The following is a 72,089-nucleotide window of genomic DNA, read 5'->3' as shown; positions in this document are numbered from 1 at the left end:
TAATCAAACGTTATTCGCGTTCAAAAATTGCAATTTCTCGATTTTTTGAAAGTCCCACCGCGTTTATCTCGAAAACTATGCATCCTACGAAAAAACTTGTGAGAACGTTTTTTTGCTTAATCTTACCCAAGAAATACAAAAAAATGTTTTATTTTGCGGAAAATCGGTGTTATGTAATTCCTCAAGTTCTTTGTTTATAACAATATTATCGACATCCGGATCAACTGTTACCCAAAAAATTCGTGTTATACGGGTCAAAATACATAATAAAGCTTGGGTAAGTCCATATAAATAAAGGAGCCCGTAGCACCCCCTCCTGGCCACAGCACTAATTTGTTTATAAGCCAAAAAATTGTTTATTACTTTAAAACATTGCTGAGGCTGCTTAAATAATCCAATTTCAATTCTGTTAAGTGAGTTAGATAGGTGGAGTACTTCTTTATATTATGTAAAAAAATTGACAAATCTTTGTATGTTCTAGTTTTTGTTGTGCAAGATTTTAAAAAATTTTAATTTTTTAAAAAAAGTTTAGATTGCAAAATTATTATGCAAAATCTAGTACGTCAATTTTAATGAAATTTGGTGTAAGGTTTTAGCACATTACAAAAATTTCCAAAAATCTAAGCGAATTAGGAAGGTTCCAAGTTTAACTTAGGCGATAGAAAATCATTGAATAAGGACAGGCTTGTTTTGCCCCCTTATTTTATATTTATTGCTATTTTGAAGCAAGGGTGATAAATTAAGACATTTTTAACCAATCGCATCTGATAGAAAATTTAATTATCTTTGTTTTATTCCTATAAGACTTTGTTCTAAAATGAATAGTTTTTAAGTTATAAGCAAAAAAAGTAGAAAAAAAAACGAAATTTTTTGAAATTTTTAAATATTTTATTTTTTTTATTAATATTCCGGGCATATTTGAGAAGGAGCATAATTCAATTATTATTAACGAAGTTATCACCTAACTTTATCCGCAAAAATCTGAATGCCACCTCTCACATCCACCTAAAAACAGATCCTTACTGGTCTATATGTATAAACTTTACTTATGAAATTTTATTAAACACTTTAATTATGACAAGCGTTGTCATAATAAAATACAAGGTTGATGTTTTTGTCAAAGCCGTTACCTAGTTACCCAAAATCGTCCCGAAAGTAAAAAAAGTCCGGAAAGTGAAAAAATTAGCCCCGAAAGTTACTACTTTCGGTACGAGTTGCGTAAAATGGTACTTTCGATTTAATAAATCATACCGAAAGTTTTATTTTCGGGACGACTGCAGAAAAATAATATTTTGTCGACTACATAAAAACGTTCAGTTATTATTTCATTTTGTTTAAATTTTGACAAGATTTGATAGCACTAAATTTTATCTTTTATATGTATACGTATGATTTAGGTATACACTAGGGTGGTGCGAAAAAAGTCAAGTTGATAATTTCGTGTCACTATAGTGCGGAAAAGTTGCGATTGGTAATTACAAGAAAAACCAAAAAACAATTATTCAAATCGGACTTTATCTTCCGATCCCGCAACAGACCTAAAAATTATGAAAAAAATGAAATGTTACCTTTTTTTCAAAATTTTTTATTTATTCTCCATGTACGTTTTATTTATCGCTATAGCAAAATTTATATACAATTTGCTTGGTTGAGTAATAAAAAAAATAGTTTTACGCATTTAACGAATATCTTCCGATCCCGCAAGGTCAATAAAATCTATAAAAACTTGAAATTTTTGATGATTTTGATAAATTAAAAGAATTTAGTTATCTCATTTTTCCTTTACATTGTAAAGCTCTACGCTTGTTTAGATATTGTGTGACAATAATAAAACAACCCAGAGGGGGTGGTTGCACTTTTAGCTCCACACGCACCCTTTTCTCCAACCAACCAATGAGTGTGGGTTTTTTACATTATTTACATATGTACCGGGTGTCCCAATAAGAATGGCTCTCGGCCATATCTCAGGAACCGTTTATAGTAGAGCTTTGAAATAAAAAATTTTATAACAAAAGTTGCCTCAGGAAAAGCCTGGATATTATTTTCATAATTGTGGGACCACCGCTAGAGGGCGTAATTGAATATCAAAAATTAAAAAATTTAAATTTTACAAAATTTTTCTAATGATGGGGCACTGAAAATCCGATCGTCGTATTCTTCATAAAATTCTACGCATATTTGATTTGACAAGTTTAGGTCTACCTTTGGAAATAAGAGGTGGGGGTGAGTGGGAACCTTGTTATGAAAAACTGGCTGTGAGTCCGGTTCTGCTTAATCAAATTTTGCAAACTTGATCTTGTTGAAGACAGATCTTTTTCGTCAATGTAAAAGTTATGATTTCGAACCAACTTGCTGAGTACTATGCCAGCTAGAAGGCGTTATTTAATTTTTTTTTAAAATCTAGTGTTCCTTGGAAAATATTAAATACAAACATGCATTTTTAATACCATATTACAAAATTAGACAAAATTAGCAACAGAATAGCGGAAACCGCAAGTTAATACCTTTTTTCTATCTCGAGATATCTTACAAAACGTGTAAATTTAAAAACATAACTGTTACTGTCACCGGTGAACGAAATTCATTAAAAGTAGTGTGCTATGGAAACAACAAAGAAACATTTTCCAGCTGTCAACGTATATTAGGTCTTTTCAACGCTTCTCATTTGTTTTGAGCCTCGTTCATATCTCGTATATTAATATTATACACGGATTATACGGCATATGACAGAGGCTCGAAACAAATGAGAAGCGTTGAAAAGCCCTATTACAAAGAAATAAAAACAACTATTTAGTGATGTTCACGTAAACGTTAAAATTTTTGCCCATCATTTTCGTTGCAAACATTTACTCTTTCAAGAGTAGATTGAACAGCAGTCTCAATTTCTGCTCTCGATATGCTTTGAATGGCGTTTAGTATTCTCTGGATAATGTATCCTAGAGTAGTGTATGATGGGCAACAATTTGAATATTTAGGTCGTCACTAAGTAGTTCTTTTTGTTCTGTGTTATATTTAATTTTAATAGTATTGTTTCTCTTTATATTGTTGTTTTAATTAATTATATTTTTATACGTTGACATCTGGAAAATGTTATTTTGTTTTTTTCCACAGCACACTACTTTCCATTAACTTAGTTTACCGGCGATAGTAACAGTTATGTATAAAATTTACACGTTTCTCGAGATATCTTGAGATAGAAAAAAGGTATCGACATGCGGTTTTCGCTATTCTATTGATAATTTAATCTAATTTTATAAAGTATGATTAAAAATGCATACTTGTATTTAATATTTTCCAAAGAAAACTAGATTTCTGAAAAACATTAAAATAACGCCTCTCAGCTGACTTATTACTTATTAGGATGGTTCAAAATTATCACGCTTATATTGAAGAAAAAGATCTGTCTTCAACAAGACCCAGTTTTCAAAATTTGATTTAGCAGAACCGGACTTACAGCCATTTTTTCATAACAAGGTTCCCACTCACCCCCACCTCTTATTTGCAAAGATAGAGTTAAACTTGTTAAATCAAATATGCGCAGAATTTGATGAAGAATACAATAATCGGATTTCCAGTGCCCCTTCATTAGGAAAATTTTGTAAAATTTAGATTTTTTTATTTTTGATATTCAATTACGCCCTCTAGCGGTGGACCCACAATTATGAAAATAATTTCCAGGCTTTTCCTGAGGCAACTTTTGTTATAAAATTTTTTATTTCAAAGCTCTACTATAAACGGTTCCTGAGATATGGCCGAGAGCCATTCTTATTGGGACACCCGGTACATTTCTTTTTCATCTGTTTGTGTCCAGGTCTTAAACGCCAACTTTGTATTGTGATTTGGATGTAAAATCTGGCAGCATGGACCTTGATTTAAGTGTTGCCCTGATGAATCCATCCCTTTATTGAGGCCCACATACATTTGACATTAGACAATGCTTCCATGACCAACTTTACGCCCCGCTGACAGCTTGCGTGTGGCAGGTATAGTTTTTGCATTCCTGTCTGGCATGTAGCCTGATGTAATGCAGGAAATTATATCTTCATTAGAAACTCTTCGAAGAACTGACGGACAAGTTAGTTTTGTAACATTCTAGTCTATTATTTCAGTGTAGTCCTATTCTTGAAATTTTAAAGTTGGAGGGATGAAATTTCTAATACTTTTGCCCTTGGCTTTAGTCTGTCCGGCTTTTAACACTCTCCTTAGTCCTAACTCTCTAATGTGTTTCCTTTCTCCCTACTACATACTTGAAATTTTGAAGCACAGGACTAAACTAAAATAATAGACTGGAATGTTACAAAACTATCTTCTCCGCCACTTCCTCGAAGAGTTCAAATAAAGATATAACTTCTGAAACTTCTTGCATTACATCGGGCGACATGACAGACTGGACTACATGACAGACTACAAAACTATCCCTGCCACACGCAAGTTGACGAGAGATATCTAAAGTTGGTCACGGAAGCATCGTCTAATGTTAATTACAGTCGGAAAAATGAAAGAATACCCATGAACGATCACATCAATCACTTATTTTGTATTTGCTATATTTTTCTATAACAAACGTTTGTTATTTATAGAAAAAGACAGCAAATACAAAATAAGTGATTGGTGTGATCGTTCATGAGTATTCTTTCATTTTTCCGACTGTATATGGGCCCCAAATCGAGAGATGGATTCATCAGGACAACACTTAAATCAAGGTCCATGCTGCCAGATTTTATCAACAAATCACAATACAAAGTTGGTGTTTAAGAGCTGGACACAAACAGATGAAAAAGAAATGTACATAATGTAAATAATGTAAAAAACACACACTCATTGGTTGGTTGGAGACAAGGGTGCGTGTGGAGCTAGAAGTGCAACCACCCCCCGTTTTGAGTTCGGGGTTGTTTAGATATTGTCATACAATATCTTAACAAGCGAAAATCTTCACAATGTAACAGAAAAATGAGATTACTAAATGATTTTTAATTCATCAAAATCATCAAAAATTTCAAATTTTTATAGATTTTTATTGATCTTGCGGGATCGGAAGATATTCGTTAAATGCGTAAAACTATTTTTTTTATTACTCAACCATGGAAACTGTAAATAAATTTTACTATAGCAATAAATAAAACTTATACAAAGGAAAAATAAACATTTTTGAAATAAAGGTAAAATTTAATTTTTTTCATAATGTTTAGGTCCGTTGCGGGATCGGAAGATAAAGTCCGATTTGAATAATTCTTTTTTTGTTTTTCTTGTAATTACCAATCGCAACTTTTCCGCACTATAGCGACACGGAATTATCAACTTGACTTTTTTCGCACCACCCTAGTATACACATACATCTATATATATTTTTTTGTACTTTCATCCCATAGAACGGTAGTTCTAGCAAGTGGCGCACACCCTTCTACATGCGACACTATATAAAAATGGGCCAAATACCATCTTAAAGTTTAAGAAAATAGCAACTAATCGATATGTCAACCATCAAGAACTCCCAAAAATTTTGTAAATTTTAGTCAGACCACTGCGGCTTCTCATAGAATTGATCATTATCTTTCCAACACATGTCTAATTTTAAAAATCGGTTATACCGTTCAAAAGTTACCGAGCTCAGACATTTGACTCAATTTCTATTTAAAAAGGGGAAATGTTTGTATGTAAGGTTATATATCTGTGGAAAAGTTACACCAATCTGAATTTTTTTCTATGTTCAGAAGGGGGTCAGGGCCGATTCAGAACCGGTGTAGTTTGTGACTTTTAACTACCCATAAGCCAGCTACAGGACTGGGTAGGTACAACAGGGCATATTTTTTGGGAGTATGTATCTTAGGTTTAAAGAGACAGAAAACCAGTTAATACGCTAAGGGCCGGTTGTTCGAACGCTAATCAACAATGATCACTATCAAATATTTAATTACTGTCACCAACTGTCAATGTCAAGTTTTATTGGGTTGCTGAAAACATAATTCATTATAATTATGAGATTAGTTGATCAACTAACATAACAATTATTAACATAATTGATTAAGTAATTTCATAATTGTAATCAATAATTATGATTTCAGTTGGTGACAGTAATTAAATATTTGATAGTGATCATTGTTGATTAGCGTTCGAACAACCGGCCCTTAATCAATAGTACTTGAGTTATTGAAAATTTTGGTTTTCGACAATTACTCAAAATTTCAAGCTACGAACTGCGCCAATAGCTGATCGTTTGTAGGAAGACTTTAGACGTATCTAACGGTGTATACCTGATATCTGGGAAAATTCGAATTTTTAAGTTATAAGCTGCATAAATATGATCAAATCCACTTCCTATTGGAAAAACGGCATTTCAAGCTCACTAAACCTTATAATACATTCAGTTATCATATTTGACCTTAGATGCATTAAAAACTAACTCATATTTATTGATCGAAATCGCTTAAGCCATATAGAAGTTATCGAGCTCCAAAAGTATAATTCATTTAACCATTATCGCCGAAATTTTCTAGTTGTAGTGGTTACGACGCTAAATTTGATCGGGGAATCCTAATTGATTGTTTGTCAGCCATCGCAATGTTTTTACAAAATATATTCAAAATAGAAAAAAATATAGTGTACCTACATTCGATACACACAAAGAATTATATTGAAAAAAAATATTGGGATGGCTGGAATATGAACTCGGATTACCTTATCACAAGTTTATTGTCGTCACCACTAGATCATTTGGGCGATAATGCGACAAAGGCAACCATTTATAACGCTTAACGTGTAAAAGAGAAATGTTACATTAAAGTTAATACATTAATTTATATAATACAAAAATAAAAAAACCGTTAAACGCCGTAGAAATGAGCGACGCACACAATATTTCAGCTACAAAAGAGCTGGTATGAATATTGCGTGGAGCGAAAATGTATTTTCATTTTGATGGAAAATAAAACCTTAGTTTTATTTTGAAAAATTTTTCCATAATATTTGCTAAATTTTAAGTAAAACGCGCCACGAAACAGCTTCAAAAGGCAAACTTTATCACAGTTACTCTTTTGTGGCGCATTTTACTTAAAATTTAACAAATATTATGGAAAAATCTTTCCAAATTAAACTAGAATTTTATTTTCCATCAAGATGAAAATACATTTTCGCGCCACGTAATATTCATATCAGGCTCTTTTTTAGTTGCAATATTGTAAGCGCCACTCATTTTTACGACGTTTGGCGGTTTTTTATTCTTGTTACGATTAATACACAGTGAAACTATACACTTACGATTAATGTGAGATTACAAATTAGGGGTTTAATTTGTGATTGAACAACGTTTCTTTCTTTTCTATAGTTCGTCCGCTAAAAATTTTCCCATGCGTTACGATTCATTTTCAAACAAATTAAGTCAAAACATAAAGTGAGACGTACGCCGATGTGTGTAGTATATGTGTGTAGTATGTGTGTAGTATACAGTATACAAAATGTATATATGTTACAGTTCAAGTTGATTATCCAGTTGGAGTTGACTCCAACTAGTTGGAGTCAACTCTAACGGCTGGTTTTAGTAAAAGTTGATTATAAATATAAAATGAAGACATATTCAACATTTACTAGTAAAAGTAGACTCCAACTACGAAAAGTATACTCTTCCCAATACCATTTAGTAAAAGTTGATTCTGATTCACACAAACAGCCGATTCTAGAAATTAAATGTTACTGAATATGTTCAAATTAGTCTAGGCTGTATCGTCGCCATCGTTAGGTAAATTACTCCGATTCGAATTCTCTGCACAAACTTACTCAAAAGGAGGTCCTTATAACAAATCTACTGGGCGCCAGGCAGTACCTTGATCGATAAATTGTTTAAACAATTTTTTTTAGACAAATTCACAAAAATAATTTTTTCACTTCGAACAATTTTTTTTATATCATTTGGGTTATTCTGAGCAAAAAAAGGTATTTTGTGATTTTTCTCTAAAATTGATTGTTGTCGAGTTATACGCGATTTAAAATTTGAAAAATGCGAAAATAGCCATTTTTAAGGCTTAATAACTCGGTTAAAATCCATTATTATGAAAGTCAGAAAGTGACCAAATCAAAGTTTATAGCCCCCTCTACAAGATCCAGCAGAAATTTTTGTCACTATTTTATTACTAAGCTTTATCTTTAATTATTAACAATGAGCGCTAAGTGCGTATTAGGCCGCCGTCAATGGTGAGTGCTAAAGAGATGCACCATTCCAGCCGTCCAATGGTGAATCTCACTCGCACTCACATTGACGGCCGCCTCAATACACGGTTAGCCTCGTTGTTGATAATTAAAAATAATATCTTATTAATGAAATCATGACAAAAATTTCTTCAGGATCTTATAGAGGTAGCTTTAATCTTTGATTTTTTTTTAGTTCCTGATTTTCATAATATATAGTATCGTATGGCATTTTTGCCTATTGCGACAGTTCCGGCGCCAATTACATCTTTAACCCTGTTTCAAGTAACTAGTGTCGATGTACACTAGCCCAGGGGGACCGACGGCTTAACGTGCTCTCCGAGGCAGGGTGAGACGGCTCGTGTCATTATTGGAAATGAAAATGGTTTGACTTTAGCAGGGCTCGAACCCACGTGCACTGGCGTATGAGGCCAGCGATTATGCCGTTACTCCACGACCGCTCGCTCAACTTTCACAATAATTATCTTTAATCGAGTTATCAAACCTTGAAAATGGTTATTTTGGCGTTTTTCAAATTTTAAGTCGCTAATAACTCGACAACAGTCAATTTTAGAGAAAAAAATGCCCAACGGATCTAAAAAAAATTGTACGAAATGAAAAAATTACACACACCGGCAAAATTAGCCGAACACCTTAAAAATGGGACATGTTTGATGTCTCGAATTTCCTAAACCTGTTGTCCGATTTGAGTGATTCTTTTAGTAAGTTATAGCCTTATTAGTTAAGAATATCGGTGTAATAATATTGTTGCTAGACAGGTACATGTCATTTTATACCGGGTGTTACAATCATACTGTGTTTTTTTCTTAAAGTTCGGAACACCCTGTGGAATATTCTAGTATATATAATATTTTAAAATAAATTAAAAGTCGATTGTAGACTTAGGCTTTCTTAACATTTTCTTTTTTAATTCATTTGCTTATGTTGGAATATAAAAAAGTTATGTGCTTTAACAACTAGCCATGTTTTTTATCAATAAATCCTCATAGTAGGGGAGGAAAGTATGCTAAATTTGCAGTTTGTAAAGATGTCTCCTATTTAAGATTTTAAAGTAACCCCCCAGCCCACTTCCGTCGGGGTCGTGTTTGGTGCCATTCGGTAGATTTTTGAAAATTATTGAATAGGTGTATTTTGCTGTTTTACGATCTGATGTTCATTTCGCGAAATATCGCAGGGTTCGTAATTAAAAATTTTAATTTACCCCCCTTCCCTCTCCGTGGGTTGTCACGAACCTCTACGGAGGTGGGGTGGCGGATTTAATTTAAAATCCTAAATAGGGGCCCCCAATTTTTATTGCAGATTTGGATTCTTTACGTAAAAATAAGCAACTTTTATTCGACACATTTTTTCTAATTATGGATAGATAGCGCTATAATCGGAGAAAAATGATTGTTTCAAATGGAAAATTAAATTAAAAAATGAAAAGTCCCCCACTTTATGGAAAATTTAACTTAACCTTTTTCTGATTTTAGCACATACTCTTCACAATCGAATAGGTTCCCATAAAGCTCGAGTAACTGCAAATTTAGTATAGTTTCCTCCCCTTCTATGAGGATTTATTGATGAAAAACATGGATAGTTGTTAACGCACATAACTTTTTTATTATCTCACATAAGTAAGTGAATCAAAAAGAAAAATGTTAAGAAAGCCTAAATCTACAATCGAGTATTAATTTTAATATTTTACATGTGCTAGAATACTCCACAGGGTGTTCCAAACTTTAAGAAAAAACACAGCATGATTTGTACACCCGGTATAAAATAATATTTACCTGTCTATCAACAATATTATTACAACGATATTCTTAAATAATAAGGATATAACCTACTAAAAGAGTCACTCAAATCGGATCAGTGATTTAGGAAACTCGAGACATCAAACATGTCCCATTTTTAAGGTGTTCGGCTAATTTTGCCGGTGTGTGTATTTTTGCGAATTTGTTTAAAATCATTGTTTATCGCCAAACGTCACTAAAACATTCATTATTGTACTCATTTGCCCTCATTTTCGGCAGTAAAGTAACACTTTGTTGTATTGAAAGAAGAATGTTACTTTACCTGCCGCGATAATTAATCAAATTAACCGAGATTGAATGTAAGTGGTCAATGGCAGCAATCGATTATTTATTTGAGTGAAATTAAAATTTATTTACTTTAATTATTAAAAATATTGTACAACATTTATCTTATTATTAATAAAATGTATGTCAAAAAGTAAAATTCTGTAGTGTTTCGCAATTATATTCATACAAAATAAATCAAAACTTTACAGATTTAGTAATTAGGTAGGTATACAATATTCATAACTATCGATATAACATCAAAACCGCCCATCATGCAAAAGTCATCTGACATTACTGTCATACGAATTTTTTATTTCGTCTAAAATTTAAAAAATTTCCTCAAAGTTGTAAGTAAGTGTTAATGTTTTTTATGATTGACGATACAATTTTGTACGCACCACCTCAATACTCTTTATCGAACGCGTCTGTTCCTCTGCTCGTAATATCAGACTCGTTCGATAAAGAGTCCCTTTACTGACTGACTTTACTGAAATTGGTTAAACACTTTTTCGACCGCGGTACCGCGTGACACCTTGTGTAAGTTTGTGCAAAAAATCGAATCAAAATAATTTACCTAACGGGGGCGACGTTACAGACTATACTAATAAGTAGTTGAAACGGTCAAAACAAAGAAACGCACACTCATCAAAAATGCACTTGAGATTCTCGTATAATCAACATTTACTGAATCGATCCAGGAAGAGTCAACTCCAACTAGTAAAAGTTGATTTAAATTTTTAAAATCAACTTTTACTGCTCGTTTCAGTTGGAGTTGACTCCAACTAGTTGGAGTCAACTCTAACTGAGAATCAACTTGAACTGTAACATATACACATCGACGTTCGTTTCACTTTATATTTTGACTTAATTTGTTTGTTAAAATGAATCGTGACGCATGGGAAAAGTTATAGCGGACGAAAAATATTTGCCTACATTCATAATTAAAATTATAGCTGTTCTCACTACACCACTGCCGAATTATCATTTTGATTTCCTCGGTGTAAGTATACAATTTCCATTTGTGTATGAATGTATGTTGCAGCTCTAGCTCTAAATCTGGCTTAGACTCGGGATTAAATATGTATTCTGCATGGATTACCTTAATAAGGTGGGCAAATAACTCACAAATTACGTTTAAACTTGCTATCAGCTTTTACGCCATGCTAACTCTACACCGACAAAAGTTGAAAATTTTGGTTTATAAAGAACTAAAGTGGCACTTCATTTTAAAATCAAATAACATAAATCCCCAATATAATCTGAATATTGTAAAGGGATTAAAATATACATGAGAACTTTGATTTTGAAATGGAATATTATGAAATCTGTTTGTCAGTTTGTCAGTCCAATTTAAAATTCATTTGAAAATAAAATTTTAATAATATTTTATTGAAAAAAAAACAAACCTATAATCTATTATTCGTTGAAACTTAAAATAAAAGCTCTTTTGGAATTGTCTGTTAATCTAAAAAATGTGTTTAATTTTGCGAATCTTTGATTGGTTAGTGCTGGCCTTAATCTTAGTATTTTGTAGAATATATAACTACGAGTACTATATCCAACAAGGATTGAGTTGCCATCAAACAGTCTTCATGTAGACAGATATCTACCTGTTTAGCAACTCACATGATTGGGAAGTCATACTGTGCCCAAGGGCCTAATTCTTTATAAATATTATCCATCCTTTGGAATTTTAAACAAATAATATGCTAATATAACAAATTTTTATACCAGTTAAAGGGTTCATCCCCTGGTATTTCTTTGGTCGCTCAGCTTGTCATTAACCAGTTCTAAACACTGATGATGATATTTTAAATATTGAAAACGTTCTGTGATGTAGCTCTTAAAAGGTTTAGCCCTCACAAAGAAGAAGAAAAAGGCATTTGACAGGGTAAGCTAAAGGACGTTATCTATTTGTTGTATGTAAGAGAGGTACCTATAGAAACGATTAAAACGATCGAAAATACCTATCTCCCTCTCTCTTTTGTCGTTTCCCCATTACTGAGGATCGTGATTTCTTCCAATATTCCTAACAATGTTTCTCCATTGGTCTCTATCTTCAGCTGCTCTAAGAGCTTCGCAGAATCAGTTTCCAGCCGAATTCTTTATTTGGTTGGACCATCTAGTTGGTGATCGTCCTCTTGATCTTCTCCCCGGAACGTTTCCAGAAACAATTAATCTCTCCAAACTGTCGTCACCTTTGCGAACCAGAATTTTTTGTCAAAATTACCACGGAATTGGCTAGATAACCTAAATCTAAGCAAAAACTGTTCTATATTTTTTTAAACTCAATAATTTTTGAGTTATTCGTGGTTGAAAATTGGCCATTTTCATTGAAACATAATAACCTTTTCGAACGGTTTTTTGCGAATACCTTAAAAACTATGCATCTAACTAAAAAAACAATATCAAATATTTTTGTAGGTCATAAAAAAACAAAGAGACACTTGCCTTCTTAAATTTTCTAATTATAATACAAAAAGAGATATGGTAGGTGAAAATAGTTTGTTTTTTGGTACATTCTCAAAATGGTGTATTCAACTTGAAATAACAGAGAAACGGTCAATTTTTGGTGTACAATGCCACCAATACCTTTTGTAGTGCTTGAAAGGACCTTTAAAATGAGCTATATTAAAGGTCCATTACATTAAAACTAAGCGAGATATGCTGCAAACAACATTGATAACTGATGTATTTTAAGAAAAAATGAGAAGTAATTTCAACCCCCATCCACCAAAATGTTAATGCATCGTTTTCCTTCTACAATACCTTTTATTATAGTGCTATTTCTATGTTCAAAAAGGTGGACAGGTTTAAAATGAATGGTTTTTGAAAAAAAATATATCAAATTATAGAGCGCATTTTTAATTTTTCATAAAAATCTTTTTTTTCCTTGTAACTTGGAAATGATAAGAGATACAGTAATGAAAAATAAAAAGGAAATTTGTATCTGAAAAAAACCCACATTTTTGTGTGGTATCTTTTTTTCGTATCTCTTATCATTTTCGAGTTACATGGAGAAAAATGAAGATTTTTAAGAAAATTTAAAAATGCGTTCTATAATTTCATCTTATTTTTTTTTAAACCATTCATTTATAACCAGTCCAATTCATTTTGAACATAGAAATAACGCTATAATAAAAAGTATTTTAGAAGAAAAACGATGTAGTTAAATTCTGATGGATGAAGGGTTCAATATACTTCTCATTTCTTCTTAAAATACGTTAATCATCAACTTTTTTGCAGAATATCTCGCTTAGTTTGAATGTAATCGACATTTAGTATTGCTCATTTTAAAGGACTTTTAAGCACTAATAGTACATTGTTTACCGGGTAGGAAAAGCTTAACATTCCTGGACGACTGTGAAGATTGCTAAGTCGAGGCGCAAGCCGAGACTTAGCAACACAGAGTCCAGGAATGTGGCTTTTCCTACGAGGTAAACATACTATTTTTCCGCAAATCGTTTAAAATTCGACAGATATTGATTGATTTAAAAAAAACGCGATAATTTTATTCCCAAATAAATGGTGCTTTGAAATTCCTAATAAAATTACTTGGGTTACTATGGAAACGTATTGAGGTTGAATTGTCAAACTTGACGCTTATAAATTTAATTGCTGGTGTTCTCGAAAGTAAAATGATAAGTGATGATGAAATTTCCATTCCTGGGACTCCTCCAGAGCTGGTTGAGGCAGTGAATACTGCTTCATTAGAATTATTGCCAAAGAAATCAAGAGAAAAGTACGAAAATGCATACAGACGTTTTATGGATTATCGCATGAGTAAAAATACGAGTTCTTTCTCAGAAAATGTTGTAATGGCATACTTCCTAGACCTTTGTTTAAAGATGAAATCTTCAACATTATGGGCCAATTATTCAATGCTGAAGTCAACCCTTGCACTTAAACACAATGTAGATATATCTACATACTCAAAACTTCGTTCTTTATTGAAACGGCAAGCTCAAGGTTAAGGGCAAAGAAATCTAAGATTTTAACGAAGGAAGAAATTGAAAAATTTGTCCAGGAAGCTCCAGATAAAGAAAATTTAATGATTAAGGTAATTTACAAGGTTTTATTTTCTATTTAGATTATAGCTTTATTTATTTTTTAGGTGGCTGTAATATTTGGTATTTCTGGGGCCTGTAGAATGGATGAGTTAGTCCGAATGACTGTACACGATATAGAAGACTTAGAATCTAAGCTTTTAATCAGCATACCTGATTCGAAAACCAACAAACCAAGATCATTTGTAATTAATCAGATCTACTTGAATGTTTATCGAAAGTATGTTTCGTTAAGACCAGAAAATATGAACAGTGACCGATTTTTCTTTAAATATCAAAGCGGAAAGGGTTGTAGACAAGTGGTAGGAATTCATCAATTTAGAAAAATGCCCAAAATAGTTGCTACTTATTTGAACTTGGTAAATCCGACAGAATATACTGGTCACTGCTTTCGTCGGTCTTCTGCAACAATATTGGTTGACTCTGGTGCCGACATAACTAGTTTAAAGAGGCATGGCCGATGGAAGTCATCAAACGTTGCTGAAGGATATATCGAAGAATCGCTTAACAATAAGGTTGAGGTGGCAAATAAAATTTTCACAGTACAAAATATTCAACAAAATGACCCTTCCACTCTGCATGTTGTCCAAAATGTTTCTCATAGTTCTAAGAGTGTTCCTCCAATGTTCAATAATTGTACTAACTGTCAAATTACTGTAAATATAACAAATTGATCTTAAAAATGTATTCAGCAATGACTTGATGTTTTCAAAATAAAAATTAATTCCTTATAAGCAATGTGTTTTCTATCATTTATGTAGAACACTAACAACTGTACGGAAATATCATTTCCTTACAGTAAGGAAATGACATTTCCTTACAGTAAGGAAGTCCTGACTTTTTCTTCAAGACATTTTGACAGGAATGTCAAAATTTCCTGGCGATTTGCGGAAAAAAGTTATTATTATCATTATACACCTAAAATTGACAGTTTCTCTGTTATTTCAAGTTAAATGCACCGATTTGAGCATGCAACAAAAACACAAACTCTTCTTACCTACCATATCCCTCTTTGTATTTTAACTAGAAGATTTATGAAGAAACGAATCTCTTTGTTTTTTTATAACTTACAGGAATATTTTATATAGTTTTTTTCTTAGATGCATATTTTCTAAGGTATTCGGAAAAATCCGCCCGACAAGATGTCTTTTTTCAATGAAAATAACCAATTTTCAACCACGAATAACTCAAAAAGTAATGAGTTTTCAAAAAATAATTATAGAACAGTTTTTGCTTAAAATTAGGTTCTCTAGACTTTTCCGTGGCTATTTTAACCAAAACATTTTTCACCCCCGAGAAGAGGTGGGAACCACACCCAAGATAAAAGCGCACATCGGCATAGGGTAGACTTTGTTTCTTAAGCTATTCCCTACTTAGTGTGAAAACATCAAGTAAATCGATGTAGTAGAATGGAATTCGGAGCCAAATAGCCTCATTGACTGCCCTAACTAGCATTTTCCATATTTTATTACTATACTTATAATTTTAATGAAGAACACTTTTATTTATTTTATTTCCTTCTGTTAATATTGAAATAAGCTGATTTAATTAAACATACAAAGCTATTTCTGAATTGTTTTGTTTTTGAGTAACTATAACACACACTTAATCACAAAGTTACATACTTATTTGCCTTTGTAATTTAATTGCATTTCTGTTGTTCACTGATAACTGCATAAGATATAATTAAATAGGGTAGAACGGTTTCAGCACATCCCGACAACTATCACCACTGTCTCAAACACGTTTACCTGGACCTACATCACTGTCTTTAATCACAACGTTTAACTATTTTACAGGTCTCTAGCGGTTTCCTGCTTCCGCAGTTTATACAGCGCACCTGAGGATAGCAAGCACGAATGTGGAATAGACTCCGAAAAGTTTAAATGTATTAATTTTAGTTTGTAACGAAAAGAATAATAATATTTCCTTATTTGAACAAGTTTGGTAAAAGTAATCTCGGGATTCTTGTTCATATGGATATTTTATTTGTCACAAATTGAATAAGTTTGACTATGTTCTTTTGTTAAAAAAAGACGTGAGGCTATTAAAGCTGTAACACAAAGCAAAAGACAGAATACTTGTAACCGTGTAACGATCCAAAAAACCTTTTTATTTAATTTCATTTAGTGCAGAATGCACTAACTTTTGTGCGACCCTCTATAAGGTTATAACTTTTCTTTAAAAAATCTTCGAAGAAAACACTTTCGTTCTCTTGGACTAGACTAGAATAAACGTTCACTTGTTTATTTACACAAACTAATATCGTTGTCTCTTGAACTGCGTCTTAAAAGCCTATATTGGGATGAGCAAAATTGAATCATTTGTTTGTATCTGAAAATATTGCTGAGAGAATTAAAGGTGGTTGTACACATTGCTAGATGCCCTCTGCAATCGCAGCTAATCGCCCTTCAGGGTTGTGTGAGTTAGATCGTAGAGACGAATTTTTTTAATGCATTTCCAAATTGGATATGATGGGAAACATGGTCGGTAGTCAGGAGGTACTCACTTTTTTCGTTGATAGAGCGATGTTTGAGAATTTTTTTTGCTAAAGTATCTTTAGCAGTAGTGCTGTTTGGAACTCAATGAAATATTACGAGATAATCAAAGATTTGCCAGCAAGTTATTCTTCAGGGATTTAGTTGCAGTATGCCGGTAAAAAGCTTTCTTGTATTCTATGAAATTTTTAGGCCTACATCACTGTCTTTAATCACAACGTTTAACTACTGTACAAGTCTCTAGCGGTTTCGTGCTTCCGCAGTTTATACAGCGCACTTGAGGATAGCAAGCACGAATGTGGAATTAGACCAGGGCGCATCTGTAAAAATATTAGTACATTTGGACGTTGAGAGGTGACTCAAATTTTTTTGCAGAAATTGCTTGAAAAAAATCAAATAATAATATTTGAGTTATCCTCCCTCTCAAAAAGTCCGGAACATTGTTTAAATAATGAAAATGTCAAAAAATTAAGGAAAAATTCGATTTTTTTCTTGGTTTTTTGATTATAACTTTAAAAGTATTCATTTTCGAGAAAAGTTGTACTGACATAAAAGTTGCGTAATTAAATTTCCTACAATATAGAATTGGTTAAAAATTTAAAAAATAGTCACCCTTGTTGCAAAATAGCAATAATTGTGAAAAAAACATACAAAAACAAGTATTCGCATTATACGTTTTTCAACCATTTATGCTACACTTGGGACCTTCATATTTCACCCTGAAAAAATATATGATACAATAAAACAATACTGTATATTTCATTAAGATCGGTTCAATAGATTTTGCAAAATAAATTTTGCAATCCAGCTTTCGTAAAAAAATCATTTTTTCAAAATGTTACAGGACTGAAAATAAAGCAGATAGCAAGTTGAAAATGTTTTTGCTTATAGAAGTCTACTGTACCTTTCATTTGCAATTTTGCAAAATTAAAATCGATTAACACCACGGCGTCAGGAATTTTTTAAATAAACATTAATTATTGGTGCTACGCGCAGGACAGGGGATATTTTGTTTTGATTGGGCATTCCAATGACCTTTGATAATGATTGATACATTTTAATTTTTATTACATTTCGATACAAATAAATAAATTGTTTATTGCAAAATAAAAACACATACTCTATCCTTTGAAATAACACTTTTATTAACAAAAACTTTCTTTGTTAATATATTTTAACTTAAATAATAAAAGTTTATTATTTTTAAACGTATGCAATTGTTTAAACAATATTTCACAAACAATAATAAAATTAGTTTGATTTTTGTGGAATTAAAATATTAAAATACAACAAAATATAGAGTAAGAAAATAATATATTAGATAAAGATTGGAAGAAATTGTGGTGGCAATCGACTTGTGTGAATCGAACACCGCTGTTTATTTTGCAAAATCTATTGAACCGATCTTAATGAAATTTACAGTATTGTTTTACTGTATCATAAAGTTTTTCTGGGTGAAATATGAAGGTCCCAAGTGTAGCATAAATGGTTGAAAAACGTAAAATGCGAATACTTGTTTTTGTATGGTTTTTTTCGCAATTATTGCTATTTTGCAACTAGGGTGACTATTTTTTAAATTTTTAACCAATTCTATATTGTAGGAAATTTAATTACGCAACTTTTATGTCAGTACAACTTTTCTCGTAAATGAATACTTTTAAAGTTATAATCAAAAAACGAAGAAATTAATCGAATTTTTCCTTCAATTTTTGACATTTTGATTATTTAAACAATGTTCCGGACCTTTTTGAGAGGGAGGATAACTCAAATATTAACATTTGATTTATTTTCAAGCAATTTCTGCAAAAAAATTTGAGTCACCTCTCAACGTCCATCTCAAAACAGATGCGCCCTGGACTAAATAGACCCCGAAAAGTTTAAATGTATTAATTTTAAAGAACTAAGTTTTCAATCTAATAGCACATAAAGCAACATCCAAAAATGTTATTCTACATCCTACCAGACTGAAAACAATGGGAACCTTCTCTGGTAATACCTCCGAGGCTTCTACAACTTGCAAGCCATAACGGATACTGAGACTAAGGAAGATGAGGGAATTTTACAATTTATAATTCTGCTCAGTGCGGTAAAGTTCCAACGAGAATGGTTCCCTTCGTACTCCAATCAGAGTAAACATGTAAATCAAAAATAAATAACCATTTTCAATTTCGTTGCAACACGAAACTACAGCCGCATCATTATTCCAGTTCAATCAGAGAGTGCAGCAAGCACCGCTACCGGTTTCGAAACTTATCAGTCTCTCATCAGGAGGCATATATGCTGCTCTCTCTGACCCAACTAGGACAAACCCCGGCGTGCAGTCACGGATTGCAACGAACGAAATGGCAGGGATGCCCTAGCGGCAACTGCTAGCAACAAACTAATTTTTCGATCTAATAGCACATAAAAAACATCCAAAAATGTTATTCTTTATCCTACCAGATTGAAAACAATGGGAACCTTCTCTGGTAACACCTCTAATATTAATTTTAGTTTGTAATGAAAAGACTAATAATCTTTCCTTATTTAAACAAGTTTGGTTAATGTAATCTCGGGATTCTTGTTTATATGGATATTTTATTCGTCACAAATTGAATAAGTTAGACTATGTTTTTTGTTAAAAAAGACGTGAGGTTATTAAAGCTATAACACAAAGCAGAAGAAGTATTTGTAGCCGTAGCTATGTAACGATCCAAAAAACCTTTTTTTTTTAAATTCATTTAGTGCAGAATGCAGTAATTTTTATGCGACCCTCTATAACCTTGTCTTTAAAAAATATTCGAAGAAAACACTTTCGTTCTCTTCACAAACTAATATCCTTGTCTCTTGAACTGTGTCTCAAAAACTGCGGGTTTCACAAAAACAGATTTTAAAGTAACTCCCCCCTCCGTGAGGTGTCGTATTTGGTGCCATTCGATAGATTTTATAGATTTTTTAAAAATATTGAAAAGTAATTTTCAGTTTTTCGATCTGATGTTCATTTCGAGAAATATTCGCTTTTTTTCATGAAACTTTGTGATGCACCCATTTCCTTACGCCCAGCTCAAATCGTCAGATTTTTGCACTATATACTGTTCTTCATGTAATTAACTTACCTTGTCGTAATCTGACGTTTTCCAATTTTTTTAAGGACATATTTTTTATGGATTGTCCCCAACGCACGCCCCTGTATGAAGAGTCCATGTATGGAATGGGTGGGTACATTTGCAAGGTACAAGGTTTCTCCCCATATGATTTTCTGACGCGCTCGAATAACGGGCAAAACTCTTGCTTGGGATCCAATATTTTTGATTTGAGTACTTATTCACGTTAAGATGAAGCTACAGTAAAGATCGAATTGGTAGGGTGCGTGATTCGAAAAAATATTAACAATTCGAAAAACGAATACGTCTGAGAGACCTCACGTCATTATGGCTTACTAATGTTTCTAAGCATTGGATAATGAGTCCACAATATCGAGAAATTACTTTATATCTATGATTCTATAAAATAAGCCAACATAAAATATTCCAAAAACGATTTTATTTTTTTTACTTTTTATAATTTAAAGGAGGTTCATATGCCGCTACATAGAGCTTTCTTGATTTTTCTGGCAATAAAGCCAGTGATGCAATTTCAGTAACTTATTTCATAACTGACGGACTCATAAAACATTCTATTTTCATTTTATGAATCCATTTTTTAATTTTTATTAAAACATTTAAAAGATATTCCCCAGTCCAAGATATACGTTTTAATACAGTCGACCTTTACATCGAACGAACAGCCCAGGTCTGTTATTAAGGGCGTAGGAGAAAAATGCACTCATTTTTTTTAACCTTCCGTGACTAACATTGGGTCTGTGAGACCGACCAGTTAGAGTTTTTACGATTATATCCAAATCGTTCTTTATGAACCTTTTTGTTTTTGAAAAATGGCTTTGGCAGAGCCAATTAGCCAGACTTGTTTGTGATTGATTGCAGATTCATAGTCATAAATTTCTTATAAACATAAGTACATTCTACAATATTATTTTTATAGATACATTAGTACATTGTGTAGCTTTTTTTTTATTTTGTTTTTTTTTAAATTATTTTACTGTTTTTTTAATATATATTTTAATTTGTGCGAAACACTTTTTTTTACTTCTTTTTTTTTTATTCTTTTTTATTTTTGTTTCTATTTTTGTTTCTATTTTTTTTTTCTTTTTTTTTATTTATTATTTTTTTGTTATTATTTTATTATGTGTTTTTTTATATATTATTTTTTTTTATTTTTTCAAACCACATTAACACATTATGCCTATTATATTACGTTTACAACTTGTATTTACATAATTTAACATGTTTATAAATGAGATGAAGAATTTCCATATCATTTGTAAATATTAAAGTATTAAGGTTTATTGGGAAAAACATTTTAAATCTTTTAATTCCTTATGAAGGTCGTTTATGTTATTTATGTTTAAATGACATTCTAATATGATATGTGTTAGATTTCCGATTTTGCCACAAGTACAATTGGGAGTATCTGACAAGCCGATTCTATGCATGTAATATGGCGTAAGAGCACGATTGGCTCTCAGCCGATTAATAGTCTTTATAAAATGTCTGTTATATTCTGTGTAAAACCATCATTTTGAGAATATCCTAGGGTTACAATGAGCAAAATTTGAGCCAGTATTACATTCTCTGTAATGCAATTGCCAATTATTTTTAAGTTTTTGTCTGCTAAAAGTATCAATATCTGAAGCTGGAATTAAATTTTTGTTTATTTTTTCTCCGATCACATAAGCTGATTTAGCAAAATTGTCAACTATTTCATTGCCTTTTATTCCCGAATGACCCTTAATCCAAGCAATTGTTACATTTTCTCCTAATTGTGTAATTTCAAACAGAGTTTTAAATATATTCAATTCAATGTGGTTTACAGTCGAAAAAATGAAAGAATACCCATGAACGAACATATAAAACACGCTGTATTTTCCTGTCACCGTGTCACAAAGAAAATTGCCCAGCGCAAGTACATGTAATAATAATTATTACATGTACTTGCGCTGGCCAATTTTTTGTATGACACGGTGACAGGAAAATACAGCGTGTTTTATATGTTCGTTCATGGGTATTCTTTCATTTTTCCTACTGTATGTGTTTGACTGTTTGAATGTTACATAATCTGTCCACCACGCTTTTACTGTCAGTAAATATAACATAATTGCTAGTTGGATTCAGTAGTACATACTGAACAGCAAACATTACTGCTATCATTTCTGCTGTGTATATTGAGCATTCAATAGGTAGGCTATATTGATGATGGTAATTTTTATTTTCGTGGAATACTGCACGTTCCATTTGCGTCTTTTGACCCATCGGTAAATATGTACTGAAAATTTGACCATTTTTCTCTAATAAATATATCAAACATATTTGGCGGTAAATGTGAGTTTAAATAACATGTTTTAACCTTGTTTGAAAATAATGTTTTTGTCATTGCACTGTAGTAAGGCGGAATTTGGCTTTTATAGATAACTTCACTGTACTTTACCGTACTTAGATAACTTTCTACCAAAGGTATAGATTTTTTAGTTCTCCATTACCTATGAGTGAGGTCTAAAACTGATTTATGAATGTAGTAATGAAACACAGACTTACTCACAATCATTTAATTATACTTTGACGACCGGTTTCGATCTCTACATTATACAGATCATCTTCAGGTCGGCGTTACAAGTAGTTAAATGCTACAATAAAGAAAACCAGAGTTAGAACATTATCTGGGTGCACAAGTGTTAACAGAAAGCCAAATTCGAAAAATTTTTTTTGAAATAAAGGTTTTCAACTGTTGACATTTCAGAATATTGATACCTACAAATGCACACCTATGAGTTAAAATGCTCATAAGCATATATGAGCAAATGGGTGCATGTAGTTTGTGAATATGTATTGAAATTTAAATTATTAACAATTAAAAACAAATTAAACCATTAAGCAAACTTAAATATGCATCCAAACTCAAAATAGTAATAACAAATAGATAGTTATATTGTTCAAACCTACTTACATGCCGTTACAAGGGATGCGTTGCCACTTAGTTGTTATCATATTAATTCGTCCAACTTATGCTAATTGGTCTGCTGGTAGGGTTATACGGTAAACAGACATGTTACGCAGGTCAAAACAAAGTAAATTTTTGAATTTGGAAAGGATCCTGAAGGAAGATGCGTGCTGTGAAACAGGTGATGTCTTGTTAGAATGGAGAAAGACAATGCTCAAGTGGTTGTGTATTGAATGTAGCCATGTATGAAAATCTTATTGTAGACACTTGTACAAATGTGATGGTCTTAGCTCGTAGATGTTTTACGATACGGGCAGAGGTCAAAGCATAGGAAATGACAAATAGGAAATTATTTTAATAATTAACTTGAATTATAATGTCTTGTTCCCGGTCAAATGACTAAGGGATGTCATAAATTTAATAAACTAGTAGGTGCCAGACACTTTGAAATCTATGAACTGCATAGAAATTATAAGAAAGAAAGCTAATTAAATGAAAAAGTAGTAAAAATTATCAAAAAGATTGGTTAAGAAACTGTAAAAGTAAATAATAAAAAGATCAGAAAAACCAGGGTTATTTTGTTTGAGCTATTGTTTAAAGGAATATGTTCAAAGAAAAGAAAAGATATTGGTAGGGTGTTGGCACTTACTTGAGAATATTTTTTAAAAATAAATAAATAAATTAACACATAACACACAGGATTAAAAAGCACAAAGACATAACAATAATTGATAAAAAATTGGAGATAAAAAATTTATCAATTATTGTTATGTCTTTGTGCTTTTTAATCCTGTGTGTTATGTGTTAATTTGTTTATTTATTTTTAAAAAATATTCTCAAGTAAGTGCCAAAACCCTAACAATATCTTTTCTTTTCTTTGAACATATTCCTTTAAACAATAGCTCAAACAAAATAACCCTGGTTTTTCTGATCTTTTTATTATTTACTTTTACAGTTTCTTAACCAATCTTTTTGATAATTTTTACTACTTTTTCATTTAATTAGCTTTCTTTCTTATAATTTCTATGCAGTTCATAGATTTCAAAGTGTCTGGCACCTACTAGTTTATTAAATTTATGACATCCCTTAGTCATTTGACCGGGAACAAGACATTATAATTCAAGTTAATTATTAAAATAATTTCCTATTTGTCATTTCCTATGCTTTGACCTCTGCCCGTATCGTAAAACATCTACGAGCTAAGACCATCACATTTGTACGAGTGTCTACAATAAGATTTTCATACATGGCTACATTCAATACACAACCACTTGAGCATTGTCTTTCTCCATTCTAACAAGACATCACCTGTTTCACAGCACGCATCTTCCTTCAGGATCCTTTCCAAATTCAAAAATTTACTTTGTTTTGACCTGCGTAACATGTCTGTTTACCGTATAACCCTACCAGCAAACCAATTAGCATAAGTTGGACGAATTAATATGATAACAACTAAGTGGCAACGCATCCCTTGTAACGGCATGTAAGTAGGTTTGAACAATATTACTATCTATTTGTTATTACTATTTTGAGTTTGGATGCATATTTAAGTTTGCTTAATGGTTTAATTTGTTTTTAATTGTTAATAATTTAAATTTCAACACATATTCACAAACTACATGCACCCATTTGCTCATATATGCTTATGAGCATTTTAACTCATAGGTGTGCATTTGTAGGTATCAATATTCTGAAATGTCAACAGTTGAAAACCTTTATTTCAAAAAAATTTTTTCGAATTTGGTTTTCTGTTAACACTTGTGCAACCAGATAATGTTCTAACTCTGGTTTTCTTTATTGTAGCATTTAACTACTTGTAACGCCGACCTGAAGATGATCTGTATAATGTAGAGATCGAAACCGGTCGTCAAAGTATAATTAAATGATTGTGAGTAAGTCTGTGTTTCATTACTACATGTAATATGGACTCACATATGCAACCCATTCAATATTTGATTTATGAATCTTCGCCGCCATCAGTAGCTGCCTGATTTAGACGCCTGTTTTTAGTGTTGAAGTTTGACTCTTCAGTGTCAACTAATGATGCAATTATCGGCAAATCGTGTTTTAGAGACCCATGTTGGACACATGATCTACTCGATAAAAAAAATATTTAGATTAACGAAAGACTAAAGCAAGTGCTGATAATTTAGTAACCCAATTGCCGGGAGTAAAATGTGAACCTAGGTACAAGAAAACAGCAATGGAAATATTGGGGTTGTTTTTGACAAGTCAGATGTTATGTGATTGTTTTATTTTCTTTGGTACTTTGCTAATGTTAAAGAGGCTTAATAATTTAGAAATAGGTATCATTTATGTTTAATTTTACTCCTTCAGGGAGTGTGTCAATGGAAGCATTTTTTTATATTAGCTTTAATGTTCAGAAAACCAATGTTAGTTGCGGAAGGTTAATCCTGAGAAAACTAATAAATATTTTTGAAAAATTTAAACACAGAATGAAAGAATACGTTATTACCGAGGGTCGAAAATCCCTTAGAATAAACAAAAAGACTCTTTTGAATAAGATATTTGAAATTAAAATCATACTAAATTTTGTCGTTTTTTTTTCACCACTGTAACTGATTAAATTAAACATTATAGAAGTTGTCAGGGACTTTGGGCCCTTGGTAATAATGCAATCTTCCATTCTGCGTTTAAATTTTTCTAAAATACTTATTAGTTTTCTCAGGATTTGAAAAAATTAAAGCATTTAAAACACATAAGCACGAAATTTTGCGCCGACGCCCTCAAACCAAGTAAATTGAATTCATATAATATAAATTTAAAAAAAAAACATTATCCGATATGATCACACCATAAACGGTAATTAAATTCATAAAATAATCTAGTTAAATGAAGGTAATAAAGAAAACAGAACAATAAAACATAGAGTTGATCATTGAAACACGCAATTGCTCATTGATCACAGTTTACTATTAAATAAAAGTAATAATATAGATTATAAATGCACAATTAGACCAGACATATTTTTAATTTAGTTTTGAATAGATGAATGCTATTTTCCTTTTTAATAGAGGGTGGTAAAATGTAAAATTTAGAATTTGTAAAATCAGGAATTTTCTTAAGGGATCTATTCATATGCGAGTATGTCTGGAGTCTAGGGGATAGGTCCGACGGACAAATACGCTGGATGATCCGCATCTGTGTATTCATTCATATACCCGTACCGCGTATCTAAAGCGCTGGTTTCCACGAAAGCGGCACCGACAAACAGCGACCGTAGCACTGCGATGAATTACGTCAGATTACGGTGAAAAATTCAAGGTTCTTCACTGGGGCAATGGAATGTGCAAGCTCAGCAAGCGGTGGCTTCCAACGCTTCCTTGGAAACCAACGCTCTTATTTTGCATGGTACAGTTTTTTATGATGTCATTCATCGCAGTGTTACGATCGCAGGTTGTCGGCACCGCTTTCGAGGAAACCGACGCTTTTAAGACACTCTTTAATATTCAGATCAGAGTGGTGATATTGTTGAAGGTATGAAATTACATCAACAAGGGATCATTTCATAAAATAGGTAGATCCCTTACATTGTTTACCTTGTTATGGAATTCCACACCTCTAACAGTAGCACCCAGCTGAGCTGAATAGTATTGAGTCTTTCAGATAGCAAGTACTCTTTTACTTCTTATATTATGTCTTTCTTGGCGTCTGTGGTTTAAGACGACGAACACCGACCGACAGCAAGCCAGACATATGCTCATGAGTGTAATACTTTCTGGAATTTGTTTACAGGCCGAACAGTACTTGTTGTATTACCTTTATTCTTCTTTTTCTTTCGGTGTCATATTAGGCATCCCTAACGTTGACCATTAAATTGGCGAGTTGTTCACGGTCTTCTATCCGAAACAGGCTTTTGGCCCTACGTCTTCATGCGCAATCGGCAATGTTCTTAAGCCATGACATCTGCTGCCTTCTAATTCCTCTGCAGCCCTTGATTTCACCTCTCATGATAAGCTGAAGGATTTTGTACTGGACTCATCCAGGAACACAGGAACATGCTCTAGACATGTTTCGCAAAAAGGCCATTTTTGGAAAAACTACCAGCTATTTTATTGCTGCAATTTTATTTTTTTTAGGCGAGGAAACAAAGCATTACACATAGGAATTTTGTACAGTAAGATGAATCGTCATGCAACTTTTTGCATTCGATCCAGTCGCCTGGAATTTTATGTTATAATCAAAATAAATCACTAACCATTGCTCAAGGGGTTTTGGTGGTCGCTTAGCACGAATTCCATCACGTCGATGGTCTCCAAGGTACCTGGTGCCCATGGTGAATCTCTTCGCCTGGAGTTTTCTGTTATAATCATTCAAAATTAGTCAATAATTATTATTCGGGGGTCGCTGATCACGAATTGTATCACGGCGATAGTCTCCGAGGTACCTGATTCTCAGGGTGGAAGTCGTCGCCAGCAGTTTTATGTTACAATATCCATTATTCGCGTGGTTTTGAGGTCACTGAGCACGAATTTCATGTCGGTAATTGTCTTTAAAGGTATCTGGTGCCCAGGGTGGAAGTCTTTGCCTGGAGTTCCATGTCATATTTATTTATAATCATTCAAAATCAGTCAATAACCATAACTCGGGGCTTTTAGGGGCCGCTGAGCACGAATTTCATGTCGGCAATTTTCTTCCAAGGTACCTGGTGCCCAGGGTGGAACTCGTCGCCTGGAGTTTTATGTTATAATCATTCAAAATCAGCCAATAACCAATACTCGGAGATTTTTGGGGTGGCTTAGCACAAATTTCATGTCGGCAATTATCTTCTAAGGCACCTGGTGTCCAGGGTGAAACTCGTCACTTGGAGTTTTTTTATTAAAATCATTTAAAATTAGATAATACCCATTACTCGGGAGTTTTGTGTGTCGCTGAATATCAATTTTTCATTAAAAAACCATGTACCTCGGGGCCATCGTCGTCATGAAATTCGTGCTCTGCGACCAGCAAAACTCCCAGGGTAATAGTTATTGACTGATTTTAAATGAGTATAACATAAAACTCCAGGCGACGAGTTCCACAGTCGGCATCAGGTACCTCGGAGACCATCGCCGTCATAAAATTAGTGCTCAGCGACCACCAAAACCCACCCAGTAATGGTTATTGGCAGATTTTTAATGATTATAACATAAAACTCCAGGAGGCATGTTCCACAATGAACACCAGGTAATTTGAAAACCATCACCGACATAAAATTCGTACTCAGCCACCCCCAAAAACCACCCGAGTAATGGATATTGACTAATTTTGAATCATTATAACATAAAATTCCAGGCGAAGACTTCCAGCCTGGGTTTCAAGTACCTCGGAGACTATCGCCGTCATGAAATTCGTGGTCAGCTACCCCAAAACCCCCCGAGTAATGGTTTTTGAATGATTATAACATAAAACTCCAGGCGACGAGTTCCACCCTGGGCATTAGGTACCTTGGAGTCTATCGCCGAGATAAAATTCGTTCATATTCGTTCATCGAGTTATACATTTTTCATATTCCATCTCTTCGAGATGCACTTTGAATGCATTTTCTTATGGAAATTTTCATCTGCCGGAGATCAATTTAGTTCACAAACTTTCCTAAGACTCTCCTGAATCGAATGCAAAAAGTTGCATTACGATTAATTTTATTGCACAAAATTCCTAGGTTTTGGACTTTTTAGTGCTTTGTTGCTTCGCCTATAAAAGAAGCGTCCTGCCGCTTCCTTTTCAATATTTTTTATGATCTCCGATGTGTTTTTTAATTTAATTTAATCTAATAGTTGCAAGATTTGTTTATAAGCCAAAAATTGTTATGACTAAAACATTCCTAAAGCCGCTCAAATACTCGTAGTTCAAGTTCAATTCTGTAAATTCCGATAGGTAGGTATAGTGCCTTTTTATATAGTGTCCCAAAAGTAGTGGAACGGTCGAATATTTCGCAAACTAAACATCGGGTCGAAAAACTGAAAAATACGTGTTCAATCATTTGCAAAAATCTATCCAATGACGCCAAACACCAATCCCCACTACACCCCCTGGAGGTGGGGTGGAGAGTAACTTTAAAATCTTAAATGGAAATCCCCAGTTTTTCTTGCAAATTTGGATTCGTTACGTAAAAGTAGGCAACTTTTATTCAATACTTTTTTTCGAACTGTGGAGAGATGGCGCTATAATTGGGAAAAACGATTTATCCTGATACCATAGGTAAATTATAGAAACGGTCTAATATCTCACGAAATACACTTCCAAATGAGAAACCAAAAAACAGATTTTTAATCTTTTTTGAAAACCTATCGAATAACACCGAACATGACCCTCCAACCGACCCCCTGGATGTGGGGTGGGGGTAACTTTAAAATCTTATTTAGCAACCCCCACTTTTTATTGCAGATTCGGATTCGTCATAAAAAATTAAGCAACATTTATTCGAAACATTTTTTAAAATTTCTGATAGATGGCGCTAATAAATAGAATGTTTCCAATTAAGGCGCCATCTATTAACAATTGTAAAAAATGTTTCGAATAAATGTTACTTAATTTTTCATGGCGGATCTGAATCTGTAATAAAAAGTGGGGGTTGCTATTTAAGATTTTAAAGTTACCCCCCACCCCACATTCAGGGGGTGGGTTGGAGGGTCATGTTTAGTGTTTATCGATAGGTTTTCGAAAAATATTAAAAACCTGTTTTTTAGTTTCTCATTTGGACGTGTATTTCGTGAGATATTAGACCGTCTCTATAATTTACCTATGGTATCAGGATAAATCGTTTTTCCCAATTATAGCGCCATCTATCCACAGTGCGAAAAAATGTCTTGAATAAAAGTTGCTTACTTTTATGTAAAAAATTAAAATCTGCAAGAAAAACTGGGGGTTTCCATTTGAGATTTTAAAGTTACCCCCACCCCACCTCCAGGGGGTGTAGTGGGGGTTGGTGTTTGGTGTCATTGGATAGATTTTTGAAAATGATTGAACACGTATTTTTCAGTTTTTCGATCGGATGTTTATTTCGCGAAATAGTCTACCGTTCCACTACTTTTGGGACACCCTGTATAAAAATCATAATTGTTCCTGTGTATCATAATTATTTTGGTTATTATTTCGACCGTAAATTTTTAATTAACAATTTAATTGTTGCCAAATTATTTGTAAGATTGTCGCTAAATTGTCGTTAAATTTAAATAATTTAAATTAAATTCTGGAAGTATAATCTACTACAAAAAATCTATTTGTTATCAATGTAATAATTAATAAATAATTACTTCTCTAAAAGTTTAGTTGAAAATTAAAGATTTTTTTGGGAAAACCCGGATTTTTCGAGGAAAAATTTAGTACAATGAAATCGGAAAAAAAATCTTTGTACATAATTAAATTACGATGAATTTCTATTTTGGTGTTTTTGGTTTAAAATCTTGATAAAATCTTCGGAGTTACAGAGCAATAATTGAAAAAAAAAAGGATTTCGAAACGCTAATTTGCTTATAAACAAAATAGCACACTATCTGTGGACTTTGCATACCTATATTACTAAAATATACAGTGATGAGCGCGCTAATAACCGGCAAAATAACGTGAAAGATTGAAAACATAGTAAGTTGTGGGATAAAAAGAGATGAAACTAGTAGAGGTGTAAATTATCGATATGAACGTATAAATTAACATTACATTTCATAGTTTCCCACCTTTAGGCGTCTGTAAAAGGAGTACATATTTTATAAAATTCTCCTGTCACAGTGACTGTTGTCATACTCCTCCGATACGTCTAAACATGGGAAACATTGTAATGTAATGTTAATCTATACGTTTATATCGATAATTTCCACCTCTACTAGTTTCATCTCTTTTTACTTCACAATGTATTAGGTTCTCCATCTTTTGCGTTATTTTGCCGGTTATTAGCGCGCTTATCACTGTATAAGTATGCAATCTTAAAATTCGATTCCAGCAATAAACTAGCTGGTAAATCACTTTTCCTTGTTCTTTCTTAACTTGCCCAGGGTAGGTACTCGATACTCCAGTTAAAAAGTAGTAACCAGTTATTTTTCGGTTTTTAATTGATTCGTTTCCTGTGGTAATAAGATATTATTCAATTTAAGGTTGGGTTTAATATTTAACAATTGGGTTAAGTCTGTCGTGGACAAAATGTAACTATACTCCATCTAATTTACTTACCGTTGCACGTCACCCGCGTCATAGCCCGAGACGTCACATGATACCAACACGAAATATTTAGGCGGTAGGTGTGTTCTTTTTTTGAATCACTTTGCCGAGTACACTGGCGTTACAGCCACTCGGCATATTTTATTATATACGCGTAGAAATAATATTTAAAGATTTCTATTAATGTTAACTTAAAGAAATACACAATAATATGTTTTATTTAATTTATATAAATGGATTATAAAGCGTTTTTATGAAGCACATTTGTTCGGAATACACTGTAACTATAATCGAACGAAGGTGATATTTTGGCATAAATTGGTAACATTTATTTGACAGTTGCGGTGATGATACTTCATATTTGTTTATATTCTTTACTACATATAAGTATTTTTTTCATTATATTTACTCTTATTATTATGTATTTTAAGGTAAGATTATAACTTAATTCTTGTTTTTTATTTCTAAAATTTTTTATTTATTTACACTTAATATTAATTTGTTTTGCTGTATACTTCCGCAAAAATTGTGTGATGTATTTGATTTAAAATGAATTCAAGAATTTTTGTAATTGGGCAACAATGTCAACTTAGATCTCTAACGTAATAAACCGGGAGATATTAACAGAAGGTTAGAGAAGGTACTTACAATTTGTGGAAAAATCCACGGGTTTCCTGTGACATTTTCATGTAAAAATTAGATTTTCCATGAAAAAAAAATTGGCAGATGCGATGAATTTTTAAGTCCTGCCATATCCATAGAATAACAGGATACTATCTATTTTATGAAGAAATTTTTTTGGGCAGGATACAGATATACAAACATGTAATGAAAATAATTAAATTTTCATAATTTTCTAAGTCCTGCCAACTTAATCAATTAATCATATTTATTTCAAAATGACCAAAAAAAATGTTGGCATGACGTCACCTAATGTTTAACTGCACTTGTTTCTTGTAAAAAAATGTATAAAATTTACACTCTGGTTCCGTGATTTTCAGTCATAGATGAAGTCATAAAATAAATTTTGTTATAAAATAAATAATTTCAGTAGACATTATTTAAAATGGCAGGATGTTTAGTTACACTTTTTTACTATATATAGTTAAAAATTTGTAAGAAAATTCGTGGAAAATTACACGATTTTCTAAGTCATGCCATTTCGCACATATCTCAAGAAGGTTAATATAAATCTACTTTCAAAAAGGCAGGATGGTTGTATAGTTATTTCGTATAAAAAAATTAAATTGTGTGTCTGTAAAATTATTTCAGGGTGTTATACAAACATATTTATATCACCACAATTTTCTGAGTCGTACCATGTCGAGTATGCTTAAAAAAACTAATCTAAAACCGTTTACAACTTGACAGGATAACCGCAAAGATGAATAATACAAAAAATTAATTTGTATATCATTAAAACAATCGTATCCTATTAAATATTATTTTCCTGAATAATGTCTCTGAATTTTTACACACTTTTCAAATCTAATAGCAAATTACAACATCTTTATTTTAAGTGATTAGATCATATTTTTATCTAAGTAAACGCAATAAAAGTAAATAAACAATTTTTACAATTTATTGGTTATAGTAGGGAATTTACCTACCCATTATATTATACAGGGTGTCCAGAAGCTCTCATAACAAAAGAAAACCGGAGATTCCTCAGATAATTTTAAGAAAATTTAACTCAATTCACCTAGTTCAAAAATGCTTCCGTGGAAAGCTAGAGCTCTTTAAATATGGCGTCTTGTAATTCATCATCGTCATAATTCAACCCGGATCTATCCAATGCTGGATATAGGTCTCCTTTAGTCTTCTCCATGCATTTCTGTCCTGCGCTGTCTGCATCAAGTTTCTGTCGATCCGTTTGATGTCATCAGACCATCTGGTTGGCGGACGACCTCTACTTCGATATGCTTCGTCTAGAAGAAACATATCGAAGTCTTGTTATTAGTTTCTTTAAAATAGCTGCAGAACGCTTTTATTTGGAAAAACGAAAACTGGTACACTTATTTATCTTCCAGAGGTCAATTGTCAAATGTCAATTATCAATTGTCAATTTTTAGTACCGGTCATAGGGGTCCGTTTTGGGTACGGAAACGGATATTTTATCGAATAACTTTTCTGTCTAACTTTTAAGCATTTCTGACACTCGATTATTCAATTCTGGGATAGTTTTGTACTAAAAGGTACTTTTGCTTTAACTCAGAAGAATACGCAGTGTTCTAGAAAAATCGATTTGAAAAATTTTTCGTTTTTTGGTTTTTTGGTTTTAAAAGAATTTATAAAAATTCTATTTAGGAAAACGAAAACTGCTACGTTTATTTCTCTTCCAGAGATGAATCGATTTTATCAATTGTGAATTTCTAGTACTGGTCATAGGCATCCGTCTTGGGTAGATCAACGAATATTTTATCTCATAACTTATTGGTCTTTAAATTTTTAGACATTTTTGAGAGTAGAGTATTAAATTATGAGGTATTCTAGTACTAAAAGTTACTCTTGCTTTAAGTCGGCAAATACACCATTTTTTTTTTAATTTTTTTAAAAATTTTTTCAAATTCAACAAACGAAAAATTTTAAAATGGATTTTTCCAGAAAACTTTTCATCCTACTGACTTAAAGCAGGAGTACCTTTTAGTACTAGAATACCTCACAATTTAATAATCTAGTGTCAAAAATACCTAAAAGGGAAAGACAAAAAAGATTCCTATGACCGGTACTAGAGATTCGCAATTGATGGAATCGATTTATCTCTGGAAGAAAAAAGGCGGACCAGTTTTTGTCTTTCGAATTGGAAGCGTTCTGGAGATATAAAAAACTAATTACAACGCTCCATCTGTAAAGAGCTTTAGCTCCCTTAGGCAGGCTTACAATATTACACTTACCAATATTTCAGCCAACAAAATTCAAATCTAATATAAAAATGTGGAGTCGGTTTTTCTGTTGTTATCAATAAATTTTTGTTGCTTAGCAATTTTATGCCGCCTCTCTATTTGTTGGTATCAATATATTTTTGTTGCATAACAATTTTATCCCGCCTTCTTACTTGTTCGAACACAAAATACACACGCATGTAACAGTCGCTAAGTTCCCGCACTCAACTGGTTTTCCTGATATTGTAGGATTGTAGATATTGTCCTGATATTGTTTCCTATATTTGATAGCAAAATGTATTAACACTAACAATGCCAGAGTAAATCGACTTTTAAATACAGCATCTATCTACTTGCAACTTTTTGCATTGTGTTCAGGATAACATCAGGAAAAGGTGTACAATATAAAAATGGGTGAAAATTGCATTTTAGTGCATAACATGCATCCAAAAGTGCATAAACCTGTCAAAATCAGTGTATTATGGGCAAAATTTTGTTATTTGGGAGGTTTATGGAGTTACGAATACGCAAGCAGAGCCGACCTCCGAATCACCTAGTGCCCAGAGTTGCTGCTAAGGCACGTCATCTGGAGTTTCGTGGGATATCGGCAATAAATTAAAGAAAACAGATTATTCGAGGGTTTTTGGGATAGCCGAACACGAATATGACATTACAACCGACCCTCGGAGCACCTGGTGCCCAGGGTGACTGATCTCGAATTTAGAGAGTTTTTGGAGGTCGATTCTGATGGCGTATTCATGTTCAGCAACCACAAAACTCCTCGAGTAATCTGCTTGCATCACTTTAGTGTCTGAAAGCCTTGAAATTTAAGAATATGGCGTGTATATTAGTCACCCCGAGCACTAGGTAAAAATCTGTTCTAATGTGACATTCTTGTTCAGAAACCCCTAAAACCACCTGAGTTATCTGTCTGTATCAATTTACTGCCGAAATTAATATATAAATATGGTATAGAAAATGCTTAACAAATAGAAAGGCACCATAAAATATAATTTTATTATAATACTAAAATACAGGGTGTCCAATTTAAAAAAACTCATAAAATACTTATTCCGAGTTTCAACCAACCCCGTATATTAAAATTAAACATTTTGGTATACTATTAATAACTGACAATAGTAGACTATATTAAAAATGGTTTAAACATAAATTAATAGAAGTTTGGATATCAAATCACTAACAATATGTATAGGGTGTGAATGTTCCTACAAAATTAACAAAAAAACGTAATTATATTTTAAACTACCTCGTATAATATTTCAAAACACTATATTTTATTAAAGAGAACATCGAGTAGAATTCAAAAATGTAAAAATATAGGTACAGGGTATTTTATTTAAGAAAACAAAAATTTGTGTCACCCTGTGAAAACGGATGGCCCTGTATCTTAGAAAATACTGTTAAATCATAGTCCTATCTGTGGCCCATGTTTTAACTAAATAACTTTTTTCGTATATCTTACGACAAACGAGTAATTGGACTTTGTCACACTAATGCCCCACCCTGTATACAAAATAACCATAAAACCATCCTGCCTCTTTGTAAATAGACTTATATTAAGATTCTTGAAACATGTGCAAAATGGCATGACTCAGAAAATCGTTGACTTTTTCACGAATTTTCTTACAAATCTAGGACTCCTGCCGTCTTAAAAGAACCGTTTAACCTTCCTGCCGAGTACCGAAAAGGTATTGATTGTACTTGAGTATTATAACTTTTTAAAGGCAGGACTAAGAAAATCACGGAATCAGGGTGAAAATTTTCCGCAGAATTTTCCAAGGGACAAGTATAATTAAACATTAGGAGACGTCATGCCAATATCTTTTTTGGTCATTTTGAAATAAATATGTTTAGTTTATTTAGTTGGCAGGACCTAGAAAATCATGAAAATTTAATTATTTTCCTTACATGTTTGTATACATATATACTCCGTTACCCCGTTTGCAACCCTCCTGCCCAAAAAATTTTCTTCATAAAATCGATAGTAACCTGTCTATTTACGGATATGGCAGGACTTAGAAATTCATCGCAAAACCCTATTTTTATTTTTTGGGAAAATCTAATTTTTACAGGAAAATGTCATAGGAAATTTGTGGATGTTTCCACAGATTGTAATTACATCGTCTACCCTTCCAGTATTGCAAAAGGCAGGACTTAGAAAATCGTGGCTGAACTTCTGTATAATATCTCCCAGTCTATAATGACGTTCAACGGTAAGTAAATTAGACGGACTGTATATTACATTCAAATTTTAAACGGTCACATTGTGATTTGTTTATCGCAAGATAAGAGAATTAGAGGACAACGGGTAGTAATTTAATTCCGAATATACGGGTAACGGGTATGAAGTCGGGCAAAGAGAACAACGCCCAAACAACTAATTATTTGAATTTGTGAATAATGCTGCTGTGATTACCGCATTAAGTCGATATTATGCTGCAAAGAGAACGTATAATTAGCTGACGACCGTTTACCAGTATTTATTCCCAAAAACAATATGGGTACAATGATGGATAAAATCACTTCCGTTACTACTCGGAATTACTTTTCTAAATACGATAGATACTTATATTCCTTTAACAAGTAGAAAAGCAGTAAAAAGATATTCGGAGATCAACGCGCTTTAGCGTTTAAGTTCATTATTCTTTTTTTTTTGTCAAATAATTTAAATAAAAAAAAGTTTTTGGACACCTTGTATAAATAATTATGTAGTTCTGAAGCTATTTCCTTGTGGCATTTTTATGATTAATTATTTATATGGGAAATAAGCCACAATTAAAATGAAAAAAATAATTTTATTAACGTTTCGACGCCCAAATCGGGTGCCGTTGTCAAAATACAAAATACTACTAATGGAAACAAAAATGTTGTTGCTTAGTAAAAAAATTCTTCTAATAATTTATTTAATTTGACTCATTTATATCGGCAATTCAGATACATATGATACATTTTAAAGTAGAAGACTTTAAAATTATATTGCCAATATTTATGAGTTGCGTTCCTGGGACGACTTTACTGAAAGATAGTTCATTCGATTACATGAAATCAACCCCAACTCAAGAATATCCGTCACAAAAAAAAATAAATCATAGCATGTGATCTGTCTTTAAAAAGACAACCACATGCAACGGTGACATTAAAATGATTAAAATTTCGACCCCGATTTGGGCGTCGAAACGTTAATAAAATTATTTTTTTCATTTTAATTGTGGCTTATTTCCCATATAAATAATTAATAATAATTATGTAAATGTTAATATTACTGAATAGAGAATTAAACACACTTTAAAATGAGCTAACACACGACCCCTATTTTTTTTTTAAATCATCGATTACGTCATCACGCCCAGATGGATGACGTCAGTGGTATGACATATATACTAAAATATAGTAATTTAAAAATAAAAATCGACCTGTTTTTGGATTATTCCTTAATATCGCGGGTTTACGAAATAACGAATTTATTCCTTTCATTTGCACCATACTCACTGTATGTCTGAATAATTGCCGATATGAACGAATCAGATTAAATTAAATTATTAGAAGAAATTTTTTACTAAGCAACAACATTTTTGTTTAATTTATTAATATTTTGTATTTTGAAAACGACGTCCGAAGTGAAAGTCAAAACGTTAATAAAATATTTTTTTTAAGTTAAATGGTACTCCGTTAATAGTAAAACTTTTTATTGGATGTGTTGTCACTTGTCACCGGGGCTGTTTTAGCCGGGGCTACTTTGTGTGCGATCTGTTTTGTCGGGGCTATTTTGTTTACGGGCTATTTTGTCGAGGCTATTTTGTTATCGGGCTATTTTGACGGAGCTTTTTTGACGGGGCTGTTTTGACCGGGCTATTTTGACGGGTCACGCTTAAAAACAGCTTAAAAACAGATATATTTATTTTTTTTTGAAAAAATACACTTAGTTGTCTGTTATAAAACTTATTCGGCATCAGAGAAAGCTTGGATTTGCTTCTCAGTAAGTCAATTGGGATTTCGAACTGGAATCTGATTTCTTGAATTTATATTTTTTTATTCTTAAATATATTACTACAATCGTGGCGTATTTTGTACACAACCGGAAAAACCAAATTAATAATAAACTAGTAATTACGATCTTCTCAGAACGCCGATTGTAACGAAACTTTTTTAAACGATTTTTAAATATATTTGCAGTACAATTCTTATATCTGGCGTACAAAATACTCCAGCGCGTGTAGTTAAAAGTTAAATAACCTTTCAAACAAGCTAGATATTGAAGAATGAAAAGGAAATAGTTGAGAGATGGATCGAACATTTTAGAGAAGTATATGCCAACAGAATAATAGAACACGAAATGGAATATGAAGAAATAAAGGAAGAACTAAGCTTCACCGAATCGGAATTCACAAAAAAAGAAGTAAGTAAAGCAATACAACAGCTGAAAAGAGGGAAAGTAGCTGGAATAGATAACATTACCACAGAACTACTGAAAGCAGATAGAGAAACATCGGAAGAAATCCTGTATGTACTAATAAACAGAATATGGCAGGAGGAGAGAATACCTGATGATTGGAAAAAAGGTATAATTGTAAAGATACCCAAGAAGGGAGATCAAACGAATTGCAACAATTGGAGAGCAATAACACTACTTTCTACAGTGAGTAAAGTCACGACAAGGATGATACTAGAAAGAATGAAAGAAACTATAGACCAGTTGTTAAGACCAAATTAAGCGGGCTTCAGAAGTACTAAAGCATGCACAGATCATATTAACACATTAAGAAACATTGTAGAACAAACAATAGAATGGCAGAGCAAAATCTATATAAATTTCATTGACTTTAGACAAGCCTTTGACTGGATTAACAGAGAAAATATGTGGGAAATATTAAGGAGATATGGAATTTCATTAAAATACATAAGAATTATAAAAATGTTCTATGAAAACTATACCGCACAAATCATGCACAATGGCAAACTCACAGAACCAATCAACAGAGATAGTGGAGTCAGACAGGGGTGTATTCTATCTCCAACCATATTTTTGATCTTAATCGACTGGATCAGGAAGAAGGCAACGAAAAATAAAACAGGAATTAGATGGAATACTTTCGGTCAGCGTGAAGATCTAGACTTTGTAGATGATATATGTCTGGTGTCCGAAAAAAGACAACATATGCAGAAAAAAAAAACAGAAAAGGTGAAAAAAGAAGCAAGAAAAATAGGACTAGAGATTAACACAAGAAAAACCAAATTTATAAGAGAAATAAGAAAGAGAAATGGGTATATTCATTGAAGGAGAAGAAGTAAAAAATGTATAGAAGTTTTGCTATCTGGGAAGCATAATTGGCGCTAGCGGTGGAATAGAAGAGAAAATTAATGGAAGGATAAATAAAGCCCAAAATGCATTCTATATGCTGAAGAAAACATGGGAGTCCAATAATTTAACAACCAAAACCAAAATCAGGATATTTAATACAAATGTAAAGAGCATTTTGCTATATGCAGCAGAAACTTGGAAAATAGAGAAAAAGATTATACAAAAGGTTCAAACATTTGTAAATAGATGCCTTAGACGAATATTGCAAATATATTGGCCAAATCGGATAAGTAACAAGGAACTTTGGAGAAAAACTAATCAAGAGCCAATAGCCAAAACGATAAATAGACGCAAATGGAAGTTTATTGAACACACATTAAGAAAAAATGAAGATGATATAACCAAACAAGCCCTGGATTACCAACCAACTGGAAAAAGAAAACAAGGCAGACCAATGACATCCTGAAAAAAAAATTACCAGAGAGCTTGAAGACAATGGTTTAACATGGAAAGAAGTGAAAGCCCTGGCCAGAAACAGAGATGAATGGAGGGGGACTGTAGAGGCCCTATGTTCCAAATGGAATCAAGAGGACTAAAGTAAAAAAAAGTAAGCACACGACCACTATTCTCTTATAAAAAATCATCGATTACGTCATCACGCCCAGATGGATGACGTCACTAGTATTACATAAATATGCCAGAAAATCATAATTTAAAAATAAAAATCGATCTGTTTCGAGATTTGTCTCCAAAATTGCCCATTCTCCCAAATAATCACCCTATACAAATTATTTAATTTATTATGGCTCCGTTTTCTATTTATAGCAGGTAATAATTTTATAAAGATAAAATTAAAAACAATTTCATTAAAATAAATGAAATTTCAGGATTTAATTAAATTAAGCGCACATTACTTATAATAGATTTTAGTCTGACACGCATTTAATGTAATTAGTATAATTTTTAATTTGTGCCAGTGAGCATACACTCATCCAAAAGTTCCATCAGTTTGAGGAAAGCGAACGCTCATGGTAATTCTAGATAAATTTACATTTGCGTAACAATCCGGAAATCTAATTTTTCTCTCAGGATTTTCAAGGATCCAATGAACATTTCTTAAGCTTACGTTAAGTTGTTGCCAAGTTTTTATCCGAAAGCAGAAAAGCTAAGGTATCTCTGAAAGATCGATTATTTAGAAGAAATAATTAGTAGGGATTCGGAGTTATAAAATTTATATTATACAACGCGCGCTTACAGTATGAAAACGCAAAGATATGTGTCACACCCCGTATAATATAGTAACAAAATGGAATCTCTGAAAGTAGGGGAGTGCAATTAAAACGAAAAGATACAATGTTTCGGAAAAAATCAAACAAGGTTATATTTTTCTAAAACTTTTTTGTTAGTAAGTTCTAGTCATAAATTTCGCCGCTAATTGTTTATTAATTGTTTAAACAATAACAATTGTTTTGTATAAATAATGTTAAGAATATGGGTGAATTCAACATTTTATTTTGATAAAAAATGTTTTTATTTTAGTTTTGATTATGCTGAACCCGAATCTGACATTACAATTTGCAAATTCAAAATGGCGGATTTTTCCTAAAATTCCTTAAAAAGCAGTTGTAAAATCCGAATTTTTTTTATAAAACGTGTTTGTTTACATTAGTACATACATATATGTGGATATTTTTAAGAGGTTGCTGAAGCTGAATCAAATTTTGATAATTTAAATTATAAAATGGCGGATAACTTAAAAAATAGTTGTAAAATCATAATTTATTTACAAAATGTATTTCCTTCTACATATAGTTATTTTTGAGAGCTTTGATAAACCTAACTTAAAAAATGTTAACATTAACTATAAAATGGCGGATCCAAAATGCGGATTTTCTAAAAAGAACATTTTTCTAAAACATTTATTTTCTTTATTTTTAACAGGTTGTTGAATCTGAATTAAAGATTAAAAATTTAAATTTCAAAATGGCGGATCCAAAATGGCGGATATTTAAATAAAAAATAAGTAGAATCCAATCAAACAAATATGGAATTTCATTCTTAAAAAATAGATAAACAAATAATTTTCACAATAATATTAAAAATTAAAATGTATGATAAAGAAAGAACAAATTATTCAAAATCTATCTCTTCAATATCATCTCCAACTACGCTGACATCTTCGCTTTCTTCAATTTCTTGTTCATTTAAAACCGGACAATTCAAACAGTCTTGTCCGAAACAATGAGAATAAAATTGATAAAATATATTTTATATTTGCATATTAAGTGTTAGACCATGCACAGCTATTTATGACGAATAACTGTCTTCATAAAATTAATAATAAAACAGTTATCATAAATAATAAGTGAAAATTTAATGATGTTGGGTATAATTAATTTGAAATAATATTTAAAAAAAAAACAAATTTTCGATTAGAAGGATATATTTACATATTGGAACATAGTTTTTAATTATAAACAACTTTTCTTTATAAAAATCTTCGATATTGTGAATAATAAAGGTACTTTACTCTTAAGTGAAATTCATATTTTTTGACATACCTCGTACAAAATTTAAAAAAAATTGATATTTGATGGTTGCATCTTATGTTATATACGATGCAGAGTGTTTTATAAAGAATAACTTTTTTTTCGTAAAACTGATATTAAAAAAGTTATCAATATGTTCCATGTTACGCAGACATACTGTATAAGAACCAAAAGAAAATTTTTTTGTTGAACATTTGTTATTGTTGAAGCTTATTATTAAATGTATTTTTGGTAAGTTTTACAGAAAAAAGTTTTGATCACTTTATATAAACATTTTTTTAGCTGGTAATTTTTGTATTACATTTTTGTTATCTTTCTTATTTTTTTTTTAAATGAATAGTCCATTTCATTTCTAAAGTATATCACTCTGTACATACATTTTTTAAGCTGGTAATTTTCGGTTTTTGTATTACATTTTTGTTATCTTTCTTAGTTTTCTGAAAAAGAAATTGTTTATTTAATTTTTAAACTAAAATATTTCAGTGTTTTTTAAAGATTACATCCTAATCTTTAAAAAAATATCAAAAAAATTGTATTAGATTTATTCAAACTTGAATAATACCGTCTTAAAGTGGTGGGAATTCTGTAAAACTACGAAGTTTTCAAAAATTACATTTTTTGAGACATCGTATTATTTGAATTAAATTTTTGAGATTTTTTTTTTAATGAAACATCGTTTAGTAAGAGGATTGAGAGGTATGTTGTGCAAATTTGAGAGTTTTATAAGTAAAATTGTATTAGTTACACATTTTTAAATCATTTTTAAACAAAATTCAGGTAAGTCTCAATTTCCGCCCACACCGTACTTATGTCCATACATTTTATTTCTTTTTATTACAACCGTAAGATAGCTTATTTCATCTTCTTTCATGTTCAATTTGTAAAATTTCTTTTGATCCATTAGTTAAAGAATTACATTAAAAAAACTCAGCCGTGCACTTCTTCCAACGCTAGTTTACAGTGCGCCAATGTGTGTAAGAAGGGTGACTTTAGCGTTATAAATAAAAAATTACAGAAACTAGAGATTTAATTTTAGAAAAATCTTTATATAAGGTTTTTTTTTGTAAAATTTTCTGAATTTTTCAATGGTCAAGTCAGTTTTTTTCTAAAATTTATATTTTCGGAGTTATTTAAAAAAACATCTAACTTCGCTGTTCATTTGTTTAATAAAAAATGAAGCACTCACTTCTCGAGTAGAACTTTTTGATATGTTGTTTATTAAACATTTCTTAATGAAATTACAAAATTTTTTATCTTGTTTGATTTTTTCCGAAGTGAAAATCTAAATGCACTCCCCTAAATATCGATTAGTTACAGGAAATAATTAGTAGGGATTCGAAGTTATAAAAAATATACGCATATTTCGACAGCTTGGATTCAGTTCGCTTCAGGATACACCACAGGCGGCTCTAATGACGCTGAAAAGCAGAAACCATGGTCATCCGATGGTGGTGGCCCCGAATCAAATTTAATCTAAAGCTGTCTTTCCTGATTTTTAAAATTATTATTCTCATGAGTCATAGAAAAAAAATAAATTCACCTATTTTTTAATTTTGTGTATAATTGGGAATTAAGTGATTTATTTCTTCTTTTAGTAAGATTTTCGAATTACATTTAAATTAAATAAGTTAAAGAAAATAGGGTAAATCTTCTACCCTATTTTTTCCTTTTCTTTCAAACATATTTACATACTTGGTTCCATAATTTGGTATAGATTACGGATGTTTACTGCGTAGACAGCGACACCATTTTCTCAGAAGCAAAATCAGACATGATAATTCTGTACTTTGAATCGTTTGCACTGAGTGTACTCGTGCCGCATTATTTAATACATTTTTCTGTTCTCATACTATAATATTATATCAAATTATGATATCACTATACCTCGTCCAATTTACTTACCGTTGCACGTCATCCGCGCCATAGCCTGTGACACGATACCAACACGAAATATCTAGACGGTAGGTGTGTTCCCCTTTAGAATCGTTTTGATTCTAATAAAGAACACACCCACCGCCTAAATATTTCGTGTTGGTATCGTGTCACAGGCTATGGCGCGGATGACGTGCAACGGTAAGTAAATTGGACGAGGTATACCTGTATCGTAATGAACTTCACTATGATACAGATTTTCATTATGATACAGATTTTTAACCAATAGAATTGCGATATGGCATTCGCGGTAAAGGTGGTACACGCACAGTGACCAATGGCGAGTCAAATACATACGCTTTGACAGTTCTCAATATGTAAACAAACCGTCAAACTGACAAACTACTGAATTTATTTGTGTCACAAAATTAATAAATTTGAATAAATTTTTTGTTGTGAATGATTATAGAAAAAACAGTGTATACAACTTGCATTTAATTATCATTATGAAGCTCGTACTCTATACGAAACTCGCCGTATACGGCTCGTTTCGTAACCCTCATACTCGCTTCATAATGACCATCATTAAATGCTCGTTGCATAATATACTATTATAATAGATTAAATGTCTTTATTTATTTTTTTTTTTCGTAGTGAATGGACTCATTATTGTAGTTTTATACTATTGGTTACAACTAAAGTCAATACTCGCAATCGAAGATTGCATTGGGGTCACTGAACACGAATACGCCATCAGAACTGACACGCGGATCACCTGGTGCCCAAGGTCACTGCAAGGGACACCATTTTCTAAAGTTCCGAGGGTTTTCGGGATTAAATTGATGCAAACTGATTACTCATGGGGTTTTGGGGTCGCTAAACAATCAAAGATTGCAAGTACCGTGCCCAAATTTTCGGCAGGGTAGCTTTCATAACAATTTGCCGATATCGCTCTCGATCTTGCGCGGCATGTAATAATTCATCTGCTGATAAGCTAGTCCATTGACGAAGGTTTTAGAACCATGAATATTTCTTCCTACCAATTCTTCTTTTTCCGCCGATCTTTCCATTGAATATTAACTGCACATTTTTTATAATCTTCATTAAGTCACCTTCGCCTTAACCTACTCTGTTTAAGACTGTTTGAAATGCGCTGAACCCAAGATATTCTGAGCATTCTACGATATGACCACATCTCGAAGGCTTCTAATTTGTTCATCATGTTAACCTTCATGATCCAGATTTCACATCCATATAGTAATACCGGATACACATAACATTTTAGGAACTTGATTCTTAGTTGTAGTTCAGCTGATAATTGCTCAGAATAGATCTAATCATTATTGTAGTTTTATATAAAATTAAAAGTGATGTATTTTTATTTAAACAATTACGTTATATAACTTTTCGACGTGTACAAAAAGACTAGTAACGTAGTGTACGTTTGTACTATTCATTAACATACATTATTAGAAATTTTAAGGCTCAAAAACATGGAAATAAAACTAAAAGGAAAAAATACTAAGTAACAAGACATTTACTCAACACACACACACACACATATTACACATCAAACTATAATCTGATTATGAAATCAACTGTAGCATGCCGATGGCCTAAGACCCCGTTCATATGACAGGCGTTTAACGCACGTTTTAATGACCCGCGATTACAACTACATACATTTTACTTGAGACCGTTAACATGCCAACGGACGTTTTAATGACCTAAAATGTATGTAGTTGTAATCGCGGGTCATTAAAACGCGCGTTAAGCGCCTCTCATGGGAACGGGGCCTTAGTTATCGAGGCATTTAAGTTAAATAAAAAAATAATAATTATTTGGAAACATCAATAAAACATTATTTACTCGTTTACAACGATATAATAGGTCATTATACTCTTTTTTACAATGACTCGTTAATATCAATCACTAATCAATATACCTATTTTATTTAGAAGTTGTTTTTCATCCTCTTGTGTGTTCAGTGAGATAGTCCAGGGTAATAAAGATTTTCTCAGGACACTCAAAGATCCAGGTAGCTGACTACTTTTTTAGTTATTGTAGACATATAGAAAGAAAACCTACTTGTTTCCTGCCTAGAATTCACGTCCGTTTTTTAACTATTAACAATTTAGTGCCATGAATAGTGCCATGAATTAGTGCAAAAATCGCGATTTTTTCGATTTTTTGCACCACATTTAAAAGCTAAATAGTTGACATAAAATTACAAAATTCAATTTTTTAGAACATTGAAAAACCTTTAAAATGCCGATTTTTGAAAGTTAAAAAGTTAATTTGTTGCTACGCAAACTGCAAAATAAGTGAAAATCGTTATTTGTTAATAACTTTTACCAAAACTATCTTAGAACTTTAGTGTTTCACATAAAGTTGGGTATTGGGGCAATCAAAAAACCGTTAAAATTTGAGACCGATCCATTAATTAGTTTAAGAGTTATTCTATTTGTTTATCCCAGAGACCTTTAATTTGCAATAACATAAGACAGAAAATAATGAAGATAGGGCAATTCTGAGTATGCCAAATGAAAGTAGAAGAGTGATAGTATCAAAATGTATTAAAAAAGATAAAAAAATTAATCAATATAATCAAAAATCCTCATGCCAAATTTTTGAATTTTTTTAGTTTATGAACATTTAGAATAACTTTAGAAATATTGTCCGTAGGAACAATCTTTTTATATACTCGAAAAGCTAGTATTTTAACACAAATTTTCAAATAAAAAAATTTAGCCTGGGTTCATTAGGGACAAAGTTAGCCATGTTTTTTTAAATTCACAGCTAATTTGTTTATAATAATTAAGGAATTTCATTGATGTCATTTTAAATAATGGGATTAGTATTTTTTTTTAAATTTGCATAAACATTGTATCTTTACAGCACCCTCTACGATTTTTCAAAATTGTAGTTCAAACGGTTACTAGAGGGAACCTACGAATCCACCTAGTTAAAATACCGAAAAAGCAATTTCAAACTAACACAATTTTCTGTATCTCCGGATCAACTAAGTGGATTTTTATCTTTCTTTTTTTAATTTGTATGTAATTTCTACGTACATTACAAATATGCAATTTGTTTATAAATTTATTAATTATTATTCAGTCTAATTTGTTTAAACAATACTTGAAAAAATATTTTTTACAAAAATCTATTTTTTTTTAAATTATAGTATCATTAATGATCATACAAAAAGTTAAAGTTCACTTTAATAAATAAAATATTTTTTTAGATAATTATTTATTGAAGATAACTTATTTATTAAAATATACCTTAACTTTTTCTATGATTAATAATGATAGTCTGATTAAAAATATGGATTTTTGGGAAAAAATTTTTTTGAAACAATTTTTTAAACAAATTAAACTTTTTATTAATTAATAAATGTCAAATTGTAAATAGACGCATTATATATTTGCAATGTACAGAAAAATTACATACAAATTAAAAAAAGAAAGATCAAAATATATTCAGCAGATCCCGAGATATAGAAAATGATAGTAGTTTTAAGTTGCCTTTTTTAGTTTTTGAACTCGTGCATTTGTCGGCTCCCAGCTCCTCCCTTTCACTTACCACGACTAGTCACTAACTGAACAACATTTTTAAAAATTCGTGTAAAATACCAGCTTTTCGAATATGTAAAATGAATTTTCTACGGACAATATTTTTAAAGTTGTTCTAAATGTTTGTAAACTACAAAATTTCAAAAATTTGGCATTAGTATTTTTGACTATATATGAGATAATTTTTTATCTCTTTTTAGTACATTTTGATACTATCACTCTTCTACTTTCATTTGCAATGCTCAGAATTGCCCTATCTTCCTTATTAGCTGTCTTATGTTATTGCAAAATAAAGGTCTCTGGGATAAACAAATAGAATAACTTTTAAACTAATTAATGGATCGGTCTAAAATTTTGAGGGTTTATTAAGTACCCCAATACACAACTTTGGGCGAACCACTAAAATTCAAAAAGTAGTTTTAGTAAAACTTATTAAAAAATAACGATTTTCACTTATTTTGCAGTTTGCGTAGCAACAAATTAACTTTTTAACTTTCAAAAATAGGCATTTTGAAGGTTTTTTAATGTTCTAAAAAATTAAATTTTGTAGTTTGATGTCAACTGTTTAGCTTTTGAATGGGGTGCAAAAAATCGAAAAAATCGCGATTTTTGCACTAAATTGTTAATAATTAAAAAACGGACGCGAATTCTAGGCAGGAAACAGGTAGGTTTTCTTCCTATAGGTCTATAATAACTAAAAAAGTAGTCAGCTACCTGGATCCTTGAGTGTCCCGAACATGGTCTATTTCTAGCTTATTATCCTGGACTAAGATGATACAAAAATATTTTAACTGAATAAAAACTCTGTATTTGAATTTTGAAATGGAATAATGGATCATTGTATTTTAATTTACTTGACATTGACAACCATACTGCTTCAAATCTACCATATTTATCAAAAACTGTTAAAATACTCTAGATTTGGTTTTTTATTGTTTATAAGACAGTTATCTAACAAATAGTTGTGATAGTTTAGATAACAAAATCATAAATAAAAAGCAGTAAAAGAAACATAGAAAAATGAAATAGTAACAAGAAGAGAGCTTTAAAATTGAAAACTCTTATATAAGCACGTACCAATTTTGTTAAAATTTTTTTTTTAAATATATCAAAGTTGGCTCTGTCGCATCCATCTGTGCAGTGCCATGTCTGATTTATCCTCAGACAATATGGCGTCAAGGTCAGAGAATTTGTACCTAACGAGATCAAAGGTACAGCGTGGTACAGCGTCAAAGTGAGAATACCGATGGTTGCGGTGCTTACTGACTTAAGGCGGGTTGACACGATCCAAGTTGCATCCAAGTGTACTTGGTCCAAGTCAACTTGGACGCTGCGCGCGCTACTTGGAAGCTACTTTGATCGTGTAAATTACTTGGATGTCAAATAAAATCACAAATAACCATTGCAAAGATGGGGAAAGTGATTATGGAGGGTACTCAAGTGGTTAAGTACTGCTGATAAGTTAATACATAAGCTTCAGATCAAGAAAAAAGAAATTAAAAAGAAAAAAAGGAAAATTTGGATTCTTAATTGGATACGTGAGGCGTTTGGAGCTTAGTCTAATTTTCTAAGTGAAGTAGTAAAAATGAAGATTAAAATACATTTAAAAACTATTTAAAAATAACTACCGAATAATTTGAACAACTATTGCAAATGATCAATCCAAAAATTTAAAAAGTTGATACAAATATGAGATAAAAAAAATTGTATGAACATGTGCATAAATCATTCAATTATCATGTAGTGTAACTCACGTAATGTAACGTCAAGTAACGGATATTTGTACATACATAACAATACACAAAGTGTAAATAGACCAGGCCATTTAGCACTAAAAACACCCGAATAAATAGATTTTTAAATACAGCACCTAGAGACTTGCAGTTTTTTGCATTATGTTCAGGATCACTTCAGAAAAAATGTCTACTATTCAAAAATGGGTGGAAATGCATAATTGCACTGTAAAGTGCATAAAATGCATCAAAAATTGCATAAATATAAAAATAAAGTCAAAATCAGTACACTAAGGAACACAATTTATTATTTGGGGGATTTTGGGGTCACTGAATACGATTACGCCATCAAAATTGACCACCGAAGTACCTGGTGCCAAGGGTCGCGACAAAGGCACGTCATCGTCTGGAGTTTCGATGGATTTCGGCACTAAATTGACGTAACTGGACTATTCGGGAGGTTTTTGACGTGGTTAAACACGAATATGCGATCAGAACACACATCTGGATCACCTGGTGCTCAAGGGACGTCATCTTCGGGAGTTTCGAAGACTTTCGATATAAAATTGATGCAAGCGGATTACTTACGGATTTTTGAGGTCGCTAAACACGAATATGCCATCAGAATTGTCCTCAGGGTACCTGGTGCCCAGGGTAGCTACAAAGGCACGTCATCATCTGGAGTTTTGATGGATTTCGGCACTAAATTGATGTAACTGGATTACTCGGGGGGTTTTTGAGGTGGTTAAATACGAACATGCCATCAGGACAGACCTTAGGATCACCTGGTGCCCAAGGTCACTGTAAGGGACGTCATCTTCTGGAGGGCTTTCGGTATTAAATTGATACAAACGGATTACTTGGGTTTTTGGGGTCGCTAATCACGAATATGTCATCAGAATTTAATTTCGGAGCACCCGTTGTCCAGGATCGCTACTAAGGCACGTCATCTTCTGGATTTTCGAGGGTTTTCGGCATAAAATGGATGCAAATAGATTAGTCGGGGGTTTTTGAGGTCGCCAAACATAAATATGCCATTAGAACAGACCCACGGAGCACCTGGTGACCATGGCCACTGCAAGGGACGTCATCTTCTGGAGTTTCGAGGGATTTCATCGGCATTAAATTGATGCAAATGGATTACTGGAAGGTTTTTGGAATGGCTGAACGCGAGTACTCCATCGGATCTGACCCACGGAGCACCTGGTGCCTAAGGCAGCTCATCTTCTGGAGTTTCGGAGGGTTTCGGCATTAAAATGATGCAAACGGATGACTCATGGGTTCTTGGGATTGCTGAACACAAGTACGCCATCAGAAGAGACATCGGAGTACCTATAAGCCTAAGGCACGTTATCGTCTGGATTTTCGAGAGTTTTCGATCGAAAACACATTTCGAATACAAATACACCATCAGAACAGACACCAGAGCACCTGGTGGCTAAAGTATATCATCTTATAGAATTTCGATAAATTTCGGTGCTAAATTGATGCAAACAAATTGCTCATAGGTTTTTGGGTTTGCTGAACACGAATATTAAATCAGAACCGACCCCCCGCGTTCCTAGTGGCTAGAGTGGCTGCTATGCACATCATTTTTTAGAATTTTGAGGCATTCCGACACTAAATTGATACACACCGAGTACACCGAAGTTTTTTGAGTTGTTGTTTAAAGAAAACGTTCAAATTGGTAACATTTTTGCTATTTTACTTGGACTGTTTATTAAAATAACTATGTTGTGCTATACATTTTTTTAAATTCTTTATTAATATAAACTCAATTTATATCTGACAGCGTTTATCCTTCATTTATTTCAAAATCGATTTATTATGTTTTATTTTGATAGTGTGATCTTTCGTGGTCACTAGATACTCCAAAGTATTTCATCTAAGTCATATTCGTATTCACTCAGAAAACATAAGAGTATCTGTTTGCATCAATTTAGTACATACTGAAAACTCTAGAAGCTCCAGAAGATGACGTGCCTTAGGCACCAGGTACACCGGTGTATGTTTTGATGGCGTATTCATATTCAGCAACCCCAAAAACGTATGAGTAGTCCATTTGCATCAATGTAGTACCAAAGGCACTCGAAACTCCAGAAGATGACGCCCCTTGTTGTGATCCTTGGCACCAGGGGTCGGTTCTGATAGCATATTCGTCTTTAGAGACCTCAAAAACCTTTCAGTAATTCATTTGTATCAATTAAATGCCGAATACCTTTGAAACTCCAGAAAATGACGTCCCTTGCTATGATATTAGGCACTAGGTGCTCTGAAGGTCGATTCTGATTGAATATTCAGGTTTAGCGACTTCAAACCCCTTGAGTAATCCATTTGCATCAATTGAATGCCGAAGACACTCAAAAATCCAGAATATGACGTGCCTTAGTAGCGATCCTGGGCACCAGGTACCTCGGAACTAAATTCTTATGGCATATTTATGTTTAGCGACCCCAAAAACCCGTAAGCAATCCGTTTGCATCAATTTGTCGAATGCCCTAGAAGCTCCAAAATATGATGTCCCTTGTAGTGACCTTGGGCACCAGGTGATCTGGTGGTCTGTTCTGATGGCATATTCGTGTTTATAGACCTCAAAAACCCTCGAGTAATTCATTTTTACTAATTTAATGCCGAAATTCCTCAAAATTCCAGAATAGGACGTCTCCTGCAGTGACCTTGGGCTCCAGGTGCAGAGGGGGTCGGTTCAGATGACATGTTCGTATTTAGAGACCTCAAAAACTTTCCAGTAATCCATTTGCATCTATTAAATGCTGAAAACTCTCGAAACCCCAGAAGACGACGCGCGACGTGCCTTAGTAGCGACCCTGGGCACCAGGTACTCCGGAGATCAATTCTGATCGCATATTCGTGTCTAGCGACCTCAAAAACCCATGAGTAATCCGTTCACATCAATTTAGTGCCAAAAATCCTAGAAATTTCAGAAGACGACGCCCTTGCAGTGACCTTGGGCACCAGATGATCCATGGGTCGGTTTTGAGGCGTACCCGTGTTCACTGGCCCAAAAAACCCCCGAATAACAAAATTTGGTCCTTAGTATACCATTTTATGCACTTTAAAATGCAATTATGCATTTCCATCCATTTTTGATTAGTAGACTTTTTTTCTGACGTCACCCTGAACGTAAAGCAAAAAAGTGCAAGTCTCTAGGTGCTGTATTTAAAAAGTGATTTATTTTGTGCTAAATGCCCTCGTCTATTATGTATATATCAAATTTATATAAACTTTATTTATATCTGACAATGTATTTAGCGACCCCTAAAACCCGTTCGTAATCCGTTTGCATCGATTTAATGCCGAAAACAATCGAAACTCCAGAAGATGACGTCTCTTGCCGTGACCTTGGGCACCAGGTGATCCGGGGTTCAGTTCTGATGGTGGAATCGTATTCAGCGACCCCAAAAACCCCCAAATAATAAATTTTGTTCCTTAGTATACTGATTTTGACTTTATTTTTACATTTATGCAATTTTGGATGCATTTTATGCACTTTACAGTGCAATTATGCATTTCCATTTATTTTTTAATAGTAGACTTTTTTCCTGACGTCATCCTGAACATAATGCAAAAAACTGCAAGTCTCTAGGTGCTGTATTTAACTATATATATTCTTCTATTTGTACTTATATCCCGTTTTATAGTTTCCGATGACACGCCATTGTAACTATACTTTGATGCTACTTGGAAGAAAGTTGGCCACCGTCCTACTAGACTTTGATGCGACTTGGATAGAACCTGTTGATGGAAATATACTTGACGAGGGTGGTGACACGGTGAAAAGAGCCTTCAAGCGTTGCGCGCGCAGCGTCCAAGTAGAGTAGGAGGGTGGACTTGGATGAAGATGAAAAACACTTGGAACGTGTCAACCCCGCTCATACTATCAAAGTAACATCCAAGTATTGCGCGCGCTGCATCCAAGTGGACTTGGACCAAGTACACTTGGATCGTGTCAACCCAGCATTAAGCATTTTTATCCGAGCAAACTGAACAAGCTGAGCGCGCTGTAACAAATTGCTCTAGTTAGTACATGTTTGCGAGCAAAATTCTGTCGAACCGAACGAGCCGATCATTTTCAGACGAGTGTCGGTAATCGTTGAAAGGTCAAAAGGGAGCATTTCTTCGTTGATGTTCAGTGGTTACTGGCGTACTCCAGATTCTCTGCTACCATGGGAGTACAAACACTGAAATACAATAAGCAGAACATGGGAATGGGGCGAATAGAACGAACACTTCGAATAACCTGCTTATTTACTTTGTTCTGCGTGCTTATCTCGTTCGCTTCGTTTGGGTCGTTGTGAAGAACGATAGTCAATAGCCAATACGCACCTTTAGATATTCGGTGATGGAACATTGTGTATAAAAATTGTATTTTACTTTTACGAAATTAAATATAATACGCTATTTAAACAAAGTTTAAGCATTTTGTTATTGAAACAAAATAAACAGCTTTAAAAGCAATTTTATTATACCCACACTTTGATATGCTAATATCCAATGTATCCACTTTGTATCTATTTTGAATTTAAATTAATTTAAACGTGATAGAATAAAATTAAAATTTAGCCGTATTTGTAAGCCTGGCGTGACGGTTTGTAACATTTCATAGAAAATTCATTGATCATTGGAATGCATCGGTGTAGAGTGTAGAGCATAAACCAAACTCTCGGGGGGAACAAAATTATTATTGTTTTGCGCAAAATTTGTTTGGTACCAGAAATTGTCTTTTAGTTCTATTTATATTGTCAAAGAACATGTAATTTTGATCATTTATTGGCACTGAGATCCTAATTTCTTACAACTATCAACAATACTGTTATTAACTAAAACGGTAAAGTTGCCGGGACTTAGCTGTATACCATGTAGTTAAAAAACTATAACATCGAAATATAAACCTCCTTAGTAGTAGGTATAATTTAATTAAAAATCTTAAAAAATGGATTACATAAATTTGTTTAGAACGAACGTTTTCCGACTTGTCAGTCCATCATCAGTGAACTCATGTACTTGCAAAATAGCCCCGAAACCAAACAGTGGTTATACAGGGTGTAACAAAAATACAGGTCATAAATTAAATCACATATTATGGGACCAAAAATAGTTCGAATGAACCTAACTTACCTTAGTACAGATATGCACATAAAAAAAGTTACAGCCCTTTGAAGTTACAAAATGAAAATAGATTTTTTCGAATATATCGAACACTATTGGAGATTTTTTATTTAAAATGGATATGTGGCAATTTTATGGCAGGATCATCTTAAAGAAAAATTATAGGGAAATTTGTGGACCAAATAATCATTTTATGGGGGTTTTGTTCCCTTAAACCCCCCAAACTTTTGTGTACCTCTCAATTTAATTATTATTGTGGTACCATTAGTTAAATTCAATATTCTTAAAACTTTTTTGCCTCTTAATATTTTTTCGATAAGGCAGTTTTTATCGAGTTAAGGCTTATTTTTTAATATGTTTACATACAAATTTTATGGGGGTTTTGTTCTTTTAAACCCCCCAAATGTTTGTGTACGTTCCAATTACAATATTACTGCGGTACCATTAGTTAAACACAGTGTTTTTAAAACTTTTTTGCCTCTTTGTATTTTTTCGAGAAGGCACCTTTTATCGAGATGTGTCCTCTTTTTTAATATGGTTCAAAATAATCCTAAAATTGTAAATCATAAATAAATTTTCATATTATTATCAAGTCTCCATAATCGTACAATACTCCATATACAAATATGTGGTGGATTTGACAAATATTCAAAATATCTCGATAAAAACTGACTTTTCGAAAAAGTATTAAGAGGCAAAATAGTCTTAAAAACAGTGTGTTTAACTAATGGTACTACAATAATAAATTAATTGGAACGTATACAAAAGCTTGGGGGGGTTTAAAAGAACAAAACCCCATAATTTTTTATGGGGTGTCCAAATTTCACTATAATTTTTTCTTAAGACGCTACTGCCATAATAAATGCCAAATGTCCATTTTCAATAAAAAATCTCTAATAGTTTTCGATATATTGGAAAAAATCGATTTTCATTTTTTAACTTCAAAGGGCTGTAACTTTTTTTATGTGCACATTTGTACCAAGGTAAGTTAGGTTATTTCGAACTATTTTTGGTCCCAGAATATGTGATTTAATTTATGACCTGTATTTTTGTTACACCCTGTATATGTAGAATTCGATTTACATTCTTAAATCGTAAAATTGTAAAAATTTAAAGCCGATGTTAGCGGATACTTTCCGGGAACATTACGAAACCCTACACGAAATCTTAGGCATCCATCTTGGTCAACTGAAGTCTGCCAAGTCTTGGTATTCTTGACAGACTTCAGTTGACCAAGATGGTTGTCTAAGACGGGTAGGGTTTCGTAATGTTCCCGGAAAGTATCCGCTAACATCGGCTTTCGTCTGTCAACTGAAGTCTGCCAAGTCTGTCAGGACAGACAGACTTCAGTTGACCAAGATGGTTGTCTAAGATTTCGGGTAGAGTTTCGTAATGTTCCCGGAAAGTATTCGCTAACATCGGCTTTAAGCTTTTACAATTTTACGACTTAAGAATGTAAATTGAATTCTACATATAACCACTGTTTGGTTTTGGGGCTATTTTGCAAGTACATGAGTTCACTGATGATGGACTGATAAGTCGGAAAACGTTCGTTCTGAATAAGTTTATGTAATCCATTCGGATTTTTCAGATTTTAATTTAAATTATACCTCCTACAAAGGAATTGTTACTTCGGTGTTAGAGTTTTTTAATATTATTATTCATCAATACTCAATCTTCGCTTGCTAACTGCTGGACATAGATCTCCCTTATAATTTTTCATCGATTTCTCGATGGACGACCTCTGCTAATTTTTCATCGTCGTTGATGGACGACCTCTGCTTCAGTAGGCAGTGTCCCTTGGTCTTTATTCCAGCATCCATTTTGCCCATCTGCAGGCCAAAATAGGCTCTATCGCTCGTTGAGCCACATGAATCTTTTTTACTGTTCTCCTTGTCATGGTCAACGTTTCTGCTCCTTAAGTCAACACTGGCAAAACACACTGATTAAAGGTTTTTATTTTAAGACATATTGGTATATCAGATGATTTGCCAATGTCGTTCAACTTGCCGAACTTCTTCTTCGTCATTTTCTTTTTGTGTAAACATAACTGTTTGTTTTTTCAATATGCCCCTAGTTTGTGGTCGTTAGGCTTAGGTGATCGTTATATTCTACTCTTCTGTTTCTTAGGCAGATAATAATGTTCTTCACCTTGCACCTCCGTGGTTTATCTGTACTTCTAGCACTGTCCCATAGTGTCTTACCATCGATTTTTCGAAGGGTTTTCATCTCTACTCTTTCTAGCATTATTTTTGTCCTGTTTGTGTAAGGTCGTGTTTCGGCCGCGTATGTCCTTATTGGTCTGATGACTCATTTGTAAATTCTGCCTTTCATTTCTTTTCCGATATTGTTATTTCTCCATATTGTTTCGTTTAGGGAACCTGCGGCTCTGTTTGCTCTATCCGCTTGATCTTCCACTTTTGTCTGTAGCTTTTCGTAGATAGATAGTGTGATGCCTAGATATTTAAACTCATTTGTTCTATTATGTGACCCACCAGCTCTAGGTAATTATTTTAATTTTTTCTATAGTTTTCTGGGTTTTATTTTATTAAAGACTGAAGTTAAAGCATTTAAATGTAAAAACATGTAATTTTGGAAACGACCAGTCTTAAAAACCATTTCTTCAATGCATTTAAAATGAACAGTCGTGTTAATTGTCCAAGGAAGGAATTAATTTATAATTAGAGAGAAAATATATGCATAGCTACTTAAAAATTATTCTGCTCATAAAAGTTGAACAGGTATGTTACCCTTAACTTTATGTATCTACAATAATCAGTACACGAAACACGTAAATCTCTTTTTTAACCCAAAACATGGCAGGCACGCGACTACTAAACTTTCCTTCCCTATAGTTTACCAGTTCTCGTTTATCACATCGTTAAAAATAAAGTCATATAGTAAGTGACTGCTGTTATTAGGATCCTATTATTATACACCAGGATTACATTATCGCAATCTAAATAACTAGAGTAGAAAGAAAGTCGTATCGCAGTGCAGGTGAAGAAAATTTCAGGCATGTTCATAGTAGACGTGTATTTAATGTGTAACGTAAGGTTTCGATTAGTCTGTAAGTAAGATATAATCCGGGTGTGAACGTTTTTGAAATAAATAAAAATAAATTGGAAATGATTCAACCAGTAAAAATATAACAAATAGCGTAATTTAAGAACTTGAATCAAAAAATTTTTGTAATATTTCGTTCTTTATCATTAACTTTATCCTAATTACCTTAAATTAACATAAACCTTAAATTCGTAATTTATCCTAATTACGAATTTAATTTTTGGCCCCCTCCACTTATTACTCTAATATATTATTTGATATATAAAGTTTTTCTCGCTTTAAGGTTAATTGAATTCGTATATGCTAAACATAACTTTATTTGAATACAGATTTAAAATATACAATTTTTTATAAAGATCTGCTTAATATTTAGTGAATTTAAAAAAAAGTAACTTGTAAAATAACGCATATCTAACAGAGGTTACAAAAAACCGAATTTAATAACTTTTGACAGAGTCAGGTTAATTGGAGTTTTTATTAATCAATACTTCAAACTCGTAGGATTTAAATCACCATAAATTACACCAACATAAAAGAGATTCGTCAATTTTTTTAATATACCTACCAAAGTGAAAACCAAATTGATATATAACAATTTTTTCTTTGATTCCCGTTGGGGTTTTATTGCGAATTTGGAGAATATACAGAATTCTGTGTTTTACCAACGAATTTTTTATTTCCAAAAACGAATTAATAAACTGTGTTTTTTAGAAAATGGCATTATTAGCAAACTGTGGTCTTAAAAATATTCACAATAAGACAAGTAATTCAGAAGGTAATCAATAATAATAGGGAGATACATATATGTATCAACTGTATAATGTATATTTCACCGACCTCGAAAAGGCGTTTGAGAGAATCGTAAAAAAGGGCGTATGCGTATCGAAGACATTAAAAGAAAGGGAAGTCGACAGACACATAATAGGAGTGATAAAGAATACATATATACAGAAATAATACAAATTAGACAGTAAAAATCAGAATAGAATAGAATAGAAATATGCTTTATTGTCATGAAAAATTGTACAATTTTATCGACAAATCTTACAAATAGTCAAGAAAACAAAACAATAAAAATTCAGTTTACTAAAATTACATAAATCGTCAGTATAAATTTAAAAAAATAATAATATTGAAGTTAAACAGTTAATCAATTGCAAAATTTAAAAATTTAAATAAATTGCAAATTGCATAGTCTACCTCTACCTAGTAATTAAGTTTAAAAGACAACCTGCTGCATATGACACCCAAATATAGATGAAAAATAACAATAAAAATACTACTTGTGCAAAGGGTACTGTAATTTCTTAGTTATTGATTAAGAAAATCTTCTACTGCATAATATGGTCTTTCGGATAGGTAGGCTTTTGTCAGTATACGGAATTTGGGGAAAGATGCTGCAGATTTAAGTTGTAGAGGGAAATGGTTGTAAAGTTTTTTTGCGGAATATAATATAGATTTCTTTACTAACTCAGATGACGGGGTCGGTAAATAGACGACAAAGGTAGAATTTCTCGTGAAGTAGTCATGATTAGGTCTTGGTGGAAAGACATGTAGATGTTTACGAATTAAGCAAACAGTTTCTAAAATATACAAAGATGGAAGGGTTAAAATTCTGTGATCTTTGAAGTAACTTCTACAATGTGTTGTTCTTCTGAGGCCAAACAGATATCTTATTGCTCTTTTTTGTAATTTGAAAATAACATCGAATTGGGTAGCTGTACCAGAACCCCAAAAAAGGAAGACAATAATGAAGATGTGACTCGAACAAAGAAAAATATGTTATTTTGGAAGATGCTAAATTGAGTTCATTCGAAACAGATTTTTTAGCATAGCAAGCTGAAGATAGTTTCTTCCTTAACAAATTAATATGGAGGGACCATTTAAGGTTGCTGTCTAAAAAAATACCAAGAAATTTTACAGAATCAACAGTACTGATCTGACAGTTATTAAGAGGTAAGGGTTGGAGAGCTCCTTTGTAAGATAATGCTACTGTTTTATCTACGTTAAACGAGAATAAATTAGAGTTAGACCAGGTTTTTATTGTAAGTAGATCAGAAGTTATAGTAGCATGAAGAGTTACAATATTTGATTTGCTCCAAGTAATACTGGTATCATCAGCAAAAAGAAAGATTTTTCCATCGATTTTTAAACTAGTGATGTCATTAATAAAGATAAGGAAAAGTAGAGGACCCAATACTGATCCTTGAGGTACCCCACATACAATGTTTTTGAGACTAGAGTCTGTATCATTTGCTCTAACCAGTTGTTTCCCATCATCCAAGTAAGACTGGAACCAATTCAAAGAAATACATCGAATTCCGTAGAAATTTAGTTTTTTTATCAAAATGTTGTGATTTACATAATCAAAAGCTTTGGCGTAGTCACAAAAACCGGTGGCAGTGTGAAGATTATTGTTCAGTGCTTGATAAACCTTATGTAGTACAGAAAACATGGCATCAGTGGTGCATTTATTATTTAAAAAATCAATAACGTTATATTCAGAAAATTTACTACAAGCCAAGGCGTCAAACAGGGATGCATGTTGAGTCCACTGCTATTCTCAGTGGTACTGGATGAAGCAATAATGGAAAGCCAAGAGAAGAATAAGGAAACTAACATTAGAATACTGGCAAATGAAACAGACTCAACTATCGGAGCTACTATTTGCAAACGACATTGTATTGATACCTAGCAGAAAACATAGAAGACTTACAGAACAATCTTGAAATCCTAGAAGAAGGACTATCAAACGTAAAAAATGAAAATTAATACAGAGAAAACAAAAGAAATGATCATTTCAAATAAAAGGAAGACACATATAATATAATTAGAAAAGAAAAAACCAGAGCAAGTGGAATATTTTAAATATCTAATTACCTAGCAGTAATAATTGAATCAAATGATAAACACGACATGGAAATAAACAAGAGAATGGAACGAACAGGAAGCCTATTTAACACTATGAAAACAACATTTTTTGGGGGAAAACAGATACCGGAGAAAGTAGAAACGGCAGTCGTTAGATCAGTAATTAGACCAACATTCAAGTATAGCAGCGAGACATGGACATTGACGGAGAGACAAAAATCCAGAGTCAGTTCTATGGAAATGAGGTTGCTGAGGAAAAAGCAAACAGAAAGAAGACAGAAAAAATACGAAACGAAACAATCAGACACAACCTAAAACTAGAACCAATCAATGAAAAAATAGTAGAGGGACAACTTGCATGGTTCGGGCACGTTTGTAGAATGTCGAACGTAAGACTAACAAAACGAGTGTTCGAAACGAGAGTGCAGGGGAAAAACAAATAAGAAGACCAAGAGTTGTGAAGAAGTCAAAAGAAAAAATTGACATAGAAAAGTGCAACAAACCTAACTCAAGATCAGAAAGCACGGAGACTACAATGCCAAACTCAACTCCATCAGCCTTACAACTATAGGTAGAAACGTTTAGGACTAAGTAACTAAAATAAGTCTTAAAACTTCTAGTAAAAAGATGATAATTTAAAATCTTACCATTCTTGCACTTTAGGTTGATATTTACTCTTCAATTCAACAAGTATCAAAGTTGATAAAAGTGTTGCCAAAATAAAGCCACACTTACAATAAATAAAGGCATCAGTGCAAAAGTCACAGTGCCCATATTTTCTATAATTGAGTTAATTCACTACATAATCGACTTATGTGGTCATTAAATTCTAGTCTTCTGTTCCTTACCCAGTTATGAATGTTGTCCACCTTGCATCTCCTTCGTATAGATGCACTTATGTGCCCTATTCCACGAACATACGCCTGTTTTGAATTACTTCGACAACGAATATTTTACTGTGCAAAATAAAAAGAACGGAAGTAAATTGCAAATTACATTGTTGTTTATTGGAATAATTATTATTTACTTTCGTACTTCTTATGTTGCACAGTAAAATATTGGTTGTCGAAGTAATCCAAAACAGGCGTATCTTCGTGGAATGGCCCATAGCTCTATCCAATAGTGTCTTACTATCGATTGTTCGAAAGGTTTTTATTTCTGCTGTTTCTAACATTCTTTTTGTCCTTTCTGTATCAGGTCGTGTTTCTGCAGGGTAGGTCATTATTGGTCTGATGACTGTTTTACAAACTCAGCCTTCCATATTTTTCCAATATTTTTATTTTTCCATAATGTTTCATTACAGCAACCTGCGGCTCCGTTTGCTCGAATTTACATCTTATGGGATTTGCTGTTATAACTATGCATTTTGTAAATTTATTTCATTTTTTCCCGATATTTTTATTTCAATGTATTGTTTCATTCAGGCAACCTGCGGCTCTCTTTAGAGCTCCAGCTCTAATTTACGTCTTATGGGATTTGTTGTTACCACTATGTGTTTTGTAAATTCTGCCGTTCACTTTTTTTCCTATAATATTTTTATTTCTCCGTATTGTTTCATTCAGGCAACCTGCGGCTCTGTTTACTTTATTTACTTGATCTTCCACTTCTGTTTTGAGCTTTTCGTGGCTAGATACTGTGATGCCTAGATATTTAAACTCCATGACTTGTTCTATTTCCTGACCCTCAACCTCTAATTTACATCTTCTTTATTTTTATAATTTTTTTGGTAGGATTTGAGGTACTGATTTTATTTTAATAATTAAATTTAATAAAACTGTCAAGGATTGATACCCTAATATTAAAATGTTAAAATAGGTTACCAAGTGTTTTATTTTTAAGTGCCTGACGCCAACTATTAACAATTTATTTGTACGATAGCTCCAACAACTAAAAATAGATATATGATATGTCATATTAGCTGAAAGAGAATTAAAAAGGTAAACGAAAAATGTCAAAATATAATTTAAAAAAACATAAGTATGGTTTATATTTCCTTAGCGAGACCCCCTAAAAAAGTTTTTTGTACGCCACTGAATCCGTCCATAATATATCCATCAAAAGTTCCTATAAAGTTTCTTAAAGTATCTTAACTACTTTTTTTCTATGTCCTCTAGTTTTCGGTATACACTGCAAAACATACCAATTTGGGACACCCTGTACAGTATGTAGTAACTTGAAGAGATGTAGTGATTGAATAAAATCAAGTAAGTCAACTTATTTTTTCATAATTATTCCTGCCTCCTGAAGTTAAATCAGATCCAGCCATGAGACACAGTTAGAAGACTCCAATTAGCTTAATACATCACGAAGGCCCTTTCATCTTCTTCTTCTTCAGGTGCCATCTCCGCTAAGGAGGTTGGCAATCATCATAGCTATTTTAATTTTTGAGACAGTAGCTATAAATAGTTGTTTTGAGCTGCATCCAAACCATTCTCTCAGGTTCTTCAGCCATGAAATTCGTCTTCTGCCGATGCTTTTTCTGCCATCTATCTTTCCCTGCATTATGAGTCGCAGGATGCCATACTTCTAGCCCCGCATCACATGTCCGAGGTACTGTAGTTTTCTTTCTTTAATTGTAAGTTCAACTTCCTTCTCTTTACCTATTCTTTTCAGTACTTCATTGTTCGTAACTCTATCTACCCAGGAAACCCTCATAATTCTTCTATACGTCCAGATTTCAAAGGCGTTAAGTCGTCTCATTGTCTCTACATTTAACGTCCACGATTCCAGTCCATAGTATAGTACACTATATACGTAACATTTTGTTAGGCGTACTTTAAGAGCTAATGTTAACTCTTTGCTACATAGGACCTTTTTCATTTTCATAAAATTAGAACGTGCTTTCTCGATTCTGACTTTGATTTCTGCAGTTTAGTCATTATTTTCGGTTATAAGTGTCCCTAGGTAAGTGTACTTTTTTACTCTTTCGATCTGCTGGCCCTCTACTATCAAGATTTCGTTAGTATTATGGTTGTTTTTACTAATTTTCATAAACTTTGTCTTTTTGATATTCAGAGAGAGTCCGTACTCCCTACTACACCTTACTATTTTACTCACGAGTATTTGCAGGTCCTGTAAATTATCGGCTATTATTACTATATCATCTGCATATCTGATGTTGTTAACTAAGACTCCATTTACTCTTATGCCGACTGTTTCATCTTCCAGAGTTTCTCGCATTACCTCTTCAGAATAAGCGTTAAATAATAGAGGTGATAGTATGCAGCCTTGCCTGACTCCTCTCTTTATTTCCATTTCTTTAGATGTTTCTGTTTCAATTCTTACTATTATTGCTCGCTGATTGTAATAGAGATGTGTTATTAGTCTTAAATCTCTTTCATCTAGGTTTTTAGTTTTTAGAATTTTCATGAGTCGGTCATGTTTTACTTTATCAAACGCTTTATTGTAGCCTATAAAACAGATGTAAAGAGAACGGTTAACATCCAAACATCTCTGTGTCAGCACGTTGAAGGAGAATAATGCCTCTCTGGTGCCCATTCCATTGCGGAACCCATATTGAGTGTCACTAATATCCAGCTCCAGTTTAGAGTGTATTCTGGCGTGGATAATTTTCAGCAGAATTTTCAAGGTATGTGACATTAAGCTTATGGTTCAGTAGTCATTGCATTCTTTGGCATTCACTTTTTTTGGCAAACACACAAATGCTGATGTCAACATTTCTCCAGCCCCTTTCATACATCATCATAAAGATCTGATACGCAATAGAAAATACCTGGACCCTAGTCTGAGTCACTAAACAACATGTAATTTCTATTTTTATATGTAGGTTTACAGAAGTCACTCATTTATGTGTCCTCTTCTTAACCATCTCATTTTTTCTTTGCCCTGTATATTCAATTTTCCCACAAGCTGATAAACATGCATCGAGGTGAGAGAGTAAACCAAAGTTTAAGCAAAACTTGGGCTCAAGCTCAACCCTTAATTCGATGGAGTGAAATGTTTTCTGAAAATCCACAAACGTCGTATAAATTAGAAGGTTACATAAGTATTTTCTTCGTGCCCATTTTATGCTTATGATATAGGTATAGAAAATTTGATATTAACTAGTAGTAGGAACCAGCTCTATAGGGCTTTTCATTCACAGTCATTTGTTTCGAGCTTTTGTCATGTGTCACATATTAATATATATACGTCATACGTTATTGGTATTTTACAATGATACAAACCAAAGACGTATGACGTAGATATATTAATATTATGTGACACATGACAGAAGCTCGAAACAAATGACAATCGATGAAAAGCGCTATTGTAAATAGGGGAGTGCAATTAGAACGAAAACATACATTGTTTCGGAAAAATTCAAACAAGCTTATATTTTTCTAAAACTTTTTTTGTGAGTTTATATTTATATACATGTTAAAGTAAAAAGTTCTACTCGCAGATTTGGCCGCTAATTGTTTATTAATTGTTTAAACAATAACAATTGTTTTGTATAAATAATTTTAAAAATATCGTTGAATTCATCATTTTACTTTGATCAAATATGCTTCTATTTTGTTTTTGATTATGCTGAATCCGAATATGGCATAACAATTTAAAAATTCTTATACAGAAGCTCTTATACAGTAATGTCTGCGTAGCTAGGAACCACATGCAAAACTTTTTTATTATCAATTTTACGAAAAAAAGTTATTCTTCATAAAATGCTCTGGATAGTCAAAAATATAAAATTCAACCGTCATATATCAAATTTTATCAATTCTATACGAGTTATGTCAAAAAAATAAATTTCGTTAAAGAGTAAAGTATGTACCTTCATATTCCAGAATATCAAAAAATGCCATTATGAAAAGTTGTTTGAAATTAGAAGCTATGTCTAAATATACAATTACATCATTCTAATCGAAAAAAAAAATTCAATTTTTTCTCAAATTACGGATAAACATCATCATCATTTTATTACAATTATGTAACTTGTTTATTATCAAATTTACGAAAAAAAGTTATTCTTCATAAAATACTCTACCTGGTCTAAAATCTAAGATAAAACTAACAGATATCAAACTGTTACAATTTTATACGAGCTATGTAAAAAATATGAATTTTACTTAAGAATTAAGTGCCTTTATTATTCACAATATTTTAATTAGAAGGATGTAATTGAACACTGAAACATACTTTTTTAATCTAAACAACTTTTCATAATAACAATTTTTGATATTGTGAAATATAAAGGCACTTTTCTCTTGAGTTAAATTCATATTTTTTGACATACCTCGTATAAAATTAATAAAAGTTTACATTTGATGGTTGCATCTTAGATTATATACGATGCAGAGTATTTTATTGAGAATAACTTTTTTTTCGTAAAACTGATAATAAAACAGTTATCGATATATTTCAAGTTACGCAGACATACTGTATAAGAGCTAAAAAAAATTTTTTGTTGAACATTTATTATTGTTGAAGCTTATTATTAAATGTATTTTAGGTAAGTTTTATAGAAAAAAGTTTTGATCACTTTGTATAAACATTTTTTTAACTGGTAATTTTCGGTTTTTGTATTACATTTTTGATATCTTTCTTAATTTTCTCAAAATGAAAGAGTTTATTTGATTTCTAAAGTAAAATAATTCAGTGCATTTTAAAGATAACATCCTAAGCTTTAAAAAAGAACCTATAAAACTGTAATAAATCTGTTAAAACTTGAGTAATACCGTCTTAAAATAGTGGTAATTCTCTAAAACTACGAAATTTTCAAAAATTACATTTTTTGAGACGTCATATAACTTGAATTAAATCTTTGAGATTTTTTTTGAGAGAAGCATCGTTTAGTAAGATGTCTGAAAGGTAAGCTGTGCAAAATTGAGAGTTTTATAAGAAACATTGTATTAGTTACACATTTTTAAATCATTTTTAAACCAAATTCATGTAAGTCTCATTTTCGGCCCACACCAATCTTATGCCCATACATTTTATTTATTTTTATTACAACCATAAGATAGCTAAATTATTCTTCTTTTATGATCAAGTTATAAAATTTTATTTGATCCATTAGTTAAAGAATTACATTAAAATAACTCAACCGTGCACTTCGCCGTACGCTAGTTTACAGTGCGCCAATGTTTGTGAGAAGGGCGACTTTAGCGTTATAAATAAAAAATTATAGAAGCTACAGATTTCATTTTAGAAAAATCTTTATGGAGGTTTTTTTTGTAAAATTTTCTGAATTTTTCAACAGTCAAGTCAGTTTTTTCTACAATTTATATTTTCGGAGTTATTTAAAGAAAACATCTAATTTGGCAGTTTATTTGTTTAATAAAAAATGAAGCACCCACTTCTCGAGTAGAACTTTTTGATAAATTGTTTTTTAAACATTTCTTAATGAAATTACAAAAGTTCTATCTTGTTTGATTTTTTCCGAAGTGAAATTCTAATTCTATATGCTCTCCCCTAAAATAAGAATTTGTCGACCGAAGCTGTTCTGTTGGAATTTTTACTTAATTTGAAACTCCCACCCCTCAAGATTTATTTTAGTATTCCTGCAGGCGGTAGGTCATTTTTTCAATAAAAGATAAAACTGAAAAGGCTGAAATATACAAAATATTCCGTTCAATATTTTTGACTAAAAAAATGTAATTATCTATGTCTATGTCTATTAACTGCATTGAATACATGGACAATAACACAAAAATTTAATTGTCTCTTTTGATATAAAATAATGAAAAAATAGATACGAAGAAAAACACAAACAGCCAATATAGCGAAACAAACAGCGTGTCATAATTCTACTTTCAGTGTTCATTAGAAAAATATTCGTAACAAAAAATTGCATATTAATATTTTGATGTATGTCAATTTTTTCAATCGAGTGTTGTAGTTATTTTGCCAGTTCACATGTGTACAAGCTAAAAATGCAAATCAAGTATTTCAACAAAAATTCGAAATATGGTGCATTTGAAGTTTATTAGATTTTATTAATAATACACTCGTTTTGTTTTTTGGTATTGAAGCAGTTAGTCGGAGAGATAGAAGTGGATTTTGTGCGTGATAAGTAATATGGAAAAACTATACGGGGATATGTTGAATTAGTTGTGTACATAACTTTCACCAACGGCCGGAAACCAGAGTTGGGGCCGAGGGTAGTTATAAGGGGTCAAAGTCGCGGATTTTATTATTTTTTTTATGACGCTCATGATCGAGATAGTGCACCAAAATTTGGGAATAGGTAGGTCATGAAGTAACTAAGTAAAACCTCTAGGGGCGGAACGCTGCGTGGCCGACAAAGGGGTGGGGGTAGGGGTGAATATAAAAAATATAAAGGGTTTTTTGCGACGTTCGTGATTGAGATAGTGGACCAAAATTTGGGAATAAGCAGATCATGGTATTACTAAGTAAAATCCCCAGAGCCGGAAACCAGAGTTGGGGATGAGGGTAGTTATAAGGGATCAAAGTCGCCGTTTTATTATTTTTTTTGTGACGCTCATGATGGAGAGAGTGCACCAAAATTTGGGAATAAGTAGGTCATGACGTAACTAAGTAAAATCTCCAGGGGTGGCACGCTGCGTGGCCGACAAAGGGGTGGGGCAGGGGTGAATAGAAAAAATATAAGGAGTTTTTTGCGGGGTTCGTGATTGGGAGAGTACACCAAAATTTGGGAATAAGTAGAACATGGCATAACTAAGTAAAATGCTCAGAGCCAGAAACCACAGTTGGGCATGAGGGTAGTTATAAGGGGTCAAAATCGCCGTTTTTATTATTTTTTTTGTGACGCTCATGATCGAGATAGTGCACCAAAATTTGGGAATAAGTAGGTCATGAGGTAACTAAGTACAATCTCCAGGGGTGGAACGCTGCGTGGCCGATAAAGGGGTGGGGGTAGGTGTGAATATAAAAAATATAAGGGGTTTTTTGCGACGTGCTAGATTGAGATAGTGCACCAAAATTTGAGAATAAGTAGACCATAACTTAGCTAAGTAAAAGCCCCAGAGCCGGAAACCAGAGTTGGGGATGAGGGTAGTTTTAAGGGGTCAAAGTCGCAGTGTGTATTATTTCTTTTGTGACCCGGCACAACATTTGTCCCCCACGCAGTGTTCCGCCCCTGAAGATTTTACTTAAATAATGTTATGATCTACTTATTCCCAAATTTTGGTGCACTATCTCGATCACGAACGGCAAAAAAACCCCATATTTTTTTATACTCACCCCTGCCGACCACCCCTTTGTACCCCAAGCAGCGTTCCGCCCCTGAAGATTTTACTTAGTTACGTCATAACCTACTTACTCCCAAATTTTGGTGCACTAGCTCCATCATGAGCGCCACAAATAAAATAATAAAAATGGTCTACTAATTCCCAAATTTTGGTGCACTATCTCAATCACGAACGTCGCAAAAACCCCTTACATTTTTTTATATTCACCCCTGCCACACCCCTTTGTCGGCCACGCAGCGTTCCACTCCTAGAGATTTTACTTAGTTACGTCATGACCTACTTTTTCCCAAATTTTGGCGAGCTATCTCGATCATGAGCGTCACAAAAAAAATAATAAAAAACGGAACTTTGACCCCTTATAACTACCTTCCATCCCGACTCTGGTTTCCGGCTCTGGGGATTTTAATTATTTATGTCATGGTCTACTTATACTCAAATTTTGGTGCACTAACTCAATCACGAACGTCGCAAAAAACCCCTTCATCATCATCATCATCATCAACCCGTACGCGTCCACTGCTGGACATAGGTCTCCCTCAGCTCTTTCCATTCATCTCTATTTTGTGCGGCTTGCATCCAGTTACCGACAACATGTTTCAAATCATCGGCCCATCTGGTTAGTGGGCGTCCTCTGCTCCGTAGTGCTTCTTCTCGGGGCCTCCACTCGACAATACGTTTTGTCCATCGGTTGTCTGGCAATCTGGCGACGTGTCTTGCCCAATTCCACTTAAGCGACGCGATTTTTTCGACAGCGTCTGTTGTTTTTGTTCTACGGCGTATTTCTTCGTTTGGGATTCGGTCTCTCAGGGAGACACCCAACATCTGGCGCTCCATAGCCCTCTGAGTTACGCGAATCTTGTTCACTACCTTTTTTGTTAGTGTTAATGTTTCGGCTCCATAAGTGAGTACAGGCAACACACATTGGTCAAAGATTTTCCTTTTGAGGCATATGGGCAAGTCCGATTTAAATACATAGTTAAGTTTACCAAACGCTGCCCAGGCTAATCCTATGCGACGTGGGAGTTCGCACGTCTGGCTATCTCGTCCCAACCGAATTTCATGTCCTAAGTACTTATAAGATGCAGTCTGCTCAATATCCATTCCATCAACAACAATATTACGATTTAGCACCAGATTAGTCATTATTTGCGTCTTGTTGATATTAATCTTTAGTCCGACCTCTAAGGAAGCGTAATATAATTTGTTCAACATTATTATTGCATCATCCATACGATCGGCTATAAGGACAATGTCATCTGCGAATCTCAAATGACTGAGCTTCTCTCCATTTATATTGATACCATATTCGTTTAGATCTGCCTTCTTAAATGTGTGTTCTAAAAGGGTTGTGAACAGCTTTGGTGAGATGGTGTCTCCCTGCCGTACTCCTCGCTGTATACAGAATGTATTTGTTTGTTGTTCAGACAGTCTTACGCTAGCCGTTGCCGTTTGGTAGATATATTTGATCATGTTAATGTAGCGATGGTCTATTCGGCATTCTGTCAATGCTTTTAACATTTTCTGCTGGCTTATGGTATCAAATGCTTTCTCGTAGTCCACGAATATCAGTGCCAATGGTTTGTTGTATTCCGCAGACTTCTCTATTAGATTTTTTATTACCAGTAAGTGGTCGTTAGTGCTATATCCAGATCTAAATCCAGCTTGTTCTCTAGGTTGATAGAAGTCTAACTTAGCCTCCAGTCTTTTTTTGATAATTTTTGTGAAAAGTTTATATATGTGTGATAGCAAACTGATAGGACGGTAGTTTTTCAGATCTGTTATGTCACCCTTTTTGTGTAATAAAACACTGACTGCATTGTTCCATTGAGAAGGAGTTTTTCCTTGGTAAATGCATTGGGTGAAAAGTTTGGCCAAAGCCTGGATAATTTTATTTCCACCTTGTTTGATTGCTTCGATTACTATTCCGTCATCGCCAGGGGATTTATTATTTTTCATTTCTGAAAGTGCCTTTTTAACTTCATGTGGTGTTACTTCTGGCATTAATTCTGATCCCTGGTTTGTGATTTTGGGCAGGGGCTGATCTTGCCTTTCGTTGGTGCTCTCATACATTTCGCGATAAAACGATTCGACAACCTTGAGGATTTCGGCTTTATCCGTGGCAATGTTGCCATCTTTGTTTCTGATTTTGTACATATTTTTGTTACCGATGTTATTCGTATTACGCCTCAAAACTTTTAAACCTTTGTTTTCTTGAATTATGTGAGTTATTTCTCTTGTGTTGTTTTCTCTTATGTCTTTTCGGATTGATCGGTGGATATCTTTATTTAATTTCTTCAGTGTTGTGTAGTTGGAGTCGTATTTTTCCGTCAATTGTCTTCTTTTACTTATTAACTCTTTGGTATTTTGGCTTAATTTTTCTTTATGGGTCACGACAGTCGGGCAGCACTCCCTTTCTGTTTCTTTTAGTGCTTTCGTTATGACATTATTTGCTTGTTCAATGTCTTCTATGTCGTTTTCAAGGTCTTGTATACGTCTGGTTAGTACATCTTCATAGAGGTTGTTGTTTCCTGGGGGAATCCATTTCGTCTTTCGTGTTTTGAAGATCATCTTGGTTCTTTCGAAATTGACATTTAATCGTATCTTTGCTCGGATTAATCTGTGGTCGCTTCCTACCGAAAATTTGTTAAGTATTTCAATGTCTTTAATGATTTCTTTTCTGTTTGTTATGATAAAATCTATCTCATTTTTGACACTGCCATCTGGGCTTATCCATGTCCATTTACGCTGAGGCTTTTTATCGAAAAAAGAGTTCATCATGGATAAATTTTCCTGGTGTAAGAAATTAAGCAGTCTTTGTCCTCGTTCATTTCTGTCGCCATAGCCAAAAACCCCTTATATTTTTTATATTCACCCCTACCCCCGCCCCTTTGTCGACCACGCAGCGTTGAGCCCCTAGAGATTTTACTTAGGTACGTCATGACCTACTTATTCCCAAATTTTGGTGCACTATCTCGATCATGAGCGTCATAAAAAAAATAATAAAATCCGCGACTTTGACCCCTTATAACTACCCTCGGCCCCAACTCTGGTTTCCGGCCGTTGGTGAAAGTCATGTACACAACTAATTCAACATATCCCCGTATAGTTTTTCCATATTACTTATCACGCACAAAATCCGCTCCCAGCTCTTAGACTAAGTGTGATAGAATAATATACTACTTGCAGTTTAATCATCTTATTAGCCATGACACTCAACTATGCTTATCTTCTTAGTATGTAAAGCAATTAGAAAAAGCCACAAGAGAATTACATCAGGTAGAGAACTTTATAAAAACTAACAATCTTTCATAAACCATGTGCTTTGTAAGTAAAACGTGCTACTACTAATTGAGAGTTATTAGGGTTTAAGTGCACTTTTTTAAAATTTTACTCTAAGTACAGATTCGCATACTTAAATGCTATAAGAACTTGGTGGTAAAACGATTTAAACATATGTCGCGCTAAAGTCGCCATTTATCGCCATTACATTTAGTTCACTGAATACAATTGCAGTTTGCTTTGGTAGTAAACAGGCTTAACCGTGCGCTTGAACCGTTTTACCACAAAACTATTTTTAGTATTCTGTAAAAACAAATAGTAATAAACAGGTTTAAGTGCGCTTGAACCATTTTACCACAAAACTATTTTTAGTATTCTGTAATGTGTAAACACATGGTAATACAGGATTAATTTCAGGTAAATAAATATTAGATTTGTGATCAATTTTGAAGACTTGTTAAGTATTATGCAACGTGCCAGTTGTAGTTACACTGTGGATAACATCAGTCATCAATCAGATGTGGATCCGTCAGGGACAAAAATGATTAGTAATATGTAGTTAACATCTGCACTTGAACCGTTTTACCAGTAACATTTATCATCACCATGTACCGATTCAAG

This window comes from Diabrotica virgifera, chromosome 6 (genome assembly GCF_917563875.1).
Source record: "Diabrotica virgifera virgifera chromosome 6, PGI_DIABVI_V3a".
Lineage (NCBI taxonomy): Eukaryota > Metazoa > Arthropoda > Insecta > Coleoptera > Chrysomelidae > Diabrotica > Diabrotica virgifera.
This window is presented reverse-complemented; position numbering follows the sequence as displayed.